The sequence below is a fragment of the Micrasema longulum genome, unplaced genomic scaffold (genome assembly GCF_059751315.1).
Source record: "Micrasema longulum isolate JH-2025_06_02 unplaced genomic scaffold, ASM5975131v1 h1tg001529l, whole genome shotgun sequence".
NCBI classification, from domain to species: domain Eukaryota; kingdom Metazoa; phylum Arthropoda; class Insecta; order Trichoptera; family Brachycentridae; genus Micrasema; species Micrasema longulum.
Window position 1 is genome coordinate 4,483 of NW_028278712.1, and position 72,089 is coordinate 76,571.

The 72,089-nt window shown below is 34.2% G+C and overlaps 3 protein-coding genes across 3 annotated transcripts; all 3 read left to right on the forward strand.

Annotated features, from left to right (window-relative positions):
* The first annotated feature begins 13,395 nt into the window (after window positions 1–13,395).
* On the forward strand, window positions 13,396–21,063 carry LOC148275010 (uncharacterized). The gene is made up of 3 exons (XM_088236277.1): window positions 13,396–13,526; window positions 15,459–15,762; window positions 18,914–21,063. Exons 2-3 carry the CDS (start codon window positions 15,477–15,479, stop codon window positions 19,615–19,617), a joined length of 990 nt encoding a protein of 329 aa, XP_088092403.1. The 5' UTR covers window positions 13,396–13,526; window positions 15,459–15,476; the 3' UTR covers window positions 19,618–21,063.
* A 3,993-nt stretch (window positions 21,064–25,056) lies between these two features.
* On the forward strand, window positions 25,057–37,190 carry LOC148275011 (uncharacterized). The gene is made up of 3 exons (XM_088236276.1): window positions 25,057–25,160; window positions 29,096–29,590; window positions 32,631–37,190. The coding sequence occupies exons 2-3, from the start codon at window positions 29,143–29,145 to the stop codon at window positions 33,992–33,994; spliced, it is 1,812 nt and encodes a 603-aa protein (XP_088092402.1). The 5' UTR covers window positions 25,057–25,160; window positions 29,096–29,142; the 3' UTR covers window positions 33,995–37,190.
* Window positions 37,191–44,778: 7,588 nt separating this feature from the next.
* Window positions 44,779–46,768, forward strand: LOC148275012 (uncharacterized). The gene is made up of 2 exons (XM_088236274.1): window positions 44,779–45,952; window positions 46,008–46,768. The coding sequence occupies exons 1-2, from the start codon at window positions 44,779–44,781 to the stop codon at window positions 46,766–46,768; spliced, it is 1,935 nt and encodes a 644-aa protein (XP_088092400.1).
* The last annotated feature ends 25,321 nt before the right edge of the window (window positions 46,769–72,089 follow it).

Genomic DNA, 72,089 nt, shown 5'->3' on the forward strand with positions numbered 1-72,089 from the left:
CAGCGAGTGAAAGAACGTCTAAAAACATTTACAATGCGAATGTTGATGGATGCAGAAATAGAGGAAGACTGAGAAAATGCATGAGAAGATGAATTAATGCAGAGGAAGCTAGATCTGTATGCAAAGATGGAGTGATGTGGCATTCTATCCTCTCTGCCTGCATTACGAGGAAACGGCGTGATGGTTTGTTTGTTTGCTCGTTTTGAGCATCAACAGATGAAATGATTGAAGGAAATGGATGGTCAAATATGGGCAGAATGGTGAGTGTTACACAGTATCAAATGTGGCCACTTAAACCAGCCTATGACTGGTCATAAGCCAAGTAGATGCCTATTCTCTAAAATGTTATTCATCCCTGTTGTAATATGTAAGAGGGAGGGACATTTAAGAGAAGGGAATTTAGAAGCTTAGGCATCTTCAGGGCTGATGACCTGTCATTGTCTGGTTCAACATTCTGCCTATGTGCCAGTAAAATATATTTCAACATTGTGACAAACTCAAAATATTGTTGATAAATCCCTGTAGATCAATCGCAAATAACTATAGACGTGCAAATATTTTAATTAATGTTCATTATTTTTCATTGTGATCGCTCAAATGCTTAGCATGTTTTTAAGCATTAACATATTACAACAGAGACGAAGAACATTTTAGAGAAGGTAATATAGAAGTCTTGGCATATACAGGGCTTATGACATGTCATTGGCTGGTTTAAGTGGACACTTTACACACTGTTAAACATACCCGCATTAATAAAGGTTTCAGCTCCTTAACTTCACAAACATCAACAGATGAAAGAATTGAAGGAATATAGATGTTTAAATATGGGGAGAACGGTGAATTTTACACAGTGTGTAGAGTGGCCACTGAATCCAGCCAACGACAGGTCATAAGCCCTGTGGATGCTTAGACTTCCATATTACCTTTTTAAAAATATTCTTCATTTCTGTTGTAATATGTTGATGTTAACAGCTCCCCAGGGAGTTGAATCCTAGTCTACAAAGATTTGGACAAACTCAAAATATTGCTGTTTTTAAGCACGTCGAAAGTTATTTGTGATTGAGCTTCTGGTGTTAATAATAATATTCCTTATCAAATTTTTTGTCTCGCGTGTTAGTCTCCGCCTACCCCGGCGGGAGGAAGGCGACCAGGTAATTATTTTTATGCGTATTAAAATAGTATTATCAGAGAAATTAATCTTATCGTAATACATAACATTTAAAATATAAAACACATTTCGTAGATACTTGATCAAATGCTCGCTGTAGTAACGCTTACAAATTCTCGATTGTTCTGGTCAAAAGAAAGCAAAAAAAGTACTTTTTCTAACACTTTTTTTCTAAACTCTTGTGAGGCTGTGATGTCACTCTAGGCTACATACGATACGAGACTTGATATATCTCTCTTGCTAATTTGAATGGTAGAGTTGTATTTTTTATAATCGTCAAATTGACATTTTCACAGCGGATTTGCAATGTACGAAGGCTGTTCAATAAATACGCGAACTAGGAACTCAGAAAGATAGTAAAACAGAGAAAAAAAAAACAAAATAACTAAATTTATTTTTTTACGGTGGTAACTTTCCAACGGCTAGATACTCTTATATCTTAATAGGACAGAACCTAGTGACATAATTTTTTGCATCTAGGCGTTCGTTTTATTAATTTGACAGTTATGTCGGAATTTAATTCGACTTCAAAATTTACTCATTTGTCTCTCATATTTTGAATAGGCCTTTAAGAAAAAAGTTCCAGTCTTAAAACGATTTAAATTTTGAATAAATCGTAATAACAGGAAAAATTGCTGGGTGAAAAAAAAATTGACGCTTTTAATGTGTAAAAAAACGTATCGAGGGGTTCTAGACCCGTCAAACGTTCTTACATCAAAACTTGGTGGTGGGGAGATCGGTAGAGTATCTTTGTAATCATCATTATTCCCTTTCCGCACCTAATGGTGAATAAGGCGCTGTATTAGTAAACCAATTGCAGCGTATGTCGATCATTTTTTGTTACGTAAAGGTAAGATGATCAGTCCTACGCTTCAGGTACCAGTCCAGGGACAATTAAATATTCTTGTGTAAAAACACCCTTTCAAATAAATATTTCATATCGACCATGTCAAGAATCGAACCCGAGACCTCTTGCATGGTAGGCAAACGCGCTGACCATTACACCACGAGGCCGACAATCACTTGTGTATTGTGACGTATGCTTTCCCTTGTTACATATCGATGTACCTACCCAAAAATTTAAAACTTTGTGGGGGGGGGTTGGTAGTGTATCTTCGTAATCGCTCGAGAGAATTTGTGCTCAACTATTCCGTCTTGGAGAAGGTATGACGTCATTAGCTTCCCATCATAATCGCGGCCCAGGAGGAAAACACGGGAACATCTTTGTATTAAGAAAAGTCAGACAGCGATTCCTTTTTAAAATAAATATACGCATTAGATTAGGCCGACGATATTTAAAGTTTTTTTAATTTTTTCAGACACCAAAGTGAAAGGGGTCTAAAAAGTTGCATTTTGGATCATATTGAACGTAAAAATTATTTTAAAATATATTCCATACTATGTACTTTTGGCTCTCAACCGAGGTTTGAAGTTTATCACTGTCTGAACATTTTGTTAATTTAAAGTTTATATTTGAAGCACTAACTTTGTGGTTATTCATTATAATTAAATAAATAAAACAACTTTGTTTTCAACCACTAATTTTTATTTTTCACCGACCGGTTTCAAAGCAAACAAGCTTCTTTGTCAAGGTTTACGTAACTAAAAATTAATGGTTAAAAACAAAGTTGTTTTATTTAGGCGTTGCCTAATATGTAGGTGAAATAATTCAATTAGATGAATCTCACCCGCATAAATAAAGGTTTCAGCTCTTTAACTCATGTGTGGCTATGCGGTAACGGATGTCTACCTCGGGTAAAAAACATTTAATAACTCTCTTATTTTTTTAAATAACCAACTCATATTTTTTGTAATCCTTATATGGACTTTTTTACACCAAAATAAGGAAACATTTTTATAAAAAATGCACGGGCTTTTTCTATAAAAAATAATTTCTTCATTTTGTAAAATAAATTAAAACAAACGAAAGAGATGCCAGTATTATAAGTGGTTTATTAAATTTTATAAGAAAGAGCACGAGAATATAGCATATCAGAAGACCGACAAGGACACTATTCGTTAGGGGCGGAGCTTGAGTGACCGAGAAAACAATACCGAAAGAGCACGATACAGAATTATACCACTTGTGGGACAGAGAACACATCAGTCGCGTGAAGTTTTTTGTAGTAAACTGAGCTGACGCTGTATTTAACACACCGTGTTCCCGAAATGTTTCTACAATTTATTCACAATTTATCTGATTAAAATTATTTTTTGACAATTCTTGATGGAATTTCATTGTAATGATGTAATATTTACATACATTTACATATAAGTTATTAATCAAAAATACTTGGTACACTTCCACTCATTTCCACACTTAAGATAATATTTTGATTTCTATAAATCATCCTTACATTGTATAATATTCGCCAGTCTGAAGATGTCCATTAGAGGATGAAAGCGCTAATTGGTCAAACAAATAAGTGGAAGTGTACCCAAGGAAGTGTGCAAAGTTATTTCATTTAAAGTGTTCAAAAAATTTGTTCGTAACTAGTTTTAAAAAACGTGTTTACGTTGTCATTTTTGTGTATGTTTAATTATGATTTGATTATATCACGTATTACGTACTATTATTTTATTTCTTACAAGTTTTTTTTGCTATTTTTTTAGGTTTTATTTCAATATTATTGTAAGAATATGTTTTAACAGCGTTTTTATTTATTCTAATAAAATCTAGTATTTATTTGCAATAAAAATTTGATATTCTTTTTTGCTTTCAAATAAGAGTTGTATTAGCATAGCATACTTTCTAGTCTCCCGGTTGATCTATTTCCGCTAAATTCAGTCGTAAGTGTAATTCGGAATTCAGTCGACAACCAGACGCGGGCGGCAGCGCTTGCTGGCGGGATTTTAAAAGGAATGAACACAATTTCTAACTTTATTTTGCATAAATATGCTTTAATTTTATATTTATATATAACATCTTTGAACAAAGATCATTTTTAACACATACCATTGTAAATAATTTGGTATTTTAGCTTACATTTCAAAATATCTCGACTTATGCTTGTGGTCACATTGTGTTACACCACCGGCTGCAAAGGGATTATTCAGCACAGTCTTTTAAGAGTTAACTTCGCAAACATCAACAGGTGAAAGAATTGAAGGAATATAGATATTCAAATATAGGCAGAATGGTGAATGTTACACAGTGTGTAAAGTGGCCACTTAAACCAGTCATTGACAGGTCAAAAGCCCTGTAAATGCCTAGACTTCTATATTACCTTCTCTTAAATGTTCTTCATCACTGTTGTAATTTGTTAATATTTTTGTTTATTGCGAAACACAGTCATAAGGAAAAAGTCGTATTAATCTACAACAATTGTTATCTTTTTGCATATCTTAACGTTTATAATATATTTTGCTCGGAATATAAAAAGTTAGCGGTGTGGGAAAAATGCGAACATAATATTTATTTGTCACGCACTCCTTCCACTGCCCAAAGTTTCGAAGCTGATTAATTGTAAATATAATAAATAGACACATCTCAGCAGAGATTAATTAATGAATAATAAATAACGGACACTTGTTTGTACCAGTAAACATTTATATGATTCAAAGTATTTATTGTCAATTCTTGGGGATTTTCCACTGTAATGATGTAATAATAATAATTGAATTATTAACTAATTCATTTAATTAATTTCTCAAATTTTCCTGCCTTGGTGATCGATCAAAATGGGATTCCTGTCACAAAAAATTTTGGCATTATTATGGATCAACACTTAACGTGGCAAGAACAGGATTTATTTATTTATTTATTTATATATTTATATATTTACATACTTACTTATTTGTTTATTTATTCAATAATTGATTGATTGATTGATTGATTGATTTCTTTATTTGTTTATTTATTTATTTATCAATTTATCTATTTACCTATTTATCTTTCCATCTTTTTATCTATTTTGTATTTATTGATTAATTTATTGACTTATTCATTCATTCATTCATTCACTCATTTATTCATTCATTTATTCATTCATTTATTTGTTTATTTATTAAGGTTTATTTATTTATTTATTTGTTTATTTATTAATCCATGTTTTTTTTTTCAAGTTTGTTTATTTATCTATCTATTTATTTATTTATCTATTTATCTTTCTATCTAGTTATCTATTTATCTAATTATCTGTTTACCCATTTATCTTTCTTTATTTTTATCTATTTTTTACTTTTTTGTTTATTTATTCATTTTTTCATTAATATATTGATTGATTGATTGATTGATTGATTTATTTATTTATTTATTCATTTATGTATTTATTTATTTATTATTTATTTATTTATTTATTCATTGATTTTTTAAATTGATTTATTTATGTATTTATTTATTTATTATTCGTATTTATATTTTTTTAATATTTTTATTTATTTATTTTTATCGACGGTTTAAAGAACATTTTACAAAAAAACATTTACAGAAATTAATTAATAATTTAATTTCAAGCATTTGGACATACTCAAACATTACTACCGGTAAAAGAAGAAGTATAATTTTTTTTAATTGTTTTCAGGCGTTGCCTCGTAGGTGATTTGGTTCAGCCGGATGAATCTCACCCACGTGATAAAGGTTTCAGCTCTTTTACTTCACAAAAGTCAACAGATGGAAGAGTTGAGAAAATGCGGATGTTCAAACGTGGGCAGAATGGTGAATGTTACACAGTGTGTAAAGTGGCCACTTAAACCGGCCAATGACATATCATAAGCCCTGTTAATGCCTAGACTTCCATTTTCCCTTCTCAAAAATGTTTTCCCTCTCTGTTGAAATAAATTTTAACACTTTTCATTTTAATTTTTAAGTTTTTCACATTATATTGAAATGATTAGACTTTTTTAAATATGTATCTTTTTAAGGTAAAAGGCACTGAGTGCCGTGTATATTAATAAATAAATAAAATTCATATTATTATTCTGTTAAAAATGCTCCGTGAGCGAACGACTCTTATTGAGCAAAAATTGTAACATAATTTATTCCCTTTTCCATATCTTTATAGCGATTATGATCAAGTCTTGGTTAGTGTTGGTAACTTCCGTCTGACCTCTCCAATCACGCGAGTACTGTGTACTGTACAACCGGTCGATAATCTGAGACCCATTCCAGGCGCGTCACACAATTTAGTTTTTATTTCAACAATAACTCATTTGCAAAACAAATACATGACAAAAATGCCTACAATAAGATACCTCAGTGGTTTGTAAATTATTTGTTACTTCTTGTGTGGCTGTGGTGTCTCACGAGTCTACATACAATACAAGACGTGCTATACCTTTCTTATTTTTAATTTCATTCTTCGGACCGCATTTGAATTATTCGAATTTTGGGCGCTGTGCAATTTCACCCTTTTGAGCCTCACAATTTATTTTTTACTGTTGGGGTAGGTAATCTAAATATAGTAATGAACCGAGGGTGTGGTCCCGTGGCTAGTGCCGCGGACCCAGGGATCAGAGGTCCGAGCATCGCGCATAAATAAACAATTTGGGTAAATCAAAGATTTTAAAAATTAAAGATTTTATACCAAGAAAGGAAAAAATTATGATGTACGAAGCCTATGTCAAAAGTAAATTGAGTTACATGATCGCCTTCTGGGGAACTGGCAACAAGACAGACATAACAAGAATACAAAGACAACAAAATAAAATTCTTAAACTAACATACAACCTACCCTACCTGACCTCTACGACTGAACTGTACAAAAAAACACACCAGTTTGACATAAACTACTTGACTAAAATTGAGACCTTAAAAATTGTGCACAAAATAACACTGGGAAACATACAAGACGACGACATAATATTAGTCAAAAATGCTGACATACACAAATATAACACCAGACAAAAACAACACTATCATATTGAAAAAGCAAAGACAAACACAGGACAGTCGAAAATACTACATAATGGACTCTAACACTACAACGACTTGAAAATTACTACTTGAAAACTTTTAATGGAGACAAATTTAAAATCAATCTGAAAAAGCACATGATGACTGAACTAACTAGACTAGACGAGACATAAAATGACTAGACAATATTAAATTTCTAATGTAACCCAAACGGGTTTTTTAAAATTGTAAATAAATAAAAATAAAAAATAAAAAAAAATCAAAAAACACAAATATTACTTTGAAAAAATTAAATAATAACAATAAAAACCACACAGTAATAGTATATTAAATATCCCAGCAGCCTCCGTGAAGTGATTAAGACGCTTGACTCACGCATGGAAGGTTCCGGGTTCGATTCCTGGTGAGAACACAAAAATTAAACAATGTTTTGAGTATGTCCAAATGCTTGCAGACTGGCTGGATTTTTCCTCCCTAGGGAGTTGTTCATATTTAAATTGAAATGTTGCAACAGAGAGAGAAGTTTTAAAAATTGGAAAATCGTTTTCAGGCGTTGCTTAGTATGGGAATTGGTTCAGCCAGATGAATCTCACCCGCATGATAAAGGTTTCAGCTCTTTTACTTCGCAAAAGTCAACAGATGGAAGAGTTGAGGAAATGTGGATGTTCAAACATGGGCAGAATGGTGAATGTTACACAGTGTGTAAAGTGGCCACTTAAACCAGTCAATGACAGGTCATAAGCCCTGCGAATGCCTATACTCCCATATTCCCTTCTCAAAAATGTTTTCCCTCTCTGTTGCAACAAATTCAAACAAAAATTAAGTGTGATAAAGCTACTTTTTCTACCTGTCTGTTTTTATTTATTATTTTTTTTAACTATACCACAATCCAAATACTTACTTATTCTGTTTTCTCATTAAGCTACTTTTTCTGCCTGTCTGTTGTTATTTCTTTATATTTTTAATTCACCACAAACAATCACATTTTTAATTTTCGTATTTCGTGCAAAAACCTGAACGTGAATCTGTCTTAAATAAGACTAATCTAAATAGATATTATTTTATAAGGAAAATAAAAACATTAAAATAACTGTTTTTACTGCTTTTACTACCATCTAGCGGCCGATCTGTGAAACGATAAAATATATAATCTAAAGTTTTTGTTGTTATTGTTTTATTTTTTTTAATTAATTTAAATAAAAACTGTTTTACCAGAATTTATATCAAAATTATATCTGCCATTAGAAACATTTTTTAAAAAATTATACGTGTGTGAATCTGATCGCTAGGCGTTTCATATATACACAATCTTTAATTTTTTTTCTTCATTCATTGAAAAAAAAAGTTTTACTAGAATTTATATAAATATCTTATTTGCCATTTGAGACATTAAAAAAATACACCTTTGAGGATCTGATCGATAGGCGTTTTATATAATACAATATTTTTGTCGTCCTAGTTGACTGGAAGCGTGGCGTCTTTTGTAATCTAGGTAGGTACTCGGCGGTCGGGTGAGGTGGTGAGGTGGCGGAATGGTCTGAGGTCGGACGTTCAGCGGGCAAAATGGGCGCCCGTTCAGAGAGAGGACAGACGCAATCAATCATTTCTAGAGTAATAATGAATATATTCTAAGAATCACTAAACTATAAATAATTCTTTTTTTTATTTGTTTATTTTTCCATACAGAATAATAAATATTTTTAATATCCGCAGGAATAAATTCAGGTTTGAAAGGGGTAACCCCTACTAATGTCCTGTGACGTCAGCTTGTGACGTAACACTGAAATTTACGCTAGTGGAATTTATGACGTAAAGAATTTACTTTCTCATACATTCGATTTTTATGTAAAAAATACAAAAAGCCCTTTCTGATTTGAGTATTATTTTTTTACAATAATTGGAAAATATCGCGTTTTTATTTTTTACATTTTTAAAGTAATGATATTCAATAAAATACTTTCCAATAAAAAAAATATTTTTTGCTAGTTATTACTGGCATAAAAAATATTTTTATATTTGCAATTTCGAATTCCCGCAAAAACGGTCACTCCATTGGCCGCGCCCCTAATACGTCACGATTCATGATTACTTGTTCCAGGCCATTGAAATTTGTTGAGAACATTATCACAGATCTTAACGTCACAACAACCAAGGCCAAACACGTCGCATGTTTAATAAACGTGAGTCAATACCACCAGTTCAACATGGTTTTTCTCTCGGAAAATCAACTCTAACAAATTAGATTATTTACCATAGTGATATAATTAATGCTTTTAATCAAAATATCAAATAGATTCCATTTACACTGATTTGAGTTAAGCTTTTAACAATGTACGTCATAAAATTTTGTTAAAAAAATTCGATTTGTCAGGAGTTAGAAGGAATATGCTGAATTGGTTTCAGAGTTATTTAACTGGTAGATAGATAATAGTGAAAGTTAATGATTTTGTGTCACAATATTTTTTGGCGACAAGTGGGGTTCCTCAAGGATCGCATTTAGGACCGATTTTGTTTAGTATTTTTGTGAATGACGTAATAAAAATTTTCAAATATGTTAGTACTGTACTGTTTGCCGACAACTTAAAAATATATAAGATTATAAAAAAGGAAACTGATTGTTATATTCTTCTAGGAAAATATAAATAGATTGTACGATTGGTGTATTTTAAATAAACTTCAGTCAAATATAGGTAAAAGTCAAAGTGTAACCTTTTGTAGATATAAAAACCTGATTGAATTGACTTTTTTTAAAAAAATAGTATCGATTTTACAAGATTGCCTAAAATAAATTTGATTTGTTTTGCTTAATGAGAAACTACATTACAGTACTCCTATATGGGTGCGAATCTTGGCACCTTACCAAAGCCCAAAACACCAAACTTCTGAGTTTTGAGAGTAAGTGCTTGAGAAGAATATTAGGCATAAGGTGGTTCGATTTTATAACCAACATTGAAGTCCGAGAACGGACGCAACAGCCTCCCATAGCGAGCGTCTTGAGGATGCGGCGGTGGACCTGGCTTGGACACGTGCTGCGCATGCCTCAGGAGAACCTTAACCCGAGTTGCCTCTTCTGTAAACCTGCGGGCTCACGCCGTCCCGGAAGGCCGTCAATGGCGATCTTTAGAATTTATTCGGCGGAATCAAGGGGCGCTGGATTGACATGGGAAGAAGCGAGAGTGCTGGCTGGCGATAGGGTCTCCTGGAGACAACTGGTGATGTCCACATGGTCCACTTAAGAGCGGATGTGGAAAAGAAGAAGAGAAGACTTGAAAACAACTCTTAGGTTTGGTCAGCCTATTACGAAATTCACTATTATGCTTTTGAAAGGATGAAAATAAATTAATGGGCTTTATAAATTATACATTAAAAATACCAGTAGAATCCTTAAAATATCTCTACAGACCGTAGAGATATTTGCATAGCTGATTTGTTATCGTTATTGATAACAATGAATCAATAATTGACAGCCCTGCTTTACTCGAACTAATTCAAATTCGAATACCTGGAAGGTGCACTAGAAGTAAAGAATTATTTTTTGTAACAATTCTCGAACCAAGTATAAATGAAAAATTATTTATAATTTTTGTAAAATGAATGTAATAATCCGTAAGGGTTAATAAATATTTATTTATAAAAAGTAGTGATACAGATGACGAACGAAAATAGTGATGTATTTATTTATTTGTATATATATACGCCCAATAGGCATTTTTAAGGACATATTTATACACAGAAAATTATTATAAAGAAAAGTTGAAAGACACAGTGGTAAATAGTAGATTCGGTGGGAGTGGAAGCGGGAGAGAGGTGTTTATTATTGAATTTGATTCGGTGATCGTTTGAGAGAAGACAACCTGTTATCAGAGAAATCCTCCCCTTCAGGGAGGGTTACTTTTCTTTATTTTCCTTCAGTCCGCCAGCGCTTAGAATCTTCTCGGGTTATCCCCGATCGCTGGACTACGCAGTTTTTATCAGGTCATGGTAAATTAAACAAAAAAATATTTGTTTTTAATATTGTTTACTCCCCTTCGTGCCGCTGCGGATATCCTAACCAATCTTTTGAACACATCCCGTGCTCTTGTCCCTTTCCCCTTCTCTATGATTATCGAAAGAAGCTTCTCGCTACTATCCGTGGCCCTGTTATAGGTCCTGTCGGATATACCGATCTGATAGCTTCCAAAAATAATGTCAAGGCTATTAAAAAGTTTTGTAATCATTACGGCGAATCGATCATGTCCAATCAATTGAATCCCAGTCAGTGAAGAATTCACTTCCCTCTTTTCTCAATCCAATGAAGTACATATTACGTACTTCTGGATTACTTTCTTTCAGCACAAATTTGCTAAGGCTACTAGATTACAGAGAGACAACGATCAAATTTTCCGTGTATGTGGGCACCGCCAAGGAGACTTTTGTCCTTAGATGCGGTGTGTGTTGTATGTGGCGGGCAAGCTGTTATCAAAGTAATCAAGACTGGTATGTTTGTTGGCAGACCTAAGAATTTTGGTCAGTTCTATGGTAATTGGTATGAAAGAGTAAGTTTTGTCTGAGGTTTCTAGTTGGTATATTTAATTTTATCGAGCTCAGTAGTTCAGGCGCATCAAAGAGTGGGTTGGGAATTTTAAATAGGACTAGAAGGTCGGATTTATTTCAACGGTCTTGAATAAAAGATATATTGAAGCTAGTTTCTAACTCTTTATGCATATATTGGTCTCTGGATAAGCCCAACCTCCAGCCAATCATTCTCGAAAATCGATGTTGAACTGATTTAATATTCTTGATGTGAACATCATAATGTGGAGACCAGATAACAGAGGAATACTCCAGGTCGAGGTGCGGGTGAACTAGAGAACAGAAGAGATTTACTTAACTCATGTGTGACTGTGATGTCACACTAGTCTACATACATACGACATAAGACTTAATCTATAATTCATTTCAAACTTTGGAGTATAGAAGAGTGATTGCAGATCAAATATTCCTGTTTAAACTAATAAACAACGTCGTAAACTGCCCTTTACTCACAAGTTTTTTAGAATACCTTGTACCCAACAGAACAAGACTCCATACTACATTTAATTTGCCAGTACCTAGGACTAACTCAAGGAAAAACGACTTTTTCTTTAGAGCATGTCATTACCATAATACTGTTGAATAAACGTTGTTCTGTAGAACCGAAACTCAGTACGCAGCAATGCAAAATAATAATGATTTAGCGTCAATAAAACTTATATTTCAATTTGTTGCAACGGACGAGGAAAACATTTTTGAGAAAGGAATATTAAAGTCTGGGCATTTACAGGGCATATGACAAGTCATTGGCTAGTTTAAGTGGCCACTTTACACACCGTATTACATTCACCATTTTGAAACAGATAGAATAGCTGAGGTAATGTTAGTGTTTAATGTTGAATTAATTAATTGGTAAAAGAGGAAGCATAAAATTAGAAAATTGTTTTCAGGGAAATCAATTTCACCCGCATGATAAGGGTTTTAGCTCTCTGACTTCACAAAAGTCAACAGACGGAAGAGTTGAGAAAATGTGAATGTTTAACAGTGTGTAAAGTAGCCATTTAAACCAGCCAATGAGACAGGTCATAATTCCTGTAAATGCTTAGACTTCCATAGTCACTGCTTGAAAATGTTTTCCCTCTCTGTTGCAACAAGTTTAGATCTAAAAAAACTCCATTGGGAGGAATTACAGCCAGTCTGCTTGGACATACTCAAAACATTATTCAATAAATCTTAAAACATTTAAGTTTGTAAGTGAAAATTCGTGATGGAAGTTCATTATAATTTATTATATAAATAAAACACGAGTGATACTTTAATCCACAAATTTGGAATATCCAGTGACCGGTTTCATCGCTTTCGCGACATCTTCGAGACTGGTATCTTTATTAAAAAGTTAAATGTATTTATACAGAACAGAGGTAAGGATACATAATTCAAAGTTATATGTAAGTAAATTAAATAAAGTTATTTTTATCTTAAGGATCATTATCAACAAATTTTCTATGGGTTAACTAATGAATTGATATAATGCTATTTTAATGAGTTTACGTATTTTATTTTATTTTTGGTGTCTCATCCTTCGTGAGTGTGGTTTTGTAAATAATGATTTCTGAAAAACTGTATAAATATATAAATACATTTAACTTTTTAATAAAGATACCAGTCTCGAAGATGTCGTGAAAGCGATGAAACCGGTCACTGGATATTCCAAATTTGTGGATTAAAGTATCACTCGTGTTTTATTTATATAATAAAAATATAAAACAATAAATCTTACTTGCAAAAATATAGTTTCTAGCCGTAATTTCTATGAGTGTTTGTGGATTGTCTATCACATTACATTTTGTCTGACTTTATCTGCGGTTCTCCGGTCAAGTGTCAAGTACTATAAGTTTTACACGACTCCGTTTCGTGGGCAATTGTAACTGAAATTGCAACATTATTCTACGATTCAACGAAGTTTTTACATTCGTACAAATTACCGTGAAAGTAAGTTACAATTCAAGTATGTAAAGTGAACCAATATATGTATTGAGAAAATTCATATTTAGTTATTGTGATCTCGCCGGGAATCGAACCCAGAGCTCCCCGTGCGTGAGGCGAGCGCCTTAATATGAGTTGAATCCTCTCCTTGTCTAGTGATGGAATTATTAGCATTGTGACTTCGTAATGAAAATTTATTAGCATTGACTAATACTAATAAAAGTTGCTAGTTTAAATGATTTTTAATATAGGTAAAACGAAAACGTTAATAAAATGTCAATAGACATAGACGTATAATACATAGACATTGCTTTCATCCAATCTGCTCATGGTGTCAACTGTAACTTATAAACTATACATCGTACCTGCCTTAACAGTATTTTAAGTATATCTTAATCTTTGTAGACAACGCCCCTTTTTTTCCTGACATATTTTCAACAGATATGAAGCTGGGATGAATATGAAGGCTAGGCATTTAGAGGTACCGGTCCAGAATTCGTCTGCAACTATTTAGATCGAATAAAAATATTGTTACAAAATACGTAGTCAACGTGGAAGTTAAATGCCCTTAAGCAGATTGATGAATGTTACGCAGTATGTTAAGTGATCGTATACTAAAAAGACAACATGTCATAATCCCAGCATCGTATTACATCATATAATAAGACACAATTTGATGATTTCAAAACATATCGAAACTTTAATTCATGATTTTGGCATTTATATATTTTTATTTATTGTGTATGCAGACAATTGGTAGAGTTCCATATGTAATTTGGTAATGTATCCAAAATTAAACAACCTTATTGAATTAGAATTCTACTTTATTTTTTATTAAATATAAAAAGGGTATATTGTGACGCGTTTCGTCTTGTAAAGACATTTTCAAACAAACTAACCTAAATATTTACTAAGTTTCTCTATATACTAAAAATATTTTTTGTTGTATGTTTGTGGATTTCTATACAAGCTAAAATAAGTAGAGTAATTAAAAATCAATTAGGGTATACTGAGTATATTTTAGAGGAATATTTTGGTTATATTGGGGAAAACCTTCCACTATTTAAACATATTTGTAAGGATTTGACTTTAAAATTAATATAATAATTGTGTTGGTTAACATCAAAAATGGATATATCCAGACTAAGCATTTTTTCACAAAGAACACTTTTCTGAAACTGATTATTGCTATTCGAGTAAATTGTTATTCAGACTATATGTAGGTCTGACGTAGGTAATAAAAGTATTCTACGTTAATTGATTTGATCAATTAGACTTAGTTTCCGTGTAAAACTTATATATATAATTTGGATGTAACTCATTTTGATATATCGGAATGGATTTAACTAGTTTTGATAAAATTAATTCGTGGATTTAACCAGTTTGATCTAATCTGTCGTTGAATGTCTGTCAGGGCTGTCACTTTTACGAAGTAAAAAATAAATAAAACTAATTGTTTTGAGTGTTTTTTAAGTGTTATTGAGTGGATGTTGCCGATTTTGATATAAAATCAAACTTCTAACAACAATTATTATAGTATAATATTGGATTTTCCCATTTTTGAACTAAATATTATATGCATAACTAAACTTTTAATCGTGTTTCCACAAAAAATGTTTTTTTATCAATTTTGGATTTAACCAATTTTGATATCCACCGACACAATTATGTAAATGTTGATTTCATTTAAATAGGTTTATTTTTAAAAATATTGTTGAAACTCTACATTGGTGTTGTATACAGGTTTCATTACATAACTAAGATTTATGTATAATGTCCATGTTTATTTTATATAAAATAAAGTAGAATTAAAATCCATTAAACTTGTTTTATTTTGGATATATTACCAAATTTATAATTTTATTGAAATATAAAATAATTTTTACATTTTCCAGAATATATATCTTCATATTGATCAAATATGTTCTTTGTTTCCAGTCTCGAAACTAAAATATTATGGATATCGCTTCAGTCTTTATTAAAACCGAACCGGGGACTGGCGAAGAAGAAGAGAAGCCAGGTGTTGCTACCGTGAAAGCTGAACCGAGGACTGGTGGTGTTGAAGATATTCTCCGCCCTGAAGATGGGGCGCCATGTCCCCCCAGCAGCGAGGAGCCAGGTGTTGCTACTGACCAGCCTAGGATAACCAGCGATATAATTACAAACATAAAGGTGGATATTGACTATCCTGACATTAAACAAGAATGTTTGGATTCCACTCGTTACAATTTAACAGCCCCAAGTAAGTTATACTTCCTTCCACATTATCTGCTCTGAGATTACGCCTGTGAGGATGGTACGCAGAGGACTTAAACTCTGCTTCTACTACTACTACCATTGCGCTATTTTCCCTTAGGAGTAGGCAGAGAGGATGGACCGCCACACATGTCTATCTTGCTTGGCATACATTCCTAGCTTGTTTAACATGCATATATGCCCTTTGGTGCTGTCTGTTTTTGACATGACCAGGCTTAAAATTTTGGTTTATTTGATCATGCCACGTCTTCCTTGTTCGCCATATATATATGTATCACATCTTTTACTTTATTTTTTAATATGCTGTTTTTTTTTTCTTTCTTTAAATACGCTTTTTGCTATACAACATACATTCATTTTTTTATTATGACTTTAAATATGTTTCTTACTATGTATTCTGTTTTTATGTTTTTACTGCATTTATTACTTTGTTTTAATAATTTATTTTTTTTTGCTACGTTTTTTTTACTACATTTTTTACTATGTTTTTACTACATTTTTACTATGTTTTTACTACAATTTTACTATGTTTTTACTACAATTTTACTATGTTTTTACTACAATTCTACTATGTTTTTACTACATTTTTTACCATGTTTTTACTCCATTTTTTACTTTGTTTTTCACTTTGTCCTGTGTCTTTATAACTGTTTCTATAAATTGATTACTGTTTTTTATATTTTTTTGACTGTTTTAGAACGGGGTAAATAGCCCTAGTTAGACAGTCAAAGCAACTTTACATAAATTATAATTTTGTGTATGTAATATAATGATAATAAATAAATAAATAAAAATCACCATTTTTTGTCATCAATTCGTTCTACATAGCTTAACCATCCCAGAGACCCTTTCTTACTTTCATCAATTACACCTGTCCCAGATTTGCTTACTCCCCTTATTTTCACCATTCACTCTGTCGTACATTGCTTTCTCACACATTCGTCTAAGGTTTCGCATTTCGACTGCGCTAAATTAACCATAAATTGAAGCGACGTTAAATTGAGAAAGGTACTGCTGTTTTAAGACTAAAAATTATTATTAATTATCATATTATATGCATAAAATTATACATTTATACAAAGTTGATTTGACTATCTTACTAGAGTTATTTACCCCGTTCTTAGCCAGTCAAAAAAAGACAGTTACCATTATTTACATATAAAATATAAATAAAGATTATTTATCATGCATATGGGGTTTTGCTAGCACAAATCAGATCTCGGAAATACAAGTTCTTCAGAACAGAGCTCTAAGAAACATTCTTGGACTTAAACGGGATTCCCATGTCAAGAATATCTACCGACAAACAGGGGAAAATTGTTTCCAGGCGTTGCCTAGTAGGTGATTTGGTTCAGCCGGATGAATCTCACCCACGTGATAAAGGTTTCAGCTCTTTTACTTCACAAAAGTCAACAGATGGAAGAGTTGAGGAAATGTGGATGTTCAAACATGGGCAGAATGGTGAATGTTACACAGTGTGTAAAGTGGCCACTTAAACCAGCCAATGACAGGTCATAAGCCCTGTAAATGCCTAGACTTCCATGTTCCCTTCTCGAAAACTTTTTCCCTCTCTGTTGAAATAAATTTAAAGATACTTCCTTTCAAGGTAATGCCACTGCGTGACATAACCAATACCATTTTATATATCATCAACTTTTCTGCTCACTCAAATTTAAAATACACATTTGGTCATGATATTCATAATTACAGTAAGCTTTATTCAGGGAATCTTCATGTTTCTAAGTTAAGCTCAACAAAGTTTGGCAGTAGGGCCTTGGAAAATATTGGCCATTCCGAATATAATCAACTGCCCGATGAGCTAAGACACGAAAAACTGAATAAAAAATCCAGAAGTGTCACAATTAAAAAATATTTCTTAAATCTTTTTGATAGTGATAATTATTAATGTAGTTTATATAACAATATTTTGAGTTTGTCCAAATTTTTGTAGACAAGGACTGGATTCAACTCCCTGGGGAGCTGTTTATAGATGAAGAAGTATAGAATGGTGAATGTTACACAGTGTGTAAAGTGGCCACTTAAACCAGCCATTGACAGGTCATAAGCCCTGTAGATGCCTGGACTTCTATATTACCTTCTCTTAAATGTTCTTCATCTCTGTTGTAATATGTCAGTTTGTATAAGATGGTGTTTTATGTTTCTTATACAATAATGTTTTCTTTTTATTTCGGATGTATTAATTTGTATAATATTATGTATGTCAAAAAAACGTTTTTTCTTATGTACGATCCCAAATGAGTTTCTAATTACTCCTGGGAGTATAATATGTAATTTTTGTATTATATGTTTTATTAATAATAAAATGAATGTAAGATTGTAGTAAATGGAGATAGTTTGAAACAGGTCGAAGAATTTGTATATCTGTGTAGTATGTTTACTAGAGATGGAAATATGGACAAGGATATTGAAAGGAGGGTTAGTGCCGGTAACAGAGTTAATGGTGCCTTAAAGTCTGTCGTAGCAAATAAGTGTCTATCGCAAGAGGCTAAATTAGCAGTTCATAATGGAGTTCTGGTACCAACCCTTATGTATGGAAGCGAAGCATGGAGTTGGAAAAAAAGGGACGAAAGCAGACTGAATGCTGTTGAAATGCGATCCCTCAGGCGAATGTGCGGAAAAACAATGTATGATAGGTGCCCTAATGTCGAAATTAGAGCAGAATGCAAGGCTGAGTTAAGCATTATCGACAAAATTAAGAAAGGTCTTTTGCGATGGTTCGGTCATGTGGAGCGAATGAATGATGAAAGAACGGCTAAAAAGATTTATGATGCGAATGTGTCCGGTTGTAGAAGTCGAGGAAGGCCGAGAAAGACATGGCATGATCAAGTACAACAAATTCTTGAAAGTGGTCATGTGAAAAGTCGGAATAATCGACGTGCGTGCATGAGAAGATGTATGAATGTGAAGGAAGCAAAGGAAGTGTGCCAGGACAGAGTGGTGTGGCGTTCTATCCTCTTTGCCTACCCCTCCGGGGAAATGGCGTGATGGTTAGTTAGTTAGTTATTAATAATAAAAAAAAAAAATTATAAAATATTTCACTTTTGTCAATTTTTCAGTTTCCGTTTGTTTATTTTGATATGTAAAGTGGTTTAACAGTCGCATTGTTTTTGTTTCAGGTCTTCAAGCAAGCCATCAATATATTGCCTCTTCAGAAAGTCAATATAAATGTCCACGTATGACTGGTATAAAATCGCATGTGTCAACTCATACTGAAGAGAAACCATTCTCATGTCCAAAGTGCCAACTCAAATGTTCGCGGAGAGATGATTTAAAATCACACATGCTAACTCATACCGATAAGAAATCATTTGCATGCTCAGTGTGCCAATTGAAATTCTCACGGAAAAGTAATTTGAAATCGCACATGTTAACTCATACCGGTGAAAAACCATTCTCATGCTCAGAGTGCCAATATAATTCACTGAAAAGTAATTTGAAATCTCACATGTTCACTCATACTGGGGAGAAGCCATTCTCATGTTCAGAGTGCCAATATGAATGTTTTCAAAAAATTAATTTAAAATCACACATGTCAACTCATACCGGTAAGAAACCATTTTCATGCTCGCTGTGCCAATATAAATGTTCACGTAGATATTCTTTAAAATTACACACACTGACTCACACTGGTGAGAAACCATTTTCGTGTTCAGAGTGCCAATATAAATGTTCACGTACACATTTTTTGAAATTACATATGTTGACTCATACTGGTGAAAAACCATTTTCATGCTCAGAGTGCGGATTTAATTTCTCACAAAATAGTCATTTAAAAAGACACATGTTTACTCATGCTGGTGGGAAACTACTGAATAAATAATATTATCATCATATAGATAATACAGTAAATAAACCACTGAAATTCCTTGGTTTCATTAATAGAATACCCTCTGATTTTACTAATGTCCGTACAATCAAAACTCTTTATTGCTCAACTGTTCGCCCTCTTCTAAAATATGCCTCCTAGAATAATGGTCTGGTCTCCATTCTATGTCAATCGCATAAATCTCATTGAATCAGTCCAACATCGCTTGCTTCGAAAAGTACCGTGGATGCTTGGACTAGAGAGAGGTAATTATTCTTATGCTGATATAGAGTCAATGTTCAATATTTCTAGTCCACAAAAACGTAAAACCAATATTGATTCCATATATATGTTCGGATACTAAATAGTATAATCGATCTTCCATCATTACTGGGACAAATAAAATTCAATATTCCGACTAGTAGGTTGAGAAATAATAAAGTATTGTTCATCGATCAGCATAAAACAAACTATGGCCTTGATTCTCCAATGACCTGTCTTTGTCGTATTGTTAGCTCAAGACAAGATCTGGACTTTTTTGGTTTAAGTTTACAAGGATTTAAACGAGCACTAAATAAATAGTCAAGATCTTGTCTCGATGTCCCTTATGTTTGTCAATGCTTCTTTTCCTTTTTTCAAATGTTTTTAATTATTTTTTGTAATATTCAAACCCTAGAAATTGTTTACATGGACAATGTCCGTCAACAAATCATCATTCAAAAGTTTTAACTGTGAAATCAGTGAAAATGTTTGAATTAATTTGTAAAATACGTTAAAATTAAGATATATAAAATAATGTTTGCACTAATTTCAGATTAAATAGATAAAATTTACCGAATGGGTTGTTATTTTATTTTTCGTTTTACTTACGCCTCGGGGGCATTTGTAATTTAGTTTAGTTGAGATTTACTTCATAGAATAATAATCGAACCGAGTATGATGTTTAACTTAGTCGTAAAAAGGAAATCCAGCCACATTTTGCATAAATATCTGCTTTCTCAAAAAGCACGCATGTTTTTAAAATCACCCGTAACCTGCAGATCTGGATACTTTAATACAATCATTATGGAAATTATTTTAGAATCCCATCTAACTTGATACAATCTCAGGGTTTGTGAATTTGACAATAGATCCTAGATTATGGGATACAGGTTTGCCAGAAATTGGTCGGGGATAAACAATACTCTAAATTATTATTTGTGTATACAGACAATTGGTAGAATACCATAATTAATTTGTGTAAAACACCAATAATAATTTTCAAAATAGACCTATATAAATGAAATCAATATTTTTATAATTATTATATTAATTTTAAAGTCATACCCTTACAAATATGTTTAAATAATGGAAGGTTTTTCCCCCAATATAACCAAAATATTCCTCTAATATACTCAGTACACCCTAATTGAATTTTAATTACTCTACTTATTTTGGTTTGTATAGAAATCTACAAACATAAAATAGCAATTATTTTTAGTAGGTATATAAGGAAACTTTGTAAATATTTAAGTTAGTTTGTTTTAAAATGTCCTAACAAGACGAAGCGCGTCACAATATACCCTTTGTATATTTTATAAAAAATAAAGTGGAATTATAATCCAATAAACTTGTTTTATTTTGGAGACATTACCAAATTAAATATTCTAAATGACAGTTGTTAGTTTATTTATTTAACGCTTTACATCATTATTATTATTATGGATAACTTATATAGCGCCATTTTCGTAATAAAATATCTCAAGGGCGCTTTACATAGTGATTTTTTAAATTTGTAATTTAATAAAATAATTTATTTTGTTGTCACATGCTACGGATTTATTATCATTATCATCATCATTCCGTGTCCGCTCCCAAGTTGGAGCATATGGTGTCCACGAAGATCCTCCAGGCATCTCTGTCGGCTGCCAGCCACTGTGCATCCTCCCAAGTCAGGTTCGCGTCCCGTGGTTCTGACACGAACTGCCGACGCACAGTCAGCAGTGTACGTCTAGGACGTCGAAAACCTGATGTCTTGTAAAGTAGGCAAGCGTGGTTAAGGCTCTCAGGAGGCATCCGCAGTGCATGGTCAAGACGACCGTATTGCCTTCGCTTGATGATAGTTGTCACTGGAGTTAGCTGCTTTCGCTCTCTTATTACTTCATTTGCACAAATTCAAACCACAGCACACCCGAGATTTTTCCGAGACATCTATAATTAAAACTCGGTATTTTGCTGATTTAAGCCCTAGTGAAGTACCACGATTGGCATCCATGGAAGAGAATAAGTGTTTTGGAGGCGTGATCGAGAGTTTCAAATACCTGGGAGCATATCTTACGGAAAAAAGAACTGGGAGTGCGGCTAGAATTAGCAGGTGCCACATTCAATAGTACGAGGGCTGTCTAAAGATCAAATATTTACTCAGTAAAAACCAATTGCCGCCTCTATTCAAAAAAAAAGGAAGGATGTCGTTTTTGTGTTTAAAAAAGTTTGTTTTTGAATATTTAAAAACAACATTCGCTTTTTAAGGATTCCAATCAGATTCTTTCCTCTCATTCCTTATAATTTCTTACAATTTATCTTTTTTACTGGACTCTTGGTAATACTAAAATAATTAACTGACATTCAATACATTTTAGAAAATCGCATCCATGAATAAAGTCCACCCCTGTTTTTTTTTGTTTTTTTTTCTTTATTAGAGCCTACTACCAAAACTTGATAACATCGGCCAAAAACAAGTTACATTTATAAACATAAGTAAAACATAAACAGACAGGAATAACAATATAGATACAACAAAAGACAAGAAAAATATAAGTACAAGAATAACATCAAAAGATCAATTGTAATAATAAACACATATCCAAACCAATAAAAATTTCAACATAAATTGAAATAGGCACTAACAGAAAAACCCACCAAAACCTGATAGTGCCTATTTAACAGAAAATAGAAACTTATAGTAAAATTAGAAGGAAGATAGAACTTAATAACTAGAAAAATTACAACAAAATAATCAAAATATTAACAAACTTAATCTTATTTTAATAATAAATTATAACTATTAAAATTAAACTTAAAAATTAAACGTCGGAAGTAATAATGAGAAAGTATTTTACATAAACCTAAAAATGTAAGACAAATTTATTGTAAAAAAATAAAGAATTAATTTAAACATAATTATTTCAATGACACAATTATTACAAATCATAATAGGGAACAGTTTGAACTTAAAAAAATATAAACAGAATTGATCAATAAACAATTTGTACAAGAAAAAAATTGAGATAAATGAATTGGAAGGGTTATAAAAAACATAAGTAAAATATCAAATATTTTTTTCCTCCCAGTCATTAAAGGACATGTAAAAAAATGTGATTAAGATCTCCAATGCCTCCACATTCGCAGGCATTGGAGTCTAAAATTTTAATTTTAAAAAGATGGGACGGAGTGCAACAGTGGCCAGATCTGATACGGCAAAAAGTTACAATCCTAGACCTATTGAGTTTACACGCGCTATTGTACCAAGGTTTGGAGGGAATATCAGGCTGGATATTACTATAAAAAATTCCCTTTGACAATTTAGAAAAATTCCACTCCACTTTCCAAGCATCGAAATTAACTACTCTCATCAAATTAGAAATATCTGAGAAATCCACCCGGTCGTCTTGTAAATTACCAACCTCAGATCCCCACCTTGCAAGAGAATCCGCTTTTTCATTGCCTGATATTCCAATGTGGCTTGGAATCCAGGCGAAAACAATGTTTTTGGCGCATTGATATAATTTAAAAAGAGAAGCAAAAATGGCGGCCTCCGTGGTGTAGTGGTCAAGACGCTTGACTCACGCACGGAAGGTTCCGGGTTCGATTCCCTGTGAGAACACAAAAATTAAAATGTGATTTTTCTCAAGCCTGGGTGCTCTGTGATGCAATTCACCACTGTAATTAGGCCTCCTGGCCTGTTGTGGTGAAAAAAAAAAAAAAAAAATGTAAAAATGTAAAAAATATTACAAATGATAATTTTATTTTATTTTATTTGGGATTTTCACAGCTATTACATAAACAAAATAATTAGAAAAATCTTAACAATACTAAAGCCAATTAAAAAAATCCACTGTAAATTTAATGACACATAATATATAAGAAAAGAAGTTTAGTAATTGTATTTGTGTGACGTTTGTATTCATGTGTATGTGAATGTGTGTATGCGTGAATGAATGAGGGAGAGGATACATGTGCGTGTGGGAATGAATGAGGAGAGGGTGCGTGTGTATGGGTGCCGAAGTATGAAAATAATATATTTGCTTAAAACTTGTAAATTGTATCAAAAATGGTACAATAAAGAGCTTAGTAAAAAGTTAGAAACCTTTTTGTTCAAATTCAAATGATGAAATGATATAAATTGTTTTTTTTTTTTTTTTTTAAGTATGTTAAATTTCAAAATCGTATTCTGAAAAAAAAAGCATTTTATTTTTTAAATTTAACTGATACACATCGAATGAATAATGTGCGACGAGTCCTATACAATACGAGTACGGTAGGTAACCACAAAATGCAGTAAATACGAAATAATTACAACAATAAAATAAGGTTTTACAATACGCAAACGTTGATTCAAAACGAACAATTTGAAAAGTTAGAACTGAATGGGGATGACTGAAGTAATTTTAAGCAGCTGAGTGAATCGATAAAAATAACGGACTGCGAATAGTTCATTTTTTCAATATGGATTAAAGAATCCAGAATTGCTATGCATTCAGCATTAAAATTAGAAGGGAGTTTAAAGATACCAAATAAATTGTCTTGTTCACAAAGAAAGGAAGTGCCAACGCCATTATTTGATTTTGAACCATCGGTAAATACATACTTGTGATTGGGCCACTTACAGTTAATAATTTCTGAAAATTCAATATTAATCGAAGAAATCGATTTGTCAGTGGTTTGAAATTTTGAAAAGCCAAGATCGAGATGAATTTCAACGTTTGAGAAAAAACTGAAATATAGAGAAGAATAAAGTGGTAAAGTATGAATCGAAAAATCTTAGTAGTAAAATAGGAAAAACGCTCGTTACTAATCGAAAGAGCAGAGTCCACCCCTGTTGGTGAGAAGATCTGAGCTTGACATTTGCAAAAAAAATCTATATTTGAAAATTAATTAATTTATGTTTGGAATTTAACCATAAACAAGAACCTCAGTACCTACGTAAATTCAACATTTTTTAATATTATTAATTTTAGTTTTGGAATTCAAACATAAACAAGTAACTATGTACCCAGATACTTATCAAGTATTTTTTCAAGGAAATAGCAGGTGAGTCAATGTTCCGGCAGGACAACGTCTGTCGGATCCGCTAGTTTCTTTTTAAGTACGTCATCAAATATTAAAAAAGATGCTCTTTTATGCAAAAGTTCTAGCCGTAATTTCTGTTGGTTTGTGGATTGTCTATAGCATTATATTTTATCTGTGACTTCTGTCAAGCACTAAGCGGTACGCGTCCCTGTCTCGTGGAATATGATTACTTAAATAACAATATTACTGGACGACAAAACGAAGTTTTTACATACAACTCACCGCAAAAAGTAAGTTACATCTCCAGTATGTAAAGTAAAACAATATGTGATTGATTTGTGGTACCACAACATAGTTATTTTGTGATCTCCCGGGATCCGAACCCGGAACTCCCGTGCGAGATGCAAGCGTTTTGGCTGCAGATAAATTCTCCTGCTCCTTACCTAGAACAGTCTTATGATTACTTACTAAAGAACAAACTTCTTCATTCACAGCTGCGTATTACATCATCTTTAGTTTCATTCCTGTGCCTCGATTATGAACGCTATCTTCATCTGTTTATATCGAGACGGTATACTTAGCTTCTGTACTATCTACTGAGAATGTTTACTGAGAGCAGTGGTTGTCACTCACATTGACAGATATATACATCCATCAGTTGCCTATCAATTTGAGACTTGGAGTTCCAGCAGTAATGATCTGATTTTTCGACAAATGGTTAGAACTTCTTTAGCAGAGGCAATACTCCTACATAGGAAAAAAGCTAAATAATATAATGCCAGAGCCATGGAAATGTTGCAAGAACCCCAAGCTAAAGATGTTGCTGACTACTTTCCTCAGAGAAATTGGTCGCAGAGAGTCTGAGGGGTTGATGGTGGCTGTTAGGTGGCCAACACATGTTTTAATTGAAATTGTTAATAGATATTTTTAGTTTTTTACTGATTTATTTTTTTAAGATCCTTTTGACTTTTTAATTTGTTTTTAATCTTTTTTTGTTTTTATTACATCTTTTACTTTATTTTTTAATATGTTTTTTTTTTTCTTTCTACTCGGTATTTTGTTATGTTTTTTCAAATATGCTTTTTGCTATACACATACATTAATTTATTTAATATGACCTTAAATATGTTTCTTACTATGTATTCTGTTTTTATTTCGCATTTTGCTGAGTTTTGAAATATATACATATTTATATATTTTTAATGTTTTTTACTATGTTTTCACTACATTTATTATTATGTTTTTACTATGTTTTTTCTTCGTTTTTTTACCACATTTTTACTATGTTTTTACTACATTTTTTACCATTTTTTACTTCATTTTTTACTTTGTTTTTCACTGTGTCCTCTATTTTTATAACTGTTTCCATATATTGATTACTGTTTATTATATTTTTTTGATTGTCTTAGAGCGGGGCAAATAACTAGTTAGGTAATAAAAGCAACTTTGAATAAATTATAATTTTGTGTATGTAAAATATCTAATATGATAATAAATAAATAATCTGTATCTTACCTCGGTATGTTCTAACTACGTGTCATATCGACATAATATGATCGAAACAAGCTAATGGAATAACCGCAAACAATTACTCCGCGTTCCTTACGTCATTAACATTTAAAATAGTTCTCTTTTTTATTTTAAATAGGTTTCTGTGATAGAAAGTGCCCACTTCAAAGCGATTATAAACTCCAATAAATCCCAATTCAAGCAAAAAATGCTCGCTTGAACATGAATTTTGTATGACTTTTGGAAATCACCTAGACGGTACGCTTAACGATCGCCTGTATGTATCTACCGATCGACTACAAAGCCGGCTCATTTAACGTCTCGATACATACACTGAAATATAGTAAAACAGATATAAAAAATATAATAATTAAATTTATTTTTTACAATGGTAACTTCCTTACGCCTAGATACTCTTATATGTTGATAGGACAGAACCTAGCGACATTATTTTCACATCTAGGCGTTCGTTTTATTAAAGTGACAGTTATGTCGGAATTTAATTCGACTTCAAAATTTACTTATTTCTCTCTCATATTTTTAATAGGCTTTTAAGAAAAAAAGTGCCAGCCTCAAAATGATATTTTTTTTTAATAAATCATGATTAAAGGAAAAATTGCTCGGCGGAACAAAATTTTTGACACTTTTAATGCGTAGATAAACGTATCGAGGGGTTCTAGACCCGTCGGTATAAAACGATGTACTTACATCAAAACTTGATGGTGTATACCTTTGTAGTCGGTTAGGAGACTTTTATCTACAACTATGACTTCATACTGAAGCCATGTCGTTTTAGAGCGTAGATATGTGTACCGTGACGTACGCTTCCTCTTGTTTCATATCGATGCACCTACCCAAAACTTGAAGGCGGGGGGTCGGTAGTATATCTTTATAATCGCTAGAGGGAATTCATCTTCAACTATACCGTCAAGGTATGATGTCTTTATCTTCCCATCACAAACGAGGCACTGGGGACTGATTGGCAGCAAAGCCCTGCTTCTCTTCCTTCAGTCCGCTCGGACTTCAGTGATTCTCTTCAGCTTGATATAGGAGGCATAATAACTCCGGAAACTCTCGGCGAGGACGCCCTCTGCACGCCTTTCTGATACTGTGTTTGACAGGCGCCTTGTTTCTTCAATTCTGCTGAGATCCTCGTCATTTGTAATGTGATCTCCCTTTGCAATTCTTAGGATTCGTTTATTTGTCCACACCTCGAAGGGCATATTTAGGCCCTTTTTTTGTGTAACGAAGGAGAAAACAAAAATATGCGAATTCTTTGAAATAAGGCGATGAGGATTATTTTATTTTATTTTATTTGGGAAATCAACAGTTCTACATACATATTTTTAGTAAACAAACAGATATAGTGTATAAACTCAGAACTAATAACAGATTTCCACATAGTATACAAAGTTAGTAAAGAAAATATATTACATATGAAATAAATACATACAATTTATACATATAAAAATGTTATTTTATAATAATCAAAGATTTTTTAAATATTTATTTTAAGAACATTAAGTTACTGTAAATTGGGTGGGATAAGGGCGAGAATGCTTGAAGAGAGGATAAGGAGGGGAGGGGAGATGTTCATATTTATTATTATAATGTCTACTAAGTTACATAATACATTTTTAGTGTAAATTTTAAATCTGACAGAGTGATGTTTGTGTAATCTATATTTTTAAATTTTGTATTGTACATTGAAAAAGTCCTACGAAAAAAAGCATTTTTAACATACGATATTTTACTTATTGGTACATGAAACAGGTGGTATTGTCCACAAATCCTGGCTGGCACATGTATTGTTATTAAACCAAGCAGCTCTGTACAGTCAACCATTCCCGTCATAATTTTGTAAAGCAGTAGTTGGTCCTATTATACTCAAAAGAAATATCTATTTTAATCTAGAAAGAATGCACACAGAAATTGTCTCGCTCACCGTAAAGTAGCCATTTTTACACATAAAATAATTAAGGGTATGAATAAAATAAAAATAAAAAATAAAATTTACCAACAATGTCATACATATAAAACAAGGGGTAAAAAAATATAAGATTACCAATGAGAAGAAAAACAGAATCTAAAAACTCATTTTACTGAGGATTGAAGCTGTACAATGAGTTACCTGAAGAAATAATGAAGATAGAAAAAATCGAAATGTTTAAAATTAATTAGAAAAAATGTGTTATTGAGAATTTTTGATAAAAAAAAATTGTGATGTTATTAAAAGTTTATATTAGTTCTTAAGATGTTATGAACTAACTTAATAAAGCATAAATAAATAAATAATATGTTTCGATCCCTTTCGCCTATACACCGCGTCTCGCAACCATCCATCAAAATAATCTACTCTTTTATGTGGTTTTAGTCGAAATTGCTTGCGGAGCTTTAGGTTGAAGCTGTTGGAAATATTATTAATATTTAAAGCATTAACTTTGTGGTCAAACGTTTTACTAAATATTAAAAAATATTTGTAAATAACCACTTGCCGACTTTTCTATGTCTACCGGTTTCGTCAGGACACCAATTAAACCAACATGCAAAAACCACTATACACCTTCACCATATTTGCTGTACAAAAATATAAAACCAACACGACATGCATTTTAATAAGCACGTGCACTGATTATATCTCATATCTTGGATCTTAGATTCTTCTCATTGGTATTTACTCTTTTATTTTTACCATAAATGATTTGTTTATTTCCAGGATTTTTTTCCTCAAAGTTTTAGTTTGTATCCATTCTCGAAACTAAAATGATGGAATTCGCTCTTGTGAATATTAAGGCAGAACCGGGGGCTGGCGATGTAGAAGGAGATATGCCTCTTACTGGGAAAGGAGCGTCATGGCCCCGCAGCAGCGAAGAGCCGGTTGTTGCTACTGCAAAGGCTGAACCGGGGACTGGCGATGTAGAAGGAGATATTCTTCGTACTGGGGAAGGCCAGGAGCCAAGTGTTGCTACTGTGAAAGCTGAACCGGGGACTGATGGTGTGAAAGGAGATATTCTCCGTACTGGGGAAGGGACACCATGTCCTCGCAGCAGCGAAGAACCAAGTGTTGCCACCGCGAAGGCTGAACCGGGGACCAGTACTGACGGGCCTAGGATAACCAGTGATAGAATTATATCTACAGAAATGGATATCGATTATCCCGACGTTAAACAAGAATGTTTGGATTCCTCCCTTAAGGATGAAATGGCCCCGAGTAAGTAATATTTCCTTCCACAGTATCTGCTCTTAAATTTTGTCTGTGATCTATGGGTTATGGTACACAGAGGTCTTAAACTCTTTCGCATTATTTGGGATATAAAATTAGTGACAGCAGAGTTGTGTTATTAATGCCATGTATCAGAAATACATATTGCTAAAATGAGTCTTCATTATTTATGCCGTAAATAAATGCAAGCATTATATAAAAAGAACCCATACGAATTATATTGACATTGCACAATTTGTTTATTTTATAGAAAATAAATATTAGTGATCTTTTAATCAACCCAAATATTTCAATTTTCATGGCCATTTTTAACGAGTTTTAAATATGATTAATATTTCAAACATTAGCATTTTAGTCAAACATTTTACTAAATGTTTTTAAATATTTTAAGAATGTATTTGCTACTTGCACATTCATTTGCTAATTACACATGATATGTGATCCCATCCTGTGTCTTTAAGATCCAAGCAGTATTGTTACACTTTAAAGGGACACAACACAAGAGTTGCGTACTGAGCGACGTCTAAAAAGAAACTAATGGGTCAAAACGTAAACCTACTCATTTATGGGTAGCTAAGTCGCCTTCTGTTGGATGCTTGTATGCGGTTTCTGGGTTATTCTTAATTATTTGGTTCTATAGTTGTAGTCCCTGGTTTATTTATCATTTTGTCTTTGCCTTGTTTTTGAACTCTGTATTTAGTACATTTTAGCCGATCTTAAATTATGAGAATTTCTATTGCTATTTTATGTCATTTTTAATTTCGTGTGTAAGTTTACTCAATATTATTTTTTTTGAAGGTCTCTAAAGCTAGGGTTTCCTAGGACAGCGGTGCCCGTATCTTAACGGCCGTAGTGAACGGTGATGCGGTGGACAGCCGTCGTAGCGGTGACTAGAAAGTAGTTTCCTAGGAAAATGGTGTTGATAACACCGTTAAAAAATAAAACCACTGTCTAGTCACCGCTACGACGGCTGTCCACCGCATCACCGTTCACTACGGCCGTTAAAATACGGGCACCGCTGTCCTAGGAAACCCTAGCTTAATTGGTGAAGTTCAGGCATTTATTATATAATTTTACTGTCGGAGTTAAATACGGTCAGTCGTATGACAGTTTTAAAATCTTGTTTTGATGGCGTAATAATAATAATCATGTTTTATTAACAAAAAAAAAACAATTGCTTTATCTACTACGTACACATTTAGGTAATAGATTTCTCTGGATCATGTCTAGTCTGCCTAACTACAGCCTAGGTACAACCTGTTTTAAGGCGGATATTTTTATGCAAAATAAACAATAGCATGTATTTTTTTTAAAAGTTCTTTTAAAAGTAACAATTTTTTTACAAATGTATATAATTGAATCCGAGTCACGGTTTTGCAATGTTCGGGTAACATACTGAATGCTTGAAGGCCCATAAACCTGAAATTTCTTTGCCCAAATTATGAGTTTGTGGTAGACCCCATGAGCCATTCTCTAGTTTGACTTTTGCTAGTGTGGGAGTGTTCCTTTTGGGATTTGGTAGAATAATTTGCTTTCACAAACATCAACATTCTAAAATATATAATTGCCTTATATCTAAGATCTCAAATTCATCAAATTACTTGATGCTGGGGTACCCGAGGGACTTTTTAAAAATTATTTTAATTTTTAATTTTCGAGCTGATTCGAGAGGTTTTAATATTGATTAATTAGTGCTTCCCATCCTATTATGCCATAAGTTATAATTGAGTTACATGAAATAAAATAAAGTTTGAGTTTAAATTAATTTTTAAATAGAGGATCAGATGTTACGTATGGACTTAAAGATAATATGGAAAAGTTCTCTAATTTTTTGTGTTATATGTTCGATGTGTTTTGTCCATTTGAAATATTTATCAATAATTATTCTCAAATATTTTATTTGGTGTACTGATTCAAGTGTTTCAGAGCATATTTTTAATTTAAAGTTTTGTTAAGGCTGTCCCACTGTGGTTTTACTAATGTAATCTATTTATATCTCCTTGATTTACTGTTTCTCATTAAAAAATGGTACTTTTAAAACAAATATTTTACCGGTCGAAAAAATAATTTTAAAAGTTATATACTAAAAACCGTCTGCTTAATCCACTGTCCAGTTATTAAAAAAAAGTGTTTTAGATACAAAATCGTTATTTAAAAAGAATATTTACTTCAAATCTATAAAGACAACGTAAATACTAGTGTCTCTACGTCACAAAACTAAGTACGCGACCTAGAACAACTGGTAACATCTTAATTCCAAAATTAAAAACAACCACAGCACAACATCATTATACTTACAGAGGAATATTTTTCTTTAATGAAATGAACAAAGGAAATAAAAAGTGCAGTCAGGAATACAACATTACAGTTAAACACATTCTTTAAAAAAAAAATTAAATCAAATGCATACTGCAAATAAATCATATTTTCGTAATTTCAGCATTTGTTAATTTGATATATCTTTTATTTTTCTTTTCTTTTCTTTTCTCTTCATAGTCATGTCATACCATATATATGTGCTTTAAACTTTTTTATAATTAAAAAAGGATTGGCCCACGCTCAGACGCTGTAGTCTTTGTGGGGAATTTTTAAAATTCATGATATAGCTTAATTTTAAGATGTATTTTTCTTAAGTGTATTTTTGCAATTATATTTCTTTGTAAATAATATGTGTATGGAAAAATAAACAAATAAAAAATAAAATAAATAAATTTTAAAAAAGAGGTTAAAAATTATATTTATAATTCTTTTTTGTAGAGTACTAATTGAAAACACCGTTTAATATTTATATTTTTTTTAATTTATATATTATTATACTAAAAATATTAATAATTAAAAAAAATAAACAAATTATTGTAAGACGTCACTCCCCATTATGTAAACAATATATTTTTTACTTTAACGTAATGGGAAACGTCAATGTAAACATATGTATAATTTTTTTTTTAAATGTTTATAGAAGTAATATTGTGTGTTTATATTAAACCATAAAAGAATAAACCATAAAAAAAATGATTTTTTTTTTCAGGTTTACAAGCAAGCCAGAAATATTTCGCCTGTTCAGAATGTCAATATAAATCTTTACATAAAACCACTCTAACAAGGCACATATTTACTCATACTGGTGAGAAATCATTCTCATGCTCAGAGTGCCAATTGAAATTTTCACGGAAAGGTTCTTTGAAATCACACATGATAACGCACAGCGAAGATAAACCATTCTCTTGCTCAGAGTGCCAATTAAAATTTTCACGGAAAGGTTCTTTGAAATACCACGTCTTGACCCATAGCGGAGATAAACCATTCTCTTGCTCAGAGTGCCAGTTAAAATTTTCTCGGAAAGGTAATTTAAAGTCACACTTGTTAAGTCATACTGGTGAGAAACCATTCTCATGCTCAGAATGTCGATTTGAGTGTTCAAAAAAAAGTAACCTAAAAACACATATGATAACGCATACCAGTGAGAAACCATTCTCATGCTCAGAATGCAAATTTAAGTGTTCACAAAAAGGTAACTTAAAGTCACACATGATAACGCATACTGGAGAGAAACCGTACTCATGCTCAGAGTGCCTATTTAAATGTTCTCACTGGGGTACTTTAAAATTACACTTGTTAAGTCATACCGGTGAGAAACCATTCTCATGCTCGGAATGCCAATTTAAGTGTTCAAAAAAAAGTTACTTGAAGTCACACATGATAAGGCATACCGATAATAAACCATTCTCATGCTCAGAATGCCAATTCAAGTGTTCACAAAAAAGTTACTTAAAGTCACACATGATGACGCATACCGGAGAAAAACGGTACTCATGCTCAGAGTGCCTATTTAAATGTTCTCACTGGGGTACTTTTAAATCACATTCGTTAAATCATGCCGGTGAGAAACCATTCTCATGCTCAGAATGTCAATTTAAATGTTCCGACAAACGTAACTTGAAATCACACATGTTCACGCATTCCGGAGTGAAACCATTCTCATGTTCAAGTTGCCGATACAAATGTTATAAGAAATCCACACTCAAATCACACATCTTAACCCATACCGGCGAAAAACCGTTTTCATGCTCTGAATGCCAATATAAGTGTTCTCAGAGAGGTCATTTAAAAAACCACATGTTAAAACATACCGGCGAAAAACAGTTCTCATGCTCTGAATGCCAATATAAGTGTTCTCTGAAAGGAAATTTAAAAATGCACATATTAACGCATACTGGAGAGAAACCATTCTCCTGTTCAAGGTGTCGATATAAATGTTCTCAGAGAGGTACATTAAAATCGCACATGATAACCCATACCGGTGAAAAACCATTTTCATGCTCTGAATGCCAATATAAATGTTCTTTTCGAAGTACTTTCAAATCGCACATGCTGACTCATACCGGCCAATAAATAATCTCCTGCTGCGATTGTGAATACTTGTGTACCGAAATAAGTTATTTTATTTATCATTAATTAAATCACACTGGAAAGTTTTAACTGTTAAATTCTTTTAATTGATTTAAATAATATTTATTTAAACAAATAACTGGCAGAAACTTGCTGATACTAACTTGTAACCAGCTTTATCGCTTGCGCGACGTTGTCAGACTGGTACGGTTTTTCTTCTTCTCCTTCTTATCGTTCCTTCTCTCCGATAGGGGTTGGAAATCATCGTAGCAATTCTCATTTTGTTGGCAGCTGCCCTGAACAAGGACCGAGTGCTGCAATGGAACCAGTCACGCAAGTTCTTCAGCCAAAAGATGCGCTTCCTACCTGCACTGCGTCTTTCTTCAATCCTTCCGTGTAGAATGACTTGTAAAATGTTATAATTTTCGTATAATGAATAAGAAATAAATCAACAAACAAATCTATATAAAATACGAATGATGCAGTGAAACAGGACGTGGATGAAAACCAACCACAAATAGGAAACCATCATTTGAGGAGGGAAAATTATGAGTCGGGTGAAAGTGGTACATTAGAAGGAATAGTATCTATTAAATAACAAATATAATATGAAAATAAACAGGAGCAAAAACAAAGTAATGGCTGTGGCCCGTAATGAGCAACGAATGAATATAGTAATGTCAGGAGCAACTCTGAAAAACGCGAAAGAGTTTGTGTACCTTGGAAGCAGGATCACCTGGGATGGGAGAACATAAAGAGAAGTTGACTGCCTCGTACACCGAGCGAGGCTTGCGTTTAACAAAAAATCAAAGATTTTTGAGTCAAATAATATCAAACTAAAACTCCGCAAGCAACTTGCCAAGACATATGTATGGAGCATATTGATGTACGGTTTTGAGACATGGTGCCTTACGGAAAGAGATAAAAAAAAGACTAGAGGCCTTCGAGATGTGGTGCTACAGAAAAATATTAGGAATTTGCTGGCGGGACCACGTCACTAATGAAGAGGTTCTCAACAGAATCGAAGAAGGTAGGCACCTAATCAAAACCATATCAGAGAGGCGACCCCGATGGATCGGCCACATTATGCGCCATAAGGGTCTCCTGCATGACATCATAGAGATAATGGCTGAGGGGACAAATTATAGAGGGCGCCCCCGACGGGAATATTTGGAGCGAACGTGCGAAGATTTTAACTGCGCCTCATATGTCGAGCTGAAGAGGGCTGCAGAAAATAGAGACCAGTGGAGGACGAGATGCAGGACTTTGCTGCAAACCAATCCCCAGGATTGAGACTGCAAAGAAAAGTATCTTAATTTTTTTTTTTTTTTTTTTTATTTAATGCACAAAATACACAATTTTACATAGCCACAATTATATGTTTTTTTATGTCCCGACTTGTTAGAAAATTCCGTGTTAAGTCGGGACTCTTCGATATATAAATCAAAAATAGTTATTTACATATTAAAACAATATACAGGTAATCAAAAAAATATGCAAAATAATCAAAACAATATACAAAATATACAAAATAATAATAGAAAAATAAAAATTAAAAAAATCTATAATACATGTCGAAAATGGAATCAAAAGTTATATAATAATACGTATGACAGTGATGACATACAAATATACGTATATTTATTTATTTAATTTTACAATACGCCCAAGGGGCATTTACAAAAAATATACAGTTAAGTACAAACATAGTGCGTAAAAATTTAAAAGATTAACAATGCTTTTTTGTATACATTTAGAAACAATAAGAAGCATACTGCCATGCAAAATAAAAAGTGAAACTTTACATAGTAAAAAAGAAAATAATAATTTTATATGGATATAATAAAAGTAATTGAATTAAAAAGCAAATTGTAAATAACTTGTAAAGAATTCAAACTAAAAAATAAATACATTTTCATATACTTATAAGTATAAAAAAAAAATGGTATCAACAAATTATTGTTATATGGATAATAATGAAAACAGCAGCGATGTTATGCATTTATTCCCGAAGCAATCTCATACAGTGGTCTCTACCCCTCGATACAATCCAGTTATGGATCTTCATCTTAAATATGGACGTTGTTTTGGAGAACTTAATATGTTCATCCAAGACGTTGAACACTCTTGGAGCTATATATGAAAAGTGTCTCCGAGCAAACATCGTGCGCGTTCTCGGTATTAAGTAGTTTAGGTTACGCGAAAGCCTCGTACGGGCATTCTGTTGGGACCTCCTTCCGTAGTCGCCTGGCCAGAAAACGGTCAATACATTCTTGATATAGATTTGACGAATATCAAGAACTTTTAACAATTGAAATAATGGTTCAGATGGGTAGGTCGGAGGGCACCGAAACATAACTCTAAGAATAAGTTTTTGCGTCTTGATTAGGGGGTTCGTGACAACTGTCGAGCAACCTCCCCAGCCAATTATGCCATAAACAGCCACCGATTGAAAAAGCGCAAAGTAGACATTTTTAAGAGTGCTAACGTCCAGGATGTTTCTGAGTGAGCTAAAGACATGACACAGTTTTCTTAATCTAGATACCAGGGACTGAACCTGTGTCTCCCATCGCAAATTTCTGTCAATTACAATGCCTAGATATTTTACATTATCAACTGGTTTCAATAATTGGCACGAATTTCTAGAGTTTATATGAAGCTTTAAACTGGTTTCAGGTGGTGACCCATCTCTTATACTAAATGTAAGATATTTTGTTTTATCCACATTCAGCGTTAGCAGATTGTCATCCAGCCAGTTTTTGACACTTCTCATACCACAATTTGCTTTTTGAAACACAGAGTTCCAGTCACTAGCCTCAAACAAAACAACCGTGTCATCAGCAAACGCTATAGTTTTTCCGCCATTACTCAAATCACACAAAGAGTTTATATATAGAAGGAAGAGAACAGGTCCCAAGACACTTCCTTGTGGAACTCCAAAAAGGATATTGGAATCATTAACTTCGTACAATTTCCTGTGGTGTTTGGAGTATTGTTGATTGTGATCTATAATTGTAAATTATGAGAAATCCTCGGGAAATCAAGAGACCAAATTATATGGATGATTATGCTACGAGCTTTATGACACGAGGAACCATAAACATTGACAGTTACAATAAAAAGTGAAAATGTTAAATACTGAAATGACGAAATTGAATGTGAATACATTGTATTTGAAATAAATAATTTAGAAAATGTTGATATTGTTTTATATGCCTTCAGAAAAGCTAATAGCACATTTATGCATAAAATGATTTTATGTACATATATTTCAAAAGCTTCGTAATACGATACGTTTATATATATCTTAGGTGAGGCCAGGGGTGAGATGCAGGGGGCTCAGAGGGGCTCGCGCGAGCCCCTTGCCAAATGAAGAGAAATCAATATTCTCTGATCAAATCAGTACATAAATGCAATTTCAGTGGATGGTTTAAATGTACATATTTATGAAACGTGAGATTTTGTTGCCTTTTGAAATTTATCGAGAAATATTGTAACGTTGTAAAAAACAAGTCCGACGTACCCCGTTTTGAAAGCATTTTAGTACTGGATTATAATTCTAAATTCCCTGATTTAGCGCCATCCTGACGGCCGCGGTAGTAACTCGTCCAGACGATATCCGTGCATTAGAAGTAGATTTCTTTCCATTTGAAAACTCGAGACAAACAGTTCATTTACCGCCTAAAGAATCGAAGAGAAGCGATCGCAGATTTCAAAAATGTAGTCCTTCAAGAAAGGGAACGTTCATTTACGCATTTAGTCACCGAAAGACGGTTTTTATTAACGCATTTATTCACCAAAAGGCGATGTTTATTGACTCTTTTAATAACCAAAACACGAGTTGCATTTACTTATTTGGTCACCATAACACGATGTTATTTTACAAATTTAATCGCTCAAAAACGACGTTCTTTACGAGTTTATTCACCAAAGTACGGTGTTTGTTTACGCATTTACTCACCGAAAGACGGTGTTTATTTACGACTTTAATCACCTGAAGACAGTGATTATTTACCTATTTATTTAATAATAGACGGTGTTTATTTACGCATTTAATCACCTTAAGACGCTTATTATTTACGCATTTATTCACCAAAGGACGATGCTTACTGACTCTTTAATTAACCAAAACACGAGTTGCATTTACTTATTTGGTCACCATAACACGATGTTATTTCACAAATTTAATCGCTGAAAGACGACGTTTTTAACGAGATTATTCACCAAAATACGGTGTTTGTTTACGCATTTACTCACCGAAAGACGGTGTTTATTTACGACTTTAATCACCAAAAGTCGGCGTTTATTTATGCATTTAATCTCCCGACGACAGTGTTTATTTACGCATTAACCTACCGAAAGACGTTGTTTAATTACGCATTTAGTCACCGAAAGACGGTTTTTATTTACGCCTTTATTCACCAAAAGGCGATGTTAATTGACTCTTTTAATAACCAAAACACGAGTTGCATTTACTTATTTGGTCACCATAACACGATGTTATTTTACAAATTTAATCGCTTAAAGACGACGTTTTTTACGAGTTTATTCACCAAAATACAATGTTTGTTACGCATTTACTCACCAAAAGCCGGTGTTTATTTACGACTTTAATCATCAAAAGATGGTGATTATTTATTTATTTAAGCACCAATAAGCGGTGTTTATTTACGCATTTATTCACCGAAAGACGGTTTTTATTTACAACTTTAATCACCAAAAGTAGATGTTTATTTACGCATTTAATCACCTAAAGACGGTTATTATTTACGCATTTATTCACCAAAGGACGATGCTTACTGACTCTTTTAATAACCAAAACACGTGTTGCATTTACTTATTTGGTCACCATAACACGATGTTCTTTTACATATTTAAACACCTAATGACGACTTTCTTTTCCCGCATTTAATCACCGAAAGACGATGTTCTTTTTCTGTCTAAATAACGAAAGATGATGTTTATTGTCTCTTTTAATCACCAAAACACGAGTTGCATTTACTAATTTGGTCAACATAACACGATGTTATTTTACATATAAAATCACCCAAAGACGACGTTTTTTGACACATTAAATCACCGAAAGCCGACGTTTTTCTCTCTCTTAATCACCAAAACAATAGTTTCATTTCCTTATTTAATTACCATAACACGATGTTATTTGACAAATTTTATCGCCCTAAGACGACGTTATTCGACGAGTTTATTCACCAAAAGACGGTGTTTGTTTATGCATTAATTTACCGAAAGACGGTGTTTTATTACGACTCTAATCACCAAAAGTCGGTGTTTATTTACGCATTTAATCTCCCTACGACAGTGTTTATTTACGCATTTACCTACCGAAAGACGTTGTTTATTTACGCATTAACTCAACGAAAGACGGTTTTTATTTACAACTTAAATCACCAAAAAACGATGTTTATTTACGCATTTAATCAACTTAAGACAGTTATTATTAACGCATTTATTCACCAAAGGACGATGCTTACTGACTCTTTTAATAACCATAACACGTGTTGCATTTACTTATTTGGTCACCATAACACGATGTTATTTGACAAATTTTATCGCCCTTAGACGACGTTATTTGACGAGTTTACTCACCAAAAGACGGTGTTTGTTTATGCATTAATTAACCGAAAGACGGTGTTTTTTTACGACTTTAATCACCAAAAGTCGTTGTTTATTTACGCATTTAATCTCCCTACGACAGTGTTTATTTACGCATTAACCTACCGAAAGACGTTGTTTATTTACGCATTAACTCACGGAAAGACGGTTTTTTTGACCTTTTTAATCAACAAAAGACGGTGTTTACTAACGCATTTTATCCCCTTAAGACGGTTATTACTTACGCATTTATTCACCAAAGGACGATGCTTACCGACTCTTTTAATAACCAAAACACGAGTTGCATTTACTTATTTGGTCACCATAACACGATGTTCTTTTACATATTTAAACACCTAATGACGACTTTCTTTTCCCGCATTTAATCACCGAAAGACGATGTTCTTTTTCTGTCTAAATAACGAAAGATGATGTTTATTGTCTCTTTTAATCACCAAAACACGAGTTGCATTTACTAATTTGGTCAACATAACACGATGTTATTTTACATATCAAATCACCCAAAGACGACGTTTTTTGACACATTAAATCACCGAAAGCCGACGTTTTTCTCTCTCTTAATCACCAAAACAATAGTTTCATTTCCTTATTTAATTACCATAACACGATGTTATTTGACAAATTTTATCGCCCTAAGACGACGTTATTCGACGAGTTTATTCACCAAAAGACGGTGTTTGTTTATGCATTAATTTACCGAAAGACGGTGTTTTATTACGACTCTAATCACCAAAAGTCGGTGTTTATTTACGCATTTACCTACCGAAAGACGTTGTTTATTTACGCATTAACTCAACGAAAGACGGTTTTTATTTACAACTTAAATCACCAAAAAACGATGTTTATTTACGCATTTAATCAACTTAAGACAGTTATTATTAACGCATTTATTCACCAAAGGACGATGCTTACTGACTCTTTTAATAACCATAACACGTGTTGCATTTACTTATTTGGTCACCATAACACGATGTTATTTGACAAATTTTATCGCCCTTAGACGACGTTATTTGACGAGTTTACTCACCAAAAGACGGTGTTTGTTTATGCATTAATTAACCGAAAGACGGTGTTTTTTTACGACTTTAATCACCAAAAGTCGTTGTTTATTTACGCATTTAATCTCCCTACGACAGTGTTTATTTACGCATTAACCTACCGAAAGACGTTGTTTATTTACGCATTAACTCACGGAAAGACGGTTTTTTTGACCTTTTTAATCAACAAAAGACGGTGTTTACTAACGCATTTTATCCCCTTAAGACGGTTATTACTTACGCATTTATTCACCAAAGGACGATGCTTACCGACTCTTTTAATAACCAAAACACGAGTTGCATTTACTTATTTGGTCACCATAACACGATGTTATTTTACAAATTTAATCGCTCAATGACGTCGTTTTTTACGAGTTTATTCACCAACAGACGGTGTTTGTTTATGCATTAATTTACCGAAAGACGGTGTTTCATTACGACTTTATTCACCAAAAGTCGGTGTTTATTTACGCATTTAATCTCCCTATGACAGTGTTTATTTACGCATTTGCCTACCGAAAGACGTTTACAACTTTAATTACCAAAAGACGATGTTTATTTACGCATTTAATTACCTTAAGAGGGTTATTATTTACACATTTATTCACCAAAGGACGATGCTTACTGACTCTTTAAATAACCAAAACACGAGTTGCTTTTACTTATTTGGTCACCATAACACGATGTTATTTTACAAATTTAATCACCCAAAGACGACGTTTTTTTAACACATTAAATCACCGAAAGACGATGTTTTTTTCTCTCTTAATCACCAAAACAATAGTTTCATTTCCTTGTTTAATCACCATAACACGATGTTATTTGACAAATTTTATCGCCCTTAGACGACGTTATTTGCCGAGTTTATTCACCAAAAGACGGTGTTTGTTTATGCATTAATTAACCGAAAGACGGTGTTTTTTTACGACTTTAATCACCAAAAGTCGGTGTTTATTTACGCATTTAATCTCCCTACGAAAGTGTTTATTAACGCATTTACCGACCGAAAGACGTTGTTTATTTACGCATTAACCCACCGAAAGACGGTTTTTATTTACAACTTAAATCACCAAAAAACGATGTTTATTTACGCATTTAATCAACTTAAGACAGTTATTATTAACGCATTTATTCACCAAAGGACGATGCTTACTGACTCTTTTAATAACCATAACACGTGTTGCATTTACTTATTTGGTCACCATAACACGATGTTATTTTACATATTAAATCACCCAAAGACGACGTTTTTTGACACATTAAATCACCGAAAGACGACGTTTTTTTCTCTCTTAATCACCAAAACAATAGTCTCATTTCTTTTTTCTATCACCATAACACGATGTTATTTGACAAATTTTATCGCCCTTAGACGACGTTATTTGACGAGTTTATTCACCAAAAGACGGTGTTTTTTTACGACTTTATTCACCAAAAGTCGGTGTTTATTTACGCATTTAATCTCCCTACGAAAGTGTTTATTTACGCATTTACCGACCGAAAGACGTTGTTTATTTACGCATTAACCCAACGAAAGACGGTTTTTATTTACAACTTAAATCACCAAAAAACGATGTTTATTTACGCATTTAATCAACTTAAGACAGTTATTATTAACGCATTTATTCACCAAAGGACGATGCTTACTGACTCTTTTAATAACCATAACACGTGTTGCATTTACTTATTTGGTCACCATAACACGATGTTATTTGACAAATTTTATCGCCCTTAGACGACGTTATTTGACGAGTTTATTCACCAAAAGACGGTGTTTGTTTATGCATTAATTAACCGAAAGACGGTGTTTTTTTACGACTTTATTCACCAAAAGTCGGTGTTTATTTACGCATTTAATCTCCCTACGAAAGTGTTTATTTACGCATTTACCGACCGAAAGACGTTGTTTATTTACGCATTAACCCAACGAAAGACGGTTTTTATTTACAACTTAAATCACCAAAAAACGATGTTTATTTACGCATTAAATCATCTTAAGACGGTTATTATTTACGCATTTATTCACCAAAGGACGATGCTAACTGACTCTTTTAATAACTGAAACACGAAGTGCATTTACTTATTTGGTCACCATAACACGATGTTATTTTACATATTTAATCACCCAAAGATGACGTTTTTTTAACACATTAAATCACCGAAAGACGATGTTTTTTTCTCTCTTAATCACCAAAACAGGTGTTTCATTTCCTTATTTAATCACCATAACACGATGTTATTTTACATATTTAAACACTTAATGATGACCTTTTTTTACCGCATTTAATCATCGAAAGATGATGTTTTTTTTCTGTCTAAATCACCGAAAGACGATGTTTTTTTCTCTCTTAATCACCTCAACAGGAGTTTCATTTCCTTATTTAATCACCACAACACGATGTTATTTTACAAATTTAATCGCCCTAAGACGACGTTTTTTTACGAGTTTATTGACCAAAAGACGGTGTTTGATAATGCATTAATTTACCGAATGACTGTGTTTCATTACGACTTAAATCACCAAAAGTCGGTGTTTATTTACGCATTTAATCTCCCTACGACAGTGTTTATTTACGCATTTACCGACCGAAAGACGTTGTTTATTTACGCATTAACGCACCGAAAGACGGTTTTTATTTACAACTTAAATCACCAAAAGTAGATGTTTATTTACGCATTTAATCACCTTAAGACGTTTATTATTTACGCATGTATTCACCAAAAAACGATGCTAACTGACTCTTTTAATAACTGAAACACGAAGTGCATTTACTTATTTGGTCACCATAACACGATGTTATTTTACATATTTAATCACCCAAAGACGACGTTTTTTTAACACATTAAATTACCGAAAGACGACGTTTTTTTCTCTCTTAATCACCAAAACAGGATGTTGCCGACGTAAAAGCACATGCACCAACTTGGCGGCCCTTCCTGGGGCTTTAATGTAGCATAGGGGGCTTCAGTATGTGTAAGCGATGTACCACCTCCTCAATAAAGACCAGTATTTGTCACTTTCGGGGGTGGTCATCGCCATACTGAAGCCCACATATAGATTAGAATTCATAAAAATATTTGTATGCCCAAAATATATTTCCCGATGAACTAGCTGACAGGCGTCTCACGCTTAGATCAGCTACGTCTACGGCGAGAGGAAAAGTTATTATACCTCTACGCAAACAGCGCACTAAATTTGGTGAGCGCGCATTTGCGGTCGCAGGCCCTATGGCATGGAATGCTCTCCCAGCAGAGGTGCGAGGCTGTGAAAGTGAAGTGATGTTTCGGAAAAAACTTAAAACCCACTTGTTCTCTAAATCATTTGAATAAATCCGTAGCACGTGACAACAAAATAAATTATTTTAATTAAATTACAAATTTAAAAGCTTCAATTAAATTAACTTTACAATAGAATCACCATTTAAAGCGCCCTTGAGGTATTTTATTACGAAAATGGCGCTATATAAGTTATCCACAATAAATAAAATATTTTTATATTATTCTGTATGAGTGTTGATCGCCGCGCGGTCGGCGGGGAACTGCGCCCGGTAGCGGACCTTATACGTGGCGCGAGAGAGACCGATAGAGCCGGCAAATGTGCTCGCTATCTCTCTTGCCGCGTGATTGGTCAACCTAGTACCGCCCGCTATTGGCCTAGCCCGCCGCCGCACGGCAAAATATGTTGTATATATAGCCCCCCGGGGAAAAATAAAGTCAGTCATCTCGTCACACTACTAAGGCTTTTTACTCTCCACTTCGTCTCCCTACCTCGCTTCAAACCGGACCTCATCGCCACCTGTATTCGAACACCGCTACCCCCTGGACTTGGAACTCGGATACTCTTTGGATTGGATTTTGGATACTTCCCGGAACACACCCCGCCGTTCCCACCGACGGAGAGATACCGGCCTTACAACCCGGTTGCCTGACTCAGGATTGCGGCTTGTGGAAGCGATTCCTTCAAGTCTGAGAGGGAAAAGCGCACGTGAAATAATTAGCGGAACCTCCGTGACAGAGAGGGTCCTCGGCATCAAATGGGACCCGGTGACAGACGAGTTTCAATTTAAATTTAAAGTGTCACGGGAGGTTCCAACAGAGAGGCCTACAAAACGGCAGATGTTAAGTGAAGTTATGAGCATTTTCGATCCGCTCGGTTTCGTAGGGTGTTTGACAATACGCCCGCGAATACTGCTACAAGATGTGTGGCGCTCCCACATAGAGTGGGACGAACAAGTGAATGAAGAACACGCAGAGAAATGGCGCACTTGGGTGGACATATTACGCAATACCGAGTGCGCTATACCGCGGCGCGTATCGAGCGCCAAGGGCCAGCCAGTAGAGCTACACGTATTTTCCGATGCCTCGGAACAAGCGAGCTGCGCCGTAGCCTACATCGTGGAGGAGAACGCCGCCGGAAGGAATGCGACGTTCATGGCTAGCAAGTGCCGAGTTAGCCCGCTACGAGCGCTATCAATTCCACGCCTGGAATTACAAGCCGCGCTCATGGCCGCGCGACTGGCGGCCACAATTAAGAATGAATGCGGAAGTAATATACGCGATACCTACTACTGGACAGATTCTACTACGGTGCTGTGCTGGGTCCAGAGTGATTCGCGTATCTTCACGCCATTTGTAGCCCACCGCCTAGGGGAAATAGATGAGCTATCGAACGCTCAAGAGTGGCGGTGGGTACCAGGAAAGAAGAACCCCGCTGATCTCGGGACGCGGGACGGCGAGATACCAGACATCTCCCCGGCCGGCATGTGGTTCAGTGGGCCGAGTTTCATAAAGAAAAATAAAAGTGAATGGCCGCCGCTCAAGGTAATAACGGCGACCCCAGATACAAGCAGTGAAATAAAGTGTGCGAATAGTGCCATCGTGATGACAGCCCTCCCGGACGAAAGAAGATTTTCCTCCTGGCGGAGACTGATCAGGACTACAGCGTGGGTGTTGCGCTTCATAAACCGCTGCAGGAAAAAGAATACAGGAAGCGCGACACTCATCGCCCCGGAGCTCAAGGCATCAGAGAGGGCGTGGATACTCATAAGCCAGACAGACAGTTACCACGCCGAGATAGCCGCAATTAGACGGGGGGAGTGCCTCCCGCGGAACAGCCGCCTGCTGGGCCTCACTCCCTACCTCGATAAAGATAGCGTCCTCAGGATGGGGACGCGAATTATGGAAGCGCCCGCGGTGAGCGAGCAACTGAAGGCGCCCGTCATACTGGACGGAGCGCACGCCTATACGCGCCTATTGATAAGGCATTATCACGAGTCGTGGCAACACGCAAGTACAGAGCGGACACTCAGCGAACTCAGACAACAGTTCTTTATAACACGATTAAGATTACTCGGACAACGGGACGAACTTCAGAGGCGCAGACAAAGAGATGGCGGCCGCCATGAAGGAACTAGCTCACGATCCCGAACTACAGAACGAGGCAACAAGGAGAGGGATCAAATGGGTGTTCAACCCGCCATCGGCGCCACACATGGGGGGAGCCTGGGAACGGCTCGTCCGGTCGATAAAGGGGGCGCTTATAGTGATTCTAAAGGAACAAGCCCCCCGAGAGGAAACGCTAATGACAGCGATAGCGGAGGCCGAGTACACAGTAAACACTCGGCCCCTAACTCACGTCTCGCTTGATAGCCGAGACGACGCTCTGCTGACTCCGATGCACTTTCTCATCGGGTCGAGCGGGGCCCAGCCGCATCTGGCCGATTACAGAGACGCGCCGCCCGAACTGTGCCTCAGAAAACAATGGCGGGTGGCGCAGAAACTAGCCGACGCATTTTGGAAAAGATGGATGAGGGAATATCCCCCGACATTGACACAGCGACAGAAGTGGCAACAGGCCGCCACACCGATCATGGTCGACGACCTGGTCATAAAAACGGACGCCGCCCTCCCGCGGAATGAATGGCCGCGGGGACGCGTCATAGCAGTCACACCAGGGAAGGATGGACAAGTCAGGAGCGCCCGGGTCCAGACAGCCACCGGAACCTACACACGACCCGCCGTCAAGCCCGCCGTCGCCGTGTTGCAGATCAAGGACGACGTCGGCGCAGAGATGCCTCCTCGGCAGCGGGGAGTGTTGCCGACGTAAAAGCACATGCACCAACTTGGCGGCCCTTCCTGGGGCTTTAATGTAGCATAGGGGGCTTCAGTATGTGTAAGCGATGTACCACCTCCTCAATAAAGACCAGTATTTGTCACTTTCAGGGGTGGTCATCGCCATACTGAAGCCCACATATAGATTAGAATTCATAAAAATATTTGTATGCCCATAATATATTTTTATATTATTCTGTATGAGTGTTGATTGCCACGCGGTCGGCGGGGAACTGCGGCCGGGTAGCGGGAGGGTGGGGACCTTATACGTGGCGCGAGAGAGACCGATAGAGCCGGCAAATGTGCTCGCTATCTCTCTCGCCGCGTGATTGGTCAACCTAGTACCGCCCGCTATTGGCCTAGCCCGCCGCCGCACGGCAAAATATGTTGTATATATAGCCCCGCCGGGGAAAAATAAAGTCAGTCATCTCGTCACACTACTAAGGCTTTTTACTCTCCACTTCGTCTCCCTACCTCGCTTCAAACCGGACCTCATCGCCACCTGTATTCGAACACCGCTACCCTCTGGACTTGGAACTCGGATACTCTTTGGATTGGATTTTGGATACTTCCCCGGAACACACCCCGCCGTTCCCACCGACGGAGAGATACCGGCCTTACAACCCGGTTGCCTGACTCAGGATTGCGGCCGCCAGCGCTACTCGCTAGCGACCCCGCAAGGGATCTCTAGGCAGCGATACCTCCCCCGGAGCTTATCGTTCGTCGGCCGAAGCCCGCCTACGCCCGGCCACTCTGCGTTTGACACCAGCGCCTATAGAAATACAGTTCTTGTGACGGGCGCGATTGCTACGGACGAAGGAGCGATCCGCCGCGTCTGTTACACAAGGAGTTTCATTTCCTTATTAAATCACCATAACACGATGTTATTTTACAAATTTAATCGCCCTAAGACGACGTTTTTTGACGAGTTTATTCACCAAAAGACGGTGTTTGTGTATGCATTAATTTACCGAAAGACGTTGTTTTATTTCGACTTTAATCACCAAAAGACGGTGTTTATTTACGCATTAAATCATCTTAAGACGGTTATTATTTACGCATTTATTCACCAACGGACGATGATAACTGACTCTTTTAATAACTGAAACACGAAGTGCATTTACTTATTTGGTCACCATAACACGATGTTATTTTACATATTTAATCACCCAAAGACGACGTTTTTTTCTCTCTTAATCACCAAAACAGGAGTTTCATTTCCTTATTAATCACCATAACACGATGTTATTTTTCAAATTTAATCGCACATAGACGACGTTTTTTGACCAGTTTTATTCACCAAAAGACGGTGTTTGATAATGCATTAATTTACCGAAGACGGTGTTTTATCACGACTTTAATCACCAAAAGTCGGTGTTTATTTACGCATTTTATCTCCCTACGACATTGTTTATTTACGCATTTACCGACCGAAGAACGTTGTTTATTTACGCATTAACTCACCGAAAGACGGTTTTTATTTACAACTTTAATCACCAAAAGTATATGTTTATTTACGCATTTAATTACCTTAAGACGGTTATTATTTACGCATTTATTCACCAAAGGACGATGCTTACTGACTCTTTTAATAACCAAAACACGTGTTGCATTTACTTATTTGGTCAACATAACACGATGTTATTTTACATATTTAAACACCTAATGACGACCTTCTTTTCCCGCATTCAATCACGGAAAGACAATGTTCTTTTTCTGTCTAAATAAAAGAATGATGATGTTTATTGTCTCTTTTAATCACCAAAACACGAGTTGCATTTAATTATTTGGTCAACATAACACGAAGTTATTTTACATATTAAATCACCCAAAGACGACGTTATTTAACACATTAAATTACTGAAAGACGACGTTTTTTTCTCTCTTAATCACCAAAACAGGAGTTTCATTTCCTTATTTAATCACCATAACACGATGTTATTTTACAAATTTAATCGCCCTAAGACGACGTTTTTTTACGAGTTTATTCACCAAAAGACGGTGTTTGTGTATGCATTAATTAACCGAAAGACGTTGTTTTATTACGACTTTAATCACCAAAAGTCGGTGTTTATTTACGCATTTAATCTCCCTACGACAGTGTTTATTTACGCATTTACCGACGGAAAGACGTTGTTTATTTACGCATTAACCCACCGAAATACGGTTTTTATTTACAACTTAAATCGCCAAAAGACGATGTTTATTTACGCATTTAATCAACTTAAGACGGTTATTATTTACGCATTTATTCACCAAAAGACGATGCTTACTGACTCTTTTAATAACCAAAACACGTGTTGCATTTACTTATTTGGTCACCATAACACGATGTTATTTTACATATTTAATCACCCAAAGACGACGTTTTTTTAACACATTAAATTACCGAAAGACGATGTTTTTTTCTCTCTTTATCACCAAAACAGGAGTTTTATTTCCTTATTTAATCACCATAACACGATGTCCTTTTACATATTTAATCGCACTTAGACGACGTTTTTTGACGAGTTTATTAACCAAAAGACGGTGTTTGTGTATGCATTAATTTACCGAAAGACGGTGTTTTATTTCGACTTTAATCACCAAAAGACGGTGTTTATTTACGCATTTATTCACCAAAGGACGATGCTAACTGACTCTTTTAATAACTGAAACACGAAGTACATTTACTTATTTGGTCACCATAACACGATGTTATTTTACATATTTAATCACCCAAAGACGACGTTTTTTTCTCTCTTAATCACCAAAACAGGAGTTTCATTTCCTTATTAAATCACCATAACACGATGTTATTTTACATATTTAATCACCCAAAGACGACGTTTTTTTCTCTCTTAATCACCAAAACAGGAGTTTCATTTCCTTATTAAATCACCATAACACGATGTTATTTTACATATTTAATCACCCAAAGACGACGTTTTTTTCTCTCTTAATCACCAAAACAGGAGTTTCATTTCCTTATTAAATCACCATAACACGATGTTATTTTACATATTTAATCACCCAAAGACGACGTTTTTTTCTCTCTTAATCACCAAAACAGGAGTTTCATTTCCTTATTAAATCACCATAACACGATGTTATTTTACATATTTAATCACCCAAAGACGACGTTTTTTCTCTCTTAATCACCAAAACAGGAGTTTCATTTCCTTATTTTTTTTATTTTTTTTAAATTTATTTTTCTTTTTTAAATTCTAAACAATTTTTTTTTTATTCCTGCCAAACTACAAAAGCAGTTTTTTTGCAGGGATTTCTCTCTTTAAACATTTTTGTAACACAATATAATAAATGTTTACATAAAATATTTTTAAAAAAATATTAAAAATATCAATAAAATAAAAGTTTGAAAAAAATTAAATACAAGTAAATCAAGTCTTTTTTGAAAACGAAATATATAAAAAATAATAAACAAACACTTTTTTTGACACTGTTTTAAATTGTTTGGTTTCCCCATTTTTTTATATTTTTTTTTTTTTTTTTACAGACTTAACTTAGAATTAAGGAAAAAGATTTTTAAAACCAATTTTACTGTGTTTTTATTCATATCATTATTTTTTATTTCGTCCGGGAATCTCTTTACTATGCGAGGGAGTATATACGCCCTGGTCCTCTCTCCATACGCATTTATGGCTCTTCTTTCTATGAAGTTTCCTCTCGCTTTTTGGCGCGTTTCATGCTTATGTGATATTGGCGTTTTATAGAAATCCATGAAGTCCTCTGTTACCAGGCGATAGTATATCATATTCTGTACCGTCAAAACTTTACACATCGGGAAAAGATTTTCGTAGTCATTTTGACAAGTTATTAAGTTGGTTTTACTTGCTAACATTTTAAGGAATCTAATTTGTAATTTTTTATCCTATTTGTATACGTTGTAAATGTTAGCCCGTACCAACTCACTCCATACGATTTTATTGACTCAACCAGCGCATGGTATAAACAGTATAAGGTGGCCCGCGGAACACAGAATTTCAAATAATTAAATTTTATAAGTACCGCTTTTAGTTTTTGGCAAACACTTTCTACATGTAATTTCCAATGAAAATTATTTTTGATAGTTAAGCCTAGATATGTATATTGATTGACCATTTCTATCGTTTGACAGGCACAAGGTGATTTTTTTAAATGGAGACATTCATAATCGTGACCTTTAACATTAAGTATTTTGTTTTGTTTACTTGTATGCGTAGAATGAATAAGCATCACTTTTGTTTTATTTATGTTTAGTATTATCCCATTATCGTGAACCCATTTCATTTAATCACCATAACACGATGTTATTTTACAAATTTAATCGCCCTAAGACGACGTTTTTTTACGAGTTTATTGACCAAAAGACGGTGTTTGTTAATGCATTCATTTACGGAAAGACGGTGTTTTATTTCGACTTTAATCACCAAAAGACGGTGTTTATTGACGCATTAAATCACCTTAAGACGGTTATTATTTACGCATTTATTCACCAAAGGACGATGCTAACTGACTCTTTTAATAACCGAAAAACGAGTTGCATTTACTTATTTGGTCACCATAACACGATGTTATTTTACATATTTAATCACCCAAAAACGACGTTTTTTTCTCTCCTAATCACCAAAACAGGAGTTTCATTTCCTTATTTAATCACCATAACACGATGTTATTTTACAAATTTAATCGCCTTAAGACGACGTTTTTTTACGAGTTTTTTCACCAAAAAGCGACGTTTGATAATGCATTAATTAACCGAAAGACGGTTTTTAATGCCAACTTTAATCACCAAAAGACGGTTATTATTTACGCATTTATTCACCAAAGGACGATGCTTACTGAGTCTTTTAAAAACCAAAACACGAGTTGCATTATTTACTTATTTGGTCACCACTTTCACTTTAATCACCAAAAGTCAGTGTTGATTTACGCATTTAATCTCCCTACGACAGTATTTATTGACGCATTTACCAACCGAAAGACGTTGTTTATTAACGCATGAACTCACCGAAACACGGTTTTTATTGCCAACTTTAATCACCAAAAGACGGCGTTTATTAACGCATTTAATCACCTTTAGACGGTTATTATTTACGCATTTATTCACTAAAGGACGATGCTTACTGACTCTTTTAAAAACCAAAACACGAGTTGCATTATTTACTTATTTGGTCACAATAACACGATGTTATTTTAAACATTAAATCACCCTAAGTCGACGTTTTTTAACGAGTTTATACACCATAAGACGGTGTTTGTCTGTGCATAAATTTACCGAAAGACGGTGTTTCATTACGACTTTAATCACCAAAAGTCGGTGTTTATTTACGCATTTTATCTCCCTACGACAGTGTTTATTGACGCATTTACCTACCGAAAGACGTTGTCTATTTACGCATTAACTCACCGAAAGACGGTTTTTATTGACAACTTTAATCACCAAAAGACGGTGTTTATTTACGCATTTCATCACCTTAAGACGGTAATTATTTACGCATTTATTCACCAAATGACGATGCTTACTGACTCTTTAAATAACCAAAACACGAGTTGCATTTACTTATTTGGTCACTATAACACGATGTTATTTTACAAATTTATTCACCCTAAGACGACGTTTTTTTACGAGTTTATACACTAAAAGACGGTGGTTGTTTATGCATTAATTTACCGAAAGACGGTGTTTCATGACGACTTTAATCACCAAAAGTCGGTGTTTATTTACGCATTTTATCTCCCTACGACAGTGTTTATTGACGCATTTACCTACCGAAAGACGTTGTTTATTTACGCATTAAGTCACCGAAAGACGGTGTTTATTTACGCATTTCATCACCTTAAGACGGTTTTTTTTTTACGCATTTATTCACCAAAGGACGATGCTAACTGACTCTTTTAATAACCAAAACACGAGTTGCATTTACTTATTTCGTCACCATAACACGATGTTATTTTACATATTGATTCACCCAAAGACGACTTTTTTTTCTCTCTTAATCACCAAAACAGGAGTTTCATTTCCTTATTTACTCACCATAACACGATGTAATTGAACAAATTTAATCGCCCTCAGACGACGTTTTTTTACGAGTTTATTCACCAAAAGACGGTGGTTGTTTATGCATTAATTCACCGAAAGACTGTGTTTCATAACGACTAAAATCACCAAAAGTCGGTGTTTATTTACGCATTTTATCTCCCTACGACAGCGTTTATTTACGCATTAACCTAACGAAAGACGTTGTTTATTTACGCGTAAACTCACCGAAAGACGGTTTTTATTGACAACTTTTATCACCAAAAGACAGTGTTTGTTTACGCATTAATTTACCGAATGACTGTGTTTCATTACGACTTAAATCACCAAAAGTCGGTGTTTATTAACGCATTTAATCTCCCTACGACAGTGTTTATTTACGCATTTACCTACCGAAAAACGTTGTTTATTTACGCATTAACTCAACGAAACACGGTTTTTATTGACAACCTTAATCACCAAAAGACGGTGTTTATTTACGCATTTAATCACATTTAGACGGTTATTATTTACGCATTTTTTCACCAAAGGACGATGCTTACTGACTCTTTTAATAACCAAAACACGAGTTGCATTTACTTATTTGGTCACCATAACACGATGTTATTTTACAAATTTAATCGCCCTCAGACGACGTTTTTTTACGAGTTTATTCACTAAAAGACGGTGTTTGTTTATGCATTAATTGACTGAAAGACGGTGTTTTATAACGACTTTAATCACCAAATGTCGGTGTTGATTTACGCATTTAATCTCCCCACGACAGTGTTCATTTACGCATTTATCTACCGAAAGACGTTGTTCATTTACGCATTAACTCACCGAAAGACGGTTTTTATTAACAACTTTAATCACCAAAAGACGGTGTTTGTTTATGCATTAATTTACCGAATGACTGAAATTCATTACGACTTTAATCACCAAAAGTCGGTGTTTATTAACGCTTTTAATCACCTTAAGACAATTATTATTTACGCATTTATTCACCAAAGGACGATGCTAACTGACTCTTTTAATAACCAAAACACGATGTGCATTTACTTATTTGGTCACCATAACACGATGTCATTTTACATATTGATTCACCAAAAGACGACCTTTTTTTATTTCTTAATCACCAAAACAGGAGTTTCATTTCCTTATTTACTCACCATAACAAGATGTTATTAAACAAATTAAATCGCCTCTAGACGACGTTTTCGTACGAGTTTATTCACCAAAAGACGGTGTTTGTTTATGCATTAATTAACCGAAAGACGGTGTTTTATAGCGACTTTAATCACCAAAAGTCGGTGTTGATTTACGCATTTAATCTCCCTTCGACAGTGTTTATTAACGCATTTACAAACCGAAAGTCGTTGTTTATTTACGCATGAACTCACCGAAAGACGGTTTTTATTGCCTACTTTAATCAGCAAAAGACGGTGTTTATTTACGCATTTAATCACCTTTCGACGGTTATTATTTACGCATTTATTCACCAAAGGACGATGCTTACTGACTCTTTTAATAACCAAAACACGAGTTGCATTTACTTATTCGGTCACCATAACACGAGGTTGTTTTACAAATTTAATCACCCTAAGACGACGTTTTTTAACGAGTCTAAACACCAAAATACGGTGTTTGCTTGTGCATTAATTTACCGAAAGACGGTGTTTCATTACGACTTTAATCACAAAAAGACGGTGTTTACTTACGCATTGAATCTCCCTACGACAGTGTTTATTTACGCATTTACCTACCGAAAGACGTTGTTTATTTACGCATTAACTCACCGAAAGACGGTTTTTATTGACAAATTTAATCACAAAAAGACGGTGTTCAGTAACGCATTTAATCACCTTTAGACGGTTATTATTTACGCATTTATTCACTGAAGGACGATGCTTACTGACTCTTCTAATAACCAAAACACGAGTTGCATTTACTTATTTGGTCACCATAACACAATGTTATTTTACAAATTTAATCACCCTAAGTCGATGTTTTTTAACGAGTTTATACACCAAAAGACGGTGTTTGCTTGTGCATTAATAAACCGAAAGACGGTGTTTCATTACGACTTTAATCACCAAAAGACGGTGTTTATTTACGCATTTAATCACCTTAAGACGGTATTTTTTACGCAATTATTCACCTTTAGACGGTTATTATTTTCGCATTTATTCACCAAAGGACGATTCTTACTGACTCTTCTAATAACCAAAACACGAGTTGTATTTACTTATTTGGTCACCATAACAAGATGTTATTTTACATATTTAATAACCCAAGACGACGTTCTTTTAACCCATAAAATCACCGAAAGACGATGTTTTTTTCTCTCTTAATCACCAAAAAAGGAGTTTAATTTCCTTATTTAATCACCATTACACGATGTTATTTGACGAATTTAATCGCCCTAAGACGACGTTTTTTAAGGAGTTTATTCACCAAAAGACGGTAATCGTTTATGCATTAATTAACTGAAGGACGGTGTTTTATTACGACTTTAATCACCAAAAGTCGGTGTTTATTTACGCATTTAATTTCCCTACGACAGTGTTTATTCACGCATTAACCTACCGAAAGACGTTGTTTATTTACGCGTAAACTCACCGAAAGACAGTTTTAATTGACAACTCAAATCACCAAAAGACTGTGTTTATTTACGCATTTAATTATCTAGAGACAGTTATTACTAACGCATTTATTCACCAAAAGACGATGCTTACTGACTCTTTTAATAACCAAAACACGAGTTGCATTTACTTATTTGGTCACTATAACACGATGTTATTTTACAAATTTATTCACCCTAAGACGACGTTTTTTTACGAGTTTATATTTGTTTATTTGTTTATTTGTTTAAATTTAATGTTGTGCACACAGTGCTATGTTAATATAAATCTAGACAATATTACAAACAAAAACTAAACCTAACACAGCACCAATTACGTACACAACACAATATATGAAATAACTATCTAACAATACAACAAGATGTAAGAAGAATTTGTGTAACTTTAAACTTTGAAGTAGGGCACACATAAGCAAATTCCCTTATGTGCTCCAATAATAACAATAATAATATTAGTGATACTAAACATTAAAGTCTATAAGACTCAGTTTCCGTTTGTAGCAGAGAGCTGAGTCGTTAAAGATGTCTAAATTGTACATCTTCTCAATTTTAGAAAAATTACAAACTGCTCTTCCTAAGAGCGAATTTTGAGCTGCTCTGGTGTTACATTTGTTGTAGCTCAGTAATACAGTATGTCGAGTGCGACGAATAGGAGTATTAAAGTTTATTTCAGACAGCAAATCGGCACAATCAATCCGATTATTTAGCAAATTATAAATAAATAATTGATCCGCAATCATACGCCGTTTATGAAGACAAGGTAACTTTAAATTACTGACATTAGGGAATTTACATTGGATGTACTTATGAAATTTATTTTGTACTTTGTCTATTAAATTTATATAAATGTTGTATTGGGGATTCCAAATGCAGGAAGCGTATTCTAAGTGACTTCTGACTAATGAGGTGTATAGTACCAAGGTCGTGCTTGGATTTTTGAATGGTTTACAAACTCTCATTAGGAAGCCTAACATTTTATATGATTTAGATAGAATAGCCTCTATATGAGTATTAAAATTAAGTTTTGTGTCCAAAATTACTCCCAAATCCCTGCAGCTGTTTTTTTTTTGGATATTAATATTGTTAAAATTATAGGGAAAAGTTATTGTTTTTTTGTTTCTAGTAAATGTCATTTTATGGCATTTCGAAACGTTTAAAGCTAGGTCGTTCTCTTGGCAGTAAGTTGAAAACCGGTTTAAATCGTTTTGCATGGCATCACAATCAGAAATAGAATTAATAGAACAGTGTATTTCATATCATCGGCATATACACTAAATTTACAGTGAAGAAAGCATTTGGAAATATCATTGATATAATAAATAAACAGTAAAGGGCCCAGATGGGATCCTTGTGGCACTCCTGAAATTACCTCGACAGGGTTAGACTTAACACCATTTACAATAGTAATTTGGTTGCGGTTACTTATGTAAGATTTTATCCATCTTTTCAAGTCACCGTGTATTCCCAACGAAGAAAGTTTATTGATCAGGATGTTATGATTAACGCGGTCAAATGCTTTTGAATAATCAGTGTAAATTGTGTCGATTTGCTGTCTTTTATCCATATTTTTATGCAGGAAGTCAGTAAATACTGCAAGATTTGATGTTGTTGATCTACAACGAACAAAACCGTGCTGGTAAGGGACAATTAGTGAACTTGTAACTGAGTATAATTGGTCGTAGACGATCCTTTCTAGAACTTTGCTTAATATTGGCAATTTAGCTATCGGTCGATAGTTAGTGACGTCGTGTTTATCTCCACTCTTAAAGATTGGAGAAATAAAGGCTGTCTTCCACCTATCTGGGAAACAACTTTGTTTTATAGATTTTTTAAATATTGCACAAACGGGTGGAGTCAAATTATGAGCACAGTTACGTATGAAAATACCCGGCAGACAATCTATACCAGGTCCCTTTTTTGGGTCTATGCTTAGTAGATATTTAAGCGTGTTACTTTTGTTAATATTGATTGTAGAGATTTCAATAGATGCAGAATCAATAAAATTGTTACGAAAATGTGTTGCCGTTGGATTTGAAAATACCGATCCGAAATAGTCCGAGAAAAGATTCGCTACCCCAGTGTTATCTTGTGCTGTTATAGAATTATATGTCATGTGATCGGGAATTGTTGGGGTTTTTCTTTTTGATTTCACGTAGGACCAGAATTTTTTAATATCCATTTGGATACCGAGTTCAATTGAATCAATATATTTTTTATAATCTGACTTTGATATTTTTTTCTGCCTATTTCGTAACAGAGAAAATGATTGATAATCTAATGGGTTACGGGAAAGCTTCCATTTTCTATGAAACTTTAGCTTTTCTTTTGTGACATTTTTTAAGGCGGGAGAATACCAATCAGGAAATTTTCCTGTTAATATTTCTTTTGTTGGGATATAATTTTCTATGACATCCTCAATGATTTGGTAAAAATTATCGACAGCTGCGTTAACATTTGGGGCATTTATAACTAGTGACCAATCAGAATCTTTAAGAGACTGATTGATAGCTTGATAGTCTGCTTTGTGGTAAAGTTTTACAATTTTTTTTATTGGTTTTGGTTTGATTAGGTTTGGAAACTCGATGTTTATAAGGATGGCGCTATGATAAGCGTCTTCGGGAACGAGAGGAAAATCCGATGTTTCAATTGAGACAGGAAAGTTACTAATGACGAGATCGAGTATGTTTCCGTGTGAGTTCTCGATATCATGAAACTGTTTGAGGTTAGAGAAGGATAGACAATCAGTCAACGCTCTTGCGCATAGATCATTACGCGCGAGTGGTTGACTGAAAGAGTCGTCGGTATGACATGGGCCATCAGTAATTATATTCCATTGGATATGAGGTACATTATAGTCACCGACTATTAGGAATAAATCGTTTTGGAATTTAGAGGTAAGTTCGCAGATTTGGTTTGTGTGGCTTGAGAATATTGCAAGTCTTTCAGACGAAGTTAGTTTGGGGCCAGTACCCGGTAAGTAAACACAACACAAGTTTAGTCGAAAGTTAGATTGGTTGAGTTTTTTTAAGTTTATAGAAATCCATACATCCTCTGCATCCGAATTCCAGGATGAGTGTGATTGAACATTGAGATTTTTAAGGATCCCAATTAATGCTCCACCTCCTTTTTTTTTACCTTGTTTATTATTAATGTCACGATCAGTTCTATATACATGGTAACGGGAGTCAAATAGCTCTTCGTCGGCTATTCCTTCGACTAACCAAGTTTCTGTTATTAAAATAAAATCAAAGTTGTTGATTAGAACATTGGATAGGAACTCATGCGTTTTAGATCTGAGTCCCCTAGCGTTTTGGTAGTAGACTGTAAGTAACTCAGGCATAAGTAATATTTGGATACAATAAGATAAACAATGTCTGAAGTAAAAATACGAAAATGAGCAGTATTAAAATATTGAAATTCGAATGAGAAGTATTTAACTCAGATTCAAACACACATATAATATTAGAACGTATAACATATGTGTATCTAAATTCTGTAAAATAATGAAAATCAATGATATAAGTGGAATCAGTTGACGATAAAAATATTGGTAAGTAAAATTCCTTATGACTAAAACATATGAGCATGTAATACTGTAATAAAGTACTATAATATAGGCGGTGTACACTTATTAAAAGAAAATAAAAAATAACTAAGACAGGTAATATTATGCCCGTTAGAAAAAATGAGATCGAATTTATAAATCGACAAAGAATAAAGAAAATAAAAACCTCAGCCATAAACATATTCAAGTTGGAAGAGTGTTTTATGTTACAGTAGAAAAAGAAATTGGTAGTGTAGTGTATAATAATGTGTATTTGAGTATCAAATGACAGTGAGTTACAATCGGTGACACAAGCGCCGGCTAAAACGCCAATAAGTTTATAAGTAAATTTGAGAAAGTTAAGAATAATTACAACCTTTCGGTGAGGTTTTTTAACACTGTTGTGCAGTAAACGTAAATCGCTTCTGAAGTCTCGTTTTTTCGTAAGTAAATTTTTGAGTTTTTCACCCACAAAAAATTGAATTTATGTTTAATTTTAATTTCTTTAGCGGACCTCAGAAGTGATTTACTTTTCATTGTTAGGTGATCGTTAACATAAAACTTCTCTGCGCCCGACAGTCCGATTTCTTCCAGCGATACACCCTTCTTCTTCCTGATGGCTCCAAGTAGCTCGTCTTTTTTAGTTCTCGACACGAGTTTCACGATAATGTTTCTGGGGAAAGATTTCGATATATTCCGTTTTTCTACAGGTCTACGAGTCACGCGATGGGCATTAATAATATCTTCTTTTTTTATTGTACATCCGGATGCCGCTCCGATCTTACTGACGAGGTCAGAAAGTATTTCATTGCCGGATTCCGGTAACCCGCTTATCTCAATGTTTTCATATTGCAGCTGTTGTTCCCTCTCTAAGCTGTCCCTTTCTAGATGCATGAGATTTATTTTTAAATTTTCCACTTCTGTTTCCAGGGAATCAATTTTTTTCAATTTGGTCTCAAAGTCTATAATCTTTGAGGAAAGTTCCTCTATTGTTTTGCAATTAAATGCAATGGTTTGTTCAAACGCATCTAACCGCAGATTAGTAGTATGAAGTTGGAAGGTTAATTTTTTCATTTCCTTTAACAACGTTAATTGAGAAGATTCCAGGTCATTTGAAAAATCGTTATTCACTGTATTTTGTGCTGAGTCTTTGCATTGGTCGCATTTCCAGTTAGCTTTTCGATCAGTTGACATTTTTTTGAAACTATTCTCCGAAATTTTCATGCAAGAGAAATGAAATGTTTTTGTGCACTTTGAGCACTTGAGATGCTCACTGCTTCGAAGCGGCTTAATGCATACGCTGCAGTTTGTATCCATAGTATCCCGGATAGTTTAGTTAGCACCAAAGGGTCAGTGTGAAAGAGATAACACCAGTAGTGTTAGTAAGCGGCGCGGCGTGAGTACTGAATATTAAAAACTATATGAATACACAATAGGTTTATACACCAAAAGACGGTGGTTGTTTATGCATTAATTTACCGAAAGACGGTGTTTCATGACAACTTTAATCACCAAAAGTCGGTGTTTATTTACGCATTTAATCTCCCTACGACAGTGTTTATGGACGCATTAACCTACCGAAAGACGTTGTTTATTTACGCATTAAGTCACCGAAAGACGGTGTTTATTTACGCATTTCATCACCTTAAGACGGTGTTTATTTACGCATTTACCTACCGAAAGACGTTGTTTATTTACGCATTAACTCACCGAAAGACGGTTTTTATTGACAACTTTAATCAGAAAAAGGCGGTGTTCATTAACGCATTTAATCACCTTTAGACGGTTATTATTTACGCATTTATTCACCAAAGGACGATGCTTACTGACTCTTTAAATAACCAAAACACGAGTTGCATTTACTTATTTGGTCACTATAACACGATGTTATTTTACAAATTTATTCACCCTAAGACGACGTTTTTTTACGAGTTTATACACCAAAAGACGGTGGTTGTTTATGGATTAATTTACCGAAAGACGGTGTTTCATGACGACTTTATTCACCAAAAGTCGGTGTTTATTTACGCATTTAATCTCCCTACGACAGTGTTTATTGACCTACCGAAAGACGTTGTTTATTTACGCATTAAGTCACCGAAAGACGGTGTTTATTTACGCATTTCATCACCTTAAGACGGTTTTTTTTTACGCATTTAATCACCAAAGGACGATGCTTACTGACTCTTCTAATAACCAAAACACGAGTTGCATTTACTTATTTGGTCACCATAACACGATGTTATTTTACAAATTTAATCACCCTAAGTCGATGTTTTTTAACGAGTTTATACACCAAAAGACGGTGTTTGCTTGTGCATTAATAAACCGAAAGACGGTGTTTCATTACGACTTTAATCACCAAAAGACGGTGTTTATTTACGCATTTAATCACCTTAAGACGGTTATTATTTACGCAATTATTCACCTTTAGACGGTTATTATTTTCGCATTTATTCACCAAAGGACGATTCTTACTGACTCTTCTAATAACCAAAACACGAGTTGTATTTACTTATTTGGTCACCATAACAAGATGTTATTTTACATATTTAATAACCCAAGACGACGTTCTTTTAACCCATAAAATCACCGAAAGACGATGTTTTTTTCTCTCTTAATCACCAAAACAGTAGTTTCATTTCCTTATTTAATCACCATAACACGATGTTATTTGACGAATTTAATCGCCCTAAGACGACGTTTTTAAAGGAGTTTATTCACCAAAAGACGGTGATCGTTTATGCATTAATTAACTGAAGGACGGTGTTTTATTACGACTTTAATCACCAAAAGTCGGTGTTTATTTACTCATTTAATTTCCCTACCACAGTGTTTATTCACGCATTTACCTACCGAAAGACGTTGTTTATTTACGCGTAAACTCATTGAAAGACAGTTTTAATTGACAACTTAAATCACCAAAAGACTGTGTTTATTTACGCATTTAATTATCTAGAGACGGTTATTACTAACGCATTTATTCACCAAAAGACGATGCTTACTGACTCTTTAAATAACCAAAACACGAGTTGCATTAACTTATTTGGTCACTATAACACGATGTTATTTTACAAATTTATTCACCCTAAGACGACGTTTTTTTAAGGAGTTTATACACCAAAAGACGGTGGTTGTTTATGCATTAATTTACCGAAAGACGGTGTTTCATGACGACTTTAATCACCAAAAGTCGGTGTTTATTTACGCATTTAATCTCCCTACGACAGTGTTTATTGACGCATTTACCTACCGAAAGACGTTGTTTAATTACGCATTAAGTCACCGAAAGACGGTGTTTATTTACGCATTTCATCACCTTAAGACGGTTTTTTTTACGCATTTATTCACCAAAGGACGATGCTAACTGACTCTTTTAATAACCAAAACACGAGTTGCATTTACTTATTTCGTCACCATAACACGATGTTATATTACATATTGATTCACCCAAAGACGACCTTTTTTTCTCTCTTAATCACCAAAACAGGAGTTTCATTTCCTTATTTACTCACCATAACACGATGTAATTGAACAAATTTAATCGCCCTCAGACGACGTTTTTTTACGAGTTTATTCACCAAAAGACGGTGGTTGTTTATGCATTAATTCACCGAAAGACTGTGTTTCATAACGACTAAAATCACCAAAAGTCGGTGTTTATTTACGCATTTTATCTCCCTACGACAGCGTTTATTTACGCATTTACCTACCGAAAAACGTTGTTTATTTACGCATTAACTCAACGAAACACGGTTTTTATTGACAACCTTAATCACCAAAAGACGGTGTTTATTTACGCATTTAATCACATTTAGACGGTTATTATTTACGCATTTTTTCACCAAAAGACGATGCTTACTGACTCTTTTAATAACCAAAACACGAGTTGCATTTACTTATTTGGTCACCATAACACGATGTTATTTTACAAATTTAATCGCCCTCAGACGACGTTTTTTTACGAGTTTATTCACTAAAAGACGGTGGTTGTTTATGCATTAATTCACCGAAAGACTGTGTTTCATAACGACTAAAATCACCAAAAGTCGGTGTTTATTTACGCATTTTATCTCCCTACGACAGCGTTTATTTACGCATTAACCTAACGAAAGACGTTGTTTATTTACGCGTAAACTCACCGAAAGACGGTTTTTATTGACAACTTTTATCACCAAAAGACAGTGTTTGTTTACGCATTAATTTACCGAATGACTGTGTTTCATTACGACTTAAATCACCAAAAGTCGGTGTTTATTGACGCATTTAATCTCCCTACGACAGTGTTTATTTACGCATTTACCTACCGAAAAACGTTGTTTATTTACGCATTAACTCAACGAAACACGGTTTTTATTGAGAACCTTAATCACCAAAAGACGGTGTTTATTTACGCATTTAATCACATTTAGACGGTTATTATTTACGCATTTTTTCACCAAAGGACGATGCTTACTGACTCTTTTAATAACCAAAACACGAGTTGCATTTACTTATTTGGTCACCATAACACGATGTTATTTTACAAATTTAATCGCCCTCAGACGACGTTTTTTTTACGAGTTTATTCACTAAAAGACGGTGTTTGTTTATGCATTAATTGACTGAAAGACGGTGTTTTATAACGACTTTAATCACCAAATGTCGGTGTTGATTTACGCATTTAATCTCCCCACGACAGTGTTTATTTACGCATTTATCTACCGAAAGACGTTGTTTATTTACGCATTAACTCACCGAAAGACGGTTTTTATTAACAACTTTAATCACCAAAAGACGGTGTTTGTTTATGCATTAATTTACCGAATGACTGAAATTCATTACGACTTTAATCACCAAAAGTCGGTGTTTATTAACGCTTTTAATCACGTTAAGACGGTTATTATTTACGCATTTATTCACCAAAGGACGATGCTAACTGACTCTTTTAATAACCAAAACACGATGTGCATTTACTTATTTGGTCACCATAACACGATGTCATTTTACATATTGATTCACCAAAAGACGACCTTTTTTTATTTCTTAATCACCAAAACAGGAGTTTCATTTCCTTATTTACTCACCATAACACGATGTTATTTAACAAATTAAATCGCCTCTAGACGACGTTTTTGTACGAGTTTATTCACCAAAAGACGGTGTTTGTTTATGCATTAATTTACCGAAAGACGGTGTTTTATAGCGACTTTAATCACCAAAAGTCGGTGTTAATTTACGCATTTAATCTCCCCTCGACAGTGTTTATTAACGCATAAACCAACCGAAAGTCGTTGTTTATTTACGCATGAACTCACCGAAAGACGGTTTTTATTGCCAACTTTAATCACCTAAAGACGGTGTTTATTTACGCATTTAATCACCTTTAGACGGTTATTATTTACGCATTTATTCACCAAAGGACGATGCTTACTGACTCTTTTAATAACCAAAACACGAGTTGCATTTACTTATTCGGTCACCATAACACAAGGTTGTTTTACAAATTTAATCACCCTAAGACGACGTTTTTTAACGAGTCTAAACACCAAAAAAACGGTGTTTGCTTGTGCATTAATTTACCGAAAGACGGTGTTTCATTACGACTTTAATCACAAAAAATACGGTGTTTATTTACGCATTGAATCTCCCTACGACAGTGTTTATTTACGCATTTACCTACCGAAAGACGTTTGTTTATTTACGCATTAACTCACCGAAAGACGGTTTTTATTGACAACTTTAATCACCAAAAAGACGGTGTTCATTTACGCATACATTCACCAAAGGACGATGCTTACTGACTCTTTTAATTACAGAAAACACGAGTTGCATTGACTTACTTGGTCACCATAACACGATGTTATTTAACATATTTAATCACCCAAAGAGGACGTTTTTTTAACATATTAATCACCTAAAGACGATGTTTTTTTCTCTCTTAATCACCAAAACAGAAGTTTCATTTCCTTATTAAATCACCATAACACGATGTTATTTTACAAATTTAATCGCCCTACGACGACGTTTTTTTTACGAGTTTATTCACCAATACGGTGTTTGTTTATGCATTAATTTACTGAAAGACTGTGTTTTATTACGACTTACTCACTAAAAGTCGGAATTTATTTACGCATTTTAATCTCCCTACGACAGTGTTTATTTACGCATTTACCTACCGAAAGACGTTGTTTATTTACGCATTAACTCACCGAAAGACGGTTTTTATTGACAACTTTAATCACAAAAAGACGGTGTTCATTAACGCATTTAATCACCTTTAGACGGTTATTATTTACGCATTTATTCACCAAAGGACGATGCTTACTGACTCTTTTAATAACCAAAACACGAGTTGCATTTAATTATTTGGTCACCATAACACGATGTTATTTTACAAATTTAATCACCCTAAGTCGATGTTTTTTCACGAGTTTATACACCAAAAGACGGTGTTTGCTTGTGCATTAATTCACCGAAAGACGGTGTTTCATTACGACTTTAATCACCAAAAGATGGTGTTTATTTACGCATTTAATCACCTTAGGACGGTTATTATTTACGCAAATTATTTACCTTTAGACGGTTATTATTTTCGCATTTATTCACTAAAGGACGATGCTTACTGACTCTTCTAATAACCAAAACACGAGTTGCATTTACTTATTTGAGACCATAACAAGATGTTATTTTACATATTTAATAACCCAAGACGACGTTCTTTTAACCCATAAAATCACCGAAAGACGATGTTTTTTCTCTCTTAATCACCAAAACAGGAGTTTCATTTCCTTATTTAATCACCATAATACGATGTTATTTGACGAATTTAATCGCCCTAAGACGACGTTTTTAAAGAAGTTTATTCACCAAAAGACGGTGATCGTTTATGCATTAATTAACTGAAGGACGGTGTCTTATTACGACTTTAATCACCAAAAGTCGGTGTTTATTGACGCATTTAATTTCCCTACGACAGTGTTTATTCACGCATTTACCTACCGAAAGACGTTGTTTATTTACGCGTAAACTCATTGAAAGACAGTTTTAATTGACAACTTAAATCACCAAAAGACTGTGTTTATTTCCGCATTTAATAATCAAGAGACGGTTATTACTAACGCATTTATTCACCAAAAGACGATGCTTACTGACTCTTTTAATATCTAAAACACGAGTTGCATTTACTTATTTGGTCACTATAACACGATGTTATTTTACAAATTTATTCACCCTAAGACGACGTTTTTTTACGAGTTTATACACCAAAAGACGGTGGTTGTTTATGCATTAATTTACCGAAAGACGGTGTTTCATGACGACTTTAATCACCAAAAGTCGGTGTTTATTTACGCATTTAATCTCCCTACGACAGTGTTTATTGACGCATTTACCTACCGAAAGACGTTGTTTATTTACGCATTAAGTCACCGAAAGACGGTGTTTATTTACGCATTTCATCACCTTAAGACGGTTTTTTTTTGAGCATTTATTCACCCAAGGACGATGCTAACTGACTCTTTTAATAACCAAAATACGAGTTGCATTTACTTATTTCGTCACCATAACACGATGTTATTTTACAAATTTAATCACCCTAAGTCGATGTTTTTTCACGAGTTTATACACCAAAAGACGGTGTTTGCTTGTGCATTAATTTACCGAAAGACGGTGTTTCATTACGACTTTAATCACCAAAAGATGGTGTTTATTTACGCATTTAATCACCTTAGGACGGTTATTATTTACGCAATTATTTACCTTTAGACGGTTATTATTTTCGCATTTATTCACTAAAGGACGATGCTTACTGACTCTTCTAATAACCAAAACACGAGTTGCATTTACTTATTTGAGACCATAACAAGATGTTATTTTACATATTTAATAACCCAAGACGACGTTCTTTTAACCCATAAAATCACCGAAAGACGATGTTTTTTTCTCTCTTAATCACCAAAACAGGAGTTTCATTTCCTTATTTAATCACCATAATACGATGTTATTTGACGAATTTAATCGCCCTAAGACGACGTTTTTAAAGAAGTTTATTCACCAAAAGACGGTGATCGTTTATGCATTAATTAACTGAAGGACGGTGTCTTATTACGACTTTAATCACCAAAAGTCGGTGTTTATTGACGCATTTAATTTCCCTACGACAGTGTTTATTCACGCATTTACCTACCGAAAGACGTTGTTTATTTACGCGTAAACTCATTGAAAGACAGTTTTAATTGACAACTTAAATCACCAAAAGACTGTGTTTATTTCCGCATTTAATAATCAAGAGACGGTTATTACTAACGCATTTATTCACCAAAAGACGATGCTTACTGACTCTTTTAATATCTAAAACACGAGTTGCATTTACTTATTTGGTCACTATAACACGATGTTATTTTACAAATTTATTCACCCTAAGACGACGTTTTTTTACGAGTTTATACACCAAAAGACGGTGGTTGTTTATGCATTAATTTACCGAAAGACGGTGTTTCATGACGACTTTAATCACCAAAAGTCGGTGTTTATTTACGCATTTAATCTCCCTACGACAGTGTTTATTGACGCATTTACCTACCGAAAGACGTTGTTTATTTACGCATTAAGTCACCGAAAGACGGTGTTTATTTACGCATTTCATCACCTTAAGACGGTTTTTTTTTGAGCATTTATTCACCCAAGGACGATGCTAACTGACTCTTTTAATAACCAAAATACGAGTTGCATTTACTTATTTCGTCACCATAACACGATGTTATTTTACATACTGATTCACCCAAAGGCGACCTTTTTTTCTCTCTTAATCACCAAAACGGGAGTTTCATTTTCTTATTTACTCACCATAACACGATGTTATTTAACAAATTTAATCGCCCTCACACGACGTTTTTTTACCATTTTATTCACCAAAGACGGTGGTTGTTTCGGTGGTTGTTTATGCATTAATTTACCGAAAGACTGTGTTACATTACGACTTAAATCACCAAAAGTCGGTGTTTATTTACGCATTTAATCTCCCTACGACAGCGGTTATTTACGCATTTACTTACCGAAAGTCGTTGTTTATTAACGCATGAACTCATCGAAAGACGGTTTTTATTGCCAACTTTAATCACCAAAAGACGGTGTTTATTTACGCATTTAATCACCTTGAGACGGTTATTATTTACGCATTTATTCACCAAAGGACGATGCTTACTGACTCTTTTAATAACCAAAACACGAGTTGCATTTACTTATTTGGTCACCATAACACGAGGTTATTTTACAAATTCAATCACCCTAAGACGACGTTTTTTAACGAGTCTAAACACCAAAAGACGGTGTTTGCTTGTGCATTAATTTACCGAAAGACTGTGTTACATTACGACTTAAATCACCAAAAGTCGGTGTTTATTTACGCATTTAATCTCCCTACGACAGCGGTTATTTACGCATTTACTTACCGAAAGTCGTTGTTTATTAACGCATGAACTCATCGAAAGACGGTTTTTATTGCCAACTTTAATCCGCAAAAGACGGTGTTTATTTACGCATTTAATCACCTTGAGACGGTTATTATTTACGCATTTATTCACCAAAGGACGATGCTTACTGACTCTTTTAATAACCAAAACACGAGTTGCATTTACTTATTTGGTCACCATAACACGAGGTTATTTTACAAATTCAATCACCCTAAGACGACGTTTTTTAACGAGTCTAAACACCAAAAGACGGTGTTTGCTTGTGCATTCATTAACCGAAAGACGGTGTTTCATTACGACTTTAATCACCATAAGATGGTGTTTATTTACGCATTTAATCACCTTAAGACGGTTATTATTTACGCAATTATTCACCTTTAGACGGTTATTATTTTCGCATTTAATCACTAAAGGACGATGCTTACCGACTCTTCTAATAACCAAAACACGAGTTGCATTTACTTATTTGGTCACCATAACACGATGTTATTTTACAAATTTAATCACCCTAAGTCGATGTTTTTTAACGAGTTTATACACCAAAAGACGGTGTTTGCTTGTGCATTAATAAACCGAAAGACGGTGTTTCATTACGACTTTAATCACCAAAAGACGGTGTTTATTTACGCATTTAATCACCTTAAGACGGTTATTATTTACGCAATTATTCACCTTTAGACGGTTATTATTTTCGCATTTATTCACCAAAGGACGATTCTTACTGACTCTTCTAATAACCAAAACACGAGTTGTATTAACTCATTTAGTCACCATAACAAGATGTTATTTTACATATTTAATAACCCAAGACGACGTTCTTTTAACCCATAAAATCACCGAAAGACGATGTTTTTTTCTCTCTTAATCACCAAAACAGGAGTTTCATTTCCTTATTTAATCACCATAACACGATGTTATTTGACGAATTTACTCGCCCTAAGACGACGTTTTTAAAGGAGTTTATTCACCAAAAGACGGTCATCGTTTATGCATTAATTAACTGAAGGACGGTGTTTTATTACGACTTTAATCACCAAAAGTCGGTGTTTATTTACGCATTTAATTTCCCTACGACAGTGTTTATTCACGCATTTACCTACCGAAAGACGTTGTTTATTTACGCGTAAACTCATTGAAAGACAGTTTTAATTGACAACTTAAATCACCAAATGACTGTGTTTATTTACGCATTTAATTATCTAGAGACGGTTATTACTAACGCATTTATACACCAAAAGACGGTGGTTGTTTATGCATTAATTTACCGAAAGACGGTGTTTCATGACGACTTTAATCACCAAAAGTCGGTGTTTATTTACGCATTTAATCTCCCTACGACAGTGTTTATTGACGCATTTACCTACCGACATACGTTGTTTATTAACGCATTAAGTCACCGAAAGACGGTGTTTATTTACGCATTTAATCACCTTAAGACGGTTATTATTTACGCATTTATCCACCAAAGGACGATGCTTACTGACTCTTTTAATAACCAAAACACGAGTTGCATTTACTTATTTGGTCACCATAACACGAGGTTATTTTACAAATTTAATCACCCTAAGACGACGTTTTTTAACGAGTTTATACACCAAAAGACGGTGTTTGCTTGTGCATTAATTAACCGAAAGACGGTGTTTCATTACGACTTTAATCACCAAAAGATGGTGTTTATTTACGCATTTAATCACCTTAAGACGGTTATTATTTACGCAATTATTCTCCTTTAGACGGTTATTATTTTCGCACTTATTCACTAAAGGACGATGCTTACTGACTCTTCTTATAACCAAAACACGAGTTGCATTTACTTATTTGGTCACCATAACACGATGTTATTTTACAAATTTAATCACCCTAAGTCGATGTTTTTTAACGAGTTTATACACCAAAAGACGGTGTTTGCTTGTGCATTAATAAACCGAAAGACGGTGTTTCATTACGACTTTAATCACCAAAAGACGGTGTTTATTTACGCATTTAATCACCTTAAGACGGTTATTATTTACGCAATTATTCACCTTAAGACGGTTATTATTTTCGCATTTATTCACCAAAGGACGATTCTTACTGACTCTTCTAATAACCAAAACACGAGTTGTATTTACTCATTTGGTCACCATAACAAGATGTTTTTTTACATATTTTATAACCCAAGACGACGTTCTTTTAACCCATAAAATCACCGAAAGACGATGTTTTTTTCTCTCTTAATCACCAAAACAGGCGTTTCATTTCCTTATTTAATCACCATAACACGATGTTATTTGACGAATTTAATCGCCCTAAGACGACGTTTTTAAAGGAGTTTATTCACCAAAAGACGGTGATCGTTTATGCATTAATTAACTGAAGGACGGTGTTTTATTACGACTTTAATCACCAAAAGTCGGTGTTTGCTTGTGCAGTAATTAACCGAAAGACGGTGTTTCATTACGACTTTAATCACCAAAAGATGGTGTTTATTTACGCATTTAATCACCTTAAGACGGTTATTATTTACGCAATTATTCACCTTTAGACGGTTATTATTTTCGCACTTATTCACTAAAGGACGATGCTTACTGACTCTTCTTATAACCAAAACACGAGTTGCATTTACTTATTTGGTCACCATAACACGATGTTATTTTACAAATTTAATCACCCTAAGACGACGTTTTTTAACGAGTTTATACACCAAAAGACGGTGTTTGCTTGTGCATTAATTAACCGAAAGACGGTGTTTCATTACGACTTTAATCACCAAAAGTCGGTGTTTATTTACGCATTTAATTTCCCTACGACAGTGTTTATTCACGCATTTATTTACGCATTTAATCTCCCTACGACAGTGTTTATTGACGCATTTACCTACCGAAAGACGTTGTTTATTTACGCATTAAGTCACCGAAAGACGGTGTTTATTTACGCATTTCATCACCTTAAGACGGTTTTTTTTTGAGCATTTATTCACCCAAGGACGATGCTAACTGACTCTTTTAATAACCAAAATACGAGTTGCATTTACTTATTTCGTCACCATAACACGATGTTATTTTACATACTGATTCACCCAAAGGCGACCTTTTTTTCTCTCTTAATCACCAAAACGGGAGTTTCATTTTCTTATTTACTCACCATAACACGATGTTATTTAACAAATTTAATCGCCCTCACACGACGTTTTTTTACCATTTTATTCACCAAAGACGGTGGTTGTTTCGGTGGTTGTTTATGCATTAATTTACCGAAAGACTGTGTTACATTACGACTTAAATCACCAAAAGTCGGTGTTTATTTACGCATTTAATCTCCCTACGACAGCGGTTATTTACGCATTTACTTACCGAAAGTCGTTGTTTATTAACGCATGAACTCATCGAAAGACGGTTTTTATTGCCAACTTTAATCACCAAAAGACGGTGTTTATTTACGCATTTAATCACCTTGAGACGGTTATTATTTACGCATTTATTCACCAAAGGACGATGCTTACTGACTCTTTTAATAACCAAAACACGAGTTGCATTTACTTATTTGGTCACCATAACACGAGGTTATTTTACAAATTCAATCACCCTAAGACGACGTTTTTTAACGAGTCTAAACACCAAAAGACGGTGTTTGCTTGTGCATTAATTTACCGAAAGACTGTGTTACATTACGACTTAAATCACCAAAAGTCGGTGTTTA

What these genes read in the sequence shown, in the direction of transcription:
- LOC148275010 (XM_088236277.1), top strand. Translation starts at nt 15,477, where the DNA reads ATGGATATCGCTTCAGTCTTTATTAAAACCGAACCGGGGACTGGCGAA. An exon ending in TTACAATTTAACAGCCCCAA is followed by an intron (nt 15,763 to 18,913) that starts GTAAGTTATACT and finishes TTTTTGTTTCAG; the next exon opens with GTCTTCAAGCAAGCCATCAA.
- LOC148275011 (XM_088236276.1), top strand. Translation starts at nt 29,143, where the DNA reads ATGATGGAATTCGCTCTTGTGAATATTAAGGCAGAACCGGGGGCTGGC. An exon ending in TAAGGATGAAATGGCCCCGA is followed by an intron (nt 29,591 to 32,630) that starts GTAAGTAATATT and finishes TTTTTTTTTCAG; the next exon opens with GTTTACAAGCAAGCCAGAAA.
- LOC148275012 (XM_088236274.1), top strand. Translation starts at nt 44,779, where the DNA reads ATGTTAAGTGAAGTTATGAGCATTTTCGATCCGCTCGGTTTCGTAGGG. An exon ending in CGAGTCGTGGCAACACGCAA is followed by an intron (nt 45,953 to 46,007) that starts GTACAGAGCGGA and finishes AACACGATTAAG; the next exon opens with ATTACTCGGACAACGGGACG.